The 60,204-nt window shown below is 39.7% G+C and overlaps 3 protein-coding genes and 1 pseudogene across 6 annotated transcripts in view; 2 read left to right on the top strand and 2 right to left on the bottom strand.

The window, feature by feature from the left end:
• The window catches only part of LOC139458821 (protein HtrL-like), an 11,317-nt gene extending 9,131 nt beyond the window's left edge, over positions 1–2,186 (top strand). The window contains exon 3 of the mRNA XM_071240246.1: positions 793–2,186. Within this exon, the coding sequence (XP_071096347.1) occupies positions 793–1,674 (882 nt within the window). The 3' untranslated portion in view covers positions 1,675–2,186. The remainder of the gene's footprint in view (positions 1–792) is intronic.
• Positions 2,187–8,521: 6,335 nt separating this feature from the next.
• LOC139459428 (QRFP-like peptide receptor) lies at positions 8,522–9,665 on the bottom strand (annotated as a pseudogene).
• A 27,379-nt stretch (positions 9,666–37,044) lies between these two features.
• LOC139459427 (uncharacterized) lies at positions 37,045–38,679 on the bottom strand. The gene is made up of 2 exons (XM_071240878.1): positions 38,652–38,679; positions 37,045–37,385 (listed from the first exon to the last, which is right to left on the bottom strand). Exons 1-2 carry the CDS (start codon positions 38,677–38,679, stop codon positions 37,045–37,047), a joined length of 369 nt encoding a protein of 122 aa, XP_071096979.1.
• Positions 38,680–46,300: 7,621 nt separating this feature from the next.
• Positions 46,301–59,170, top strand: LOC139459557 (pre-mRNA-splicing factor 38B-like). Of its 4 annotated transcripts, none has more exons than XM_071241105.1 (7): positions 46,301–46,333; positions 49,751–49,917; positions 50,630–50,698; positions 52,700–52,851; positions 53,675–53,735; positions 57,444–57,703; positions 58,206–59,170. In XM_071241105.1, exons 2-7 carry the CDS (start codon positions 49,762–49,764, stop codon positions 58,840–58,842), a joined length of 1,335 nt encoding a protein of 444 aa, XP_071097206.1. In that variant the 5' UTR covers positions 46,301–46,333; positions 49,751–49,761; the 3' UTR covers positions 58,843–59,170. The 4 variants fall into 4 exon arrangements, with proteins under 4 accessions (XP_071097206.1, XP_071097205.1, XP_071097204.1 ...); XM_071241104.1 differs by having other exon boundaries at positions 46,318–46,391; XM_071241103.1 differs by having other exon boundaries at positions 46,318–46,406.
• Positions 59,171–60,204: the final 1,034 nt, after the last annotated feature.

The raw sequence follows: 60,204 nt of genomic DNA, 5'->3' as shown, positions 1-60,204 counted from the left end.
GTCTGAGACCTGCATCACTTCGGGCTTTCATCCCACATTAAGCTGACACGCCGCGATATAACTGTAATACTGTTAAAAGCGGCGTTAAACCCAACTCACTCACTTACTCTTCAGGGGCGGCGGGGTAGCCTGGTGGTTAACGCTTTCGCTCGTCACGTCGGAAACCGGGTTCGATTCCCTAAATGTGTGCAATGTGTGAAGCCCATATCTGGTGTCACCCGCCGTAATATTGCTAGAATATTGCTAAAAACGGCTTAAAACCAGAATCACTCATTCACTGTGGTATTCCTTCCACATAAAGTGATACTGAACTGACACGCCGTAATATATAAGGGTGGATCAAACGATCTGTTGTATTTATATTATGACCAGCTTTGTGGTGTTCTTGTGTCTTACTTTGATACTGGAACTCGGGTGGCCCAGTCGTCTTAGGCGCCGCGAATCGCTGTGCAGAGTTGCGGCCCTTTGGCACGCCAGAAACCTATGATTGTGGGTTCGAATCCCGGTTCGCCCCGATTATGTTCCTAGGTTTGTCAGCACCATACCCGTGCTCGTGGGTTTGACCGAAGTGGTAAACGTCTGAGACCTGCATCACTTCGGGCTTTCCTCCAACATTAAGCTGACACGCCGCGATATAACTGTAATGTGAGGCCCATGTTGTTTTTTCCCGCTATGTGAATATTGCCAAAATCGGAGTAAACCCAACTAATATATATTTATACCACGTTTATGTAATATCATATATGTGCTGTATTTTGCTATTGGATATTAAGATAGACATTTCTTTTCTAGCAAATGCTGAATCAACCATGTTTAATGGACACCAACTTCTTACGATCTTATCCGAAGTTCACCGGAGATGCCCGAGTACCTCCGGACGTCACGATAGTGACTGCTTTCTTCAACCTTGGTAACTTTAAGAAAGGAAAAGATGCGGTGTTCGGTCCCACGCTGTATCTGGAGTGGGCCACGGTGTACAAGCATCTCATGAACCCACTGGTTGTATACACGGACTCGGAGCAGTTTGTCAGACTGTTCACCGACATGCGACAACACCTGATGAACATCACAAAAATCATTAAGATTGAAAAGAACCAGTTGTGGGCTTTTGACCATTTGGACAAAGTTCGTGACATCTATTCCGACCCGAACTATCCGAAATACCAACCAAATACAGTTGTTCCAGAATACCCCTGTGTTCAGAATGCAAAGTACGCCTGTGTTGAGAAAGCCATAGAGAGTGACGTCTTCCATACCAAATATTACATGTGGCTGGATGTGGGTTACTTCCGGTTAATCACAAGCAGGAAGAGGGACTTCCGGTTAACTCTTCCGCGAGACTTTGACGAGAAAAAAATAGCCATCAATAAAGTGACTCGATATTCTTTGGAGGAACTACCAGAAGACATTTTCAAAAATAAATACGTTTGGGTGGGAGGGGGACTTGTCGTCGCCGAGAGAGATGTGTTTCGCCAGTTTGTGAAGGAATACAGAAGGGCAGTGGAGCATTACTTGGACTTGAAGCTGAGCAACTCGGACCAGCAGGTTCTGTTTGCGATGTACTCAAAAGCGGAGGTGCGCTTAAAACCTACCGTGCAACTACAACCATATTCATCTCATTGGTATGGGGACTGCTGGTTCTATCTAGGGTATCTGTGCTACGGAGAGCTGTGAGTGATCATGAATATGTTGGGTTTGTTTGCCGCTTGTCAGTTATATTACAGCGCTTCAGCTTGAAATGAAAGCGACGGAGGACATAGAACCGGTTGAACCCTACCGTGCAACTACAACCACATTCATCTCATTGGTATGGGGACTGCTGGTTCTATCGAGGGTATCTGTGCTACGGAGAGCTGTGAGTGATCATGAATATGTTCGGTTTGTTTGCCGCTTGTCAGTTATATTACAGCGCTTCAGCTTGAAATGAAAGCGACGGAGGACATAGACGTTTTACAACTTTGGCGCATTCGTCACCACTCGGCCCTTTCCGTAACCTGCAAGAAGACGGCTTGTCCCTGAATAACACGAGTTGGTCACGAATGGAGTCGCTATTCGGCTTGTCCCGGAATAACACGAGTTGGTCACGAATGTGTTTTATTTATTAAACCGTATGCCTGGTATGATAGTGATTGAGTTGTGTTTTAATCCGCAATATTCCAGCAATATCACGGTGAGAGACACCAGAAATGGGCTTCACACATTGTACCCATGTTGGGCTTGGTATGAAAGCTCCAGAGCTTGGGCATTCCCTCTATCTCTCTCAAGTGTAAAGAACTTTTCTACATTTCCTACTACATGCCTCCATGTCGTGTACCATGGCTATGACAATGCAGGTGTGATGCACCATGCTTCCAGGGAGCTGTTTCATCAAACAGATAAGCATCAAATTATTAATTTAGAAGATGCACATCTGCAATTTACTCAAAAAGGACTTTTTATGGATTGGATGCTTTACCTATCGAAAAATATATAATTTATGCAATTATTATTATTTTATTTATCTTCCATCATTTGACTTAAATCTGAACTTGCCGTTTCGAATATTTCTTCTGTAAACTTGTCGTTTGGATTCCTTGTGACTGAAACACTACAAACCACAGCTAAGTAGATTGATGGTTACTCGATATTCAGTTGCAACAGTTTGTGAAAAGGTCTATCCTTTATTAACCGACAAAATGCATTTTCTAGCATTTACGATGGTTTTAATGTTGAAGTGAGTGACTTTTGCCAAACTATTATTATCTATGACAAAAAACATCACATTGATAAAGGCACGTTGTTCTATTTCAGTTTACATTTTTTGGAATGACTTGAGTCAAATGTGTTGACCCTTGACAAGTCCAACCAAGGACTTTTAAGAAAGAATCACTTGAATCAAATGTGTTGACCCTTGACGAGTTTAACAAAGGACGTGTAAAAAAAATATTTGAGTCAAACGTGTTGACCCTTGACAAGTCCAACCAAGGACTTTTAAGAAAGACTCACTTGAATCAAATGTGTTGACCCTTGACGAGTTTAACAAAGGACGTGTAAAAAAATGATTTGAGTCAAACGTGTTGACCCTTGACAAGTCCAACCAAGGACTTTTAAGAAAGAATCACTTGAATCAAATGTGTTGACCCTTGACGAGTTTAACAAAGGACGTGTAAAAAAATTATTTGAGTCAAACGTGTTGACCCTTGACAAGTCCAACCAAGGACTTTTAAGAAAGAATCACTTGAATCAAATGTGTTGACCCTTGACGAGTTTAACAAAGGACGTGTAAAAAAATTATTTGAGTCAAACGTGTTGACCCTTGACAAGTCCAACCAAGGACTTTTAAGAAAGAATCACTTGAATCAAATGTGTAGACCCTTGACGAGTTTTACAAAGGACGTGTAAAAAAATTATTTGAGTCAAACGTGTTGACCCTTGACAAGTCCAACCAAGGACTTTAAGAAAGAATCACTTGAATCAAATGTGTTGACCCTTGACGAGTTTTACAAAGGACGTGTAAAAAAATGATTTGAGTCAAACGTGTTGACCCTTGACAAGTCCAACCAAGGACTTTTAAGAAAGACTCACTTGAATCAAATGTGTTGACCCTTGACGAGTTTTACAAAAGACGTGTAAAAAAATGATTTGAGTCAAACGTGTTGACCCTTGACAAGTATAACACAGATAATAAGATCTGAATGCCCATCACTGTATTGTGCGGCATTTTCTTTTACTGAAGAAACCACGTTGGTTACAGACGGTGAATTACACAGCGAGTTGTACCAGCCGGGCCCACGTATGTCATTAACTCAGCCTGTTGTAAGAATAGACAGACCAGAAAGTCAGTTCACAGAGGACAACAGAGGGACGCTAGTTTGTTGAACGAGACCATCGATCTTATCTTTAATTCTATTACTCTTTTGTAATGTGGTTAATACAGTTCAGATTAATGTGGAGCTATTCACGGAGGGAACGTGTCTGTATGACATTATTCACAGAGACAGACAAAGCCACACACCACGAATCGCATACCATGATAAATATCTTGGCAATAACTCACTTCTACCTGCTGAACGTTTTGTGAAATAAAATGTATTTATTCGTTAAAAATCTGTTCGATCCTTTGAGGTAAAGGTTTTTTTCTCTTACATTACTATGCAATCTCTTTAAATATTTTTTAATAGATGGTTTATTATTTGTAAAAAAAATTCAAACAGTTTTATTTAGGCTTTGAAATACAATTGAAATAATCAATAATGAGTAAACAACATTTGTCTTGTTTTCAGGTTCATATTATAGTGATGTTGACGTTTATTAAAATCCCACTTTGGTATTGATTTATGTTTGTGGAGAAGTCATACAAATCAATTTCATATTCAGAATGTCTCCAGCCAGCCCCCCTACTCCTTTTCAGAATCCACAAGCCGTCATATAGCTGGAATATTGTTGAGTGCAGCGTTAAACAACAAACAAACCAAACAGAATCCACAGTACTAGGAGCCAGTAGTTAAAACGTGTAACCTGGCTCATTGCGCGCCATCATATCCCGATTGAGAAAGTCGTTGCTCGTGGTTAAACTCAGTGGGACTGTGTGGTTCAAACTCGATCTATTCTATGCCGCCATGTTATGCTAGCATATTGCAACTAACTCCAGTGCAAAACGATATTCACTAATCGATGTGGTGAGGTGAGGTGAAATTGGGTTTACCGTCACGTTCAAGGCTATTGCACATACATAACGACGTGTGTGTGTGTGTGTGTGCGTGCGTGTGCGTGCGTGCGTGCGTGCGTGTGCGTGCACTAGTTCGGTGTTATAGTACTAGCACACTGGGTACCTTGTCGCAACCCACTCAGACACAGCATACTGACTCCTTGCATACCAGTCCTAGTTTTATCCTCTCAATGTAGAGTGCTAGGCAGGGTAACAACAAGTACCATCTTTAATGTCATTTTGTATGACGTAACCAATGGCTCGAACCCCAGCCTACAGCTCTCCGGGCAGACGTTCTATCCACTAGACCGCGGAGGCGGTCGATGTAAGCACAAGCGACCTTAGGTCCATACATATGCTCTTCACGGTTTCTCTCGTCATGTTAATATAATACCCGTCCCATTCAACCCGTTATGATCCAGACTAGAATTGGTCTTCAGCAACCTTGGTTGATGCATGTCATCGGTTCCCAATAGCGTATATTGATGCTCATGATGTCACAGGATTGTCTGGTCCAGACGAGTTTCTTTACAGACCTCAATCTAGTGCCGAATGCGGCGTTACAAACTGTGTGATTCACGTTGATAGGATTGTCCGTGATTCGTTCATGCTTTAGGGTGTGGATCTGGCGCATTATGAATACAATTTATGAGCATTATTTATATTCACCCCAAACATACGTCAATGTGAATAAAACCTAGCTTACAATGAAACACTGCATGAGCTAAATCAATTTATCGTAATTATTACAAACCTATCCATTGTAAATACTTACACGTAGGTTATGACTTATGAAGCAGTGTTACGGGATGAAGTTTTACCACAATCCCGATGAAAAAAATAATTTCAAATCAGCAGTAACAGCTTTCTTGTCAAATTTAGCAGGGTTTTGTCTATTGGATGGTCTAATAATGTTGGTTTTGTTGATTTTTTAGATATACAAATAGCGTTATCGTATTTCGATAGTTTGGGGATATTCATTGAACATAATGAAAGCCTAGCGTTCCCGTTATATCATTTCAGATTAAGATAAAGAACTTTTAAAGAAATATTGTAATTTCCTGTTCACAAATTAGAAGACATCTCTACTCGATAGGCGTGTGGCCATCAGTTGAAATGTTGATCAATCTATTATTTGGATATCTTCAGGCCAACAACTAAGTAAGTAAATCAGATGTCAGTATTCCATGTTAAAAGGCAAATTAGCAGATTAGTTAACTTCCCCGACGCCAGTTGTCTGGGTAGTCACGGCTATGTAAAATATCAATATCAGACTCATTATATTCTGATGGACCGCCTCCGCAGTTTAGTGGTAGAGCGCCCGTCCGGAGAGCGGAATGCCGCGTCATACAAAAAGGCGATAAAAGATGGTATTGTTGTCACCCTGTCTTCCGCTCGTCATTAAGGGGCTAATTCAAGTACTGGTCGGCTCGGGAGTCCGTATACTGTGGATTCTATACTCAGGCGCTATAAACTCGGTATAAACATGTGCATGCACGTCGCTATATAAGTGCAATAATCTTGGAGGCGACGTTAAACCCCATTTCACCTCACCTCACATTTTCGGAATGTTCTAAGATAGCGGTCCTTTGTACCCTGTGTAGTTTCGCGTTACAGTGAGTGTGTAAGGTTTTACGCCGCTTTTAGCAATATTCCAGCAATATCACGGCGGGGGACACCAGAAATGGGCCTCACACATTGTACCCATGTCGGGAATCGAACCCGGGTCTTCGGCGTGACGAGCGAACGCTTTAACTACTAGGCTACCCGACCGCCCCTGTTTCGCGTTACAAGAGAGCACCGTTTTCAAGGCGTTGTTGCCGTCATGGCAGAATGGAGATACAACTACTGTGACATTTGATGTAGTCCAACTGTAGAGTAGATACCTCTTCTTGATTCATTTGAAACCTCGAGTAAAAGCGCTCGGGTCCAAATTAAAATAAGAGGTACATATTTAACCACTAGGCTACCCCACCACCCCTATTACCAATGAGTGGAATGGAACAGCCCAAAAGAAATAGTAATAAGAATGTATAAATATATATATACAAATTATTTTAAGTGTCTTTTGTCACTTGTATTACATATATGTATGAAATGCTATAAGACAGCTATAGCACATTAACATGCAGACGTTGTTTTGTTCAATAGTCATAGCACAATAAAATATGTAGGTTTACCAAAATGCTAGCCCTGTAGATCTGGAGGATGCTATACGTGGGGAATATGAAGAGTGTGATAACTTGTCTTTGTTTGTTTGATGTTTTACGCCGCATTCAGCAATGTTCCAGCTATATGACCGCGGTCTGTAAATAATCAATTGTGATTCGATGACATGCATCAACCAAGTCATGATCAGCGAGCCTGACGACCCGATCCCATTAGTCGCCTTTTACGAAAAGCATAGTCGCTTTTTTACGGAGAGCATGGGTTACTGAAGACCTATCCTATCCCGGATCTTCACGGGTGACAAGGGAGGCACGGGGGGCCCAGTCATCTGAGGCGTCGCGATTCGCTGTGTAGAGTTGCGTCTCTTGGGCACGCCAGAAACCTATGATTGTGTGTTCGAATCCAGGTTCGCCCCGATTATGTTTCTAGGTTTGTCAGCACCATATCCGTGCTCGTTGGTTTCACCGAAGTGGTAAACGTCTTAGACCTGCACCACTTCGGGCTTTCCTCCCCACATTAAGCTGACACGCCGTGATATAACTGGAATACTGTTAAAAGCGGCGTTAAGTAAGTTAACTCTCTTGCCTCGGGAAGATGTCTCTTGCCTCGGGAAGATGGTGTGTCTGCATCTGCATATGTGTCTGCTTTTGCATGAGTGCCTGTCTTTGTGCCAGCGCCTATGGTGAGTGAGTATGTTTTTACTCCAGCAATACCAGGACAAGGGGACACTAGAAATGGGCTTTACGTACTGTATCCATGTGGGGAAATCGAAACGGGGAATTCGGCGTGACGAGCGAACGCTTTAAGCACGAGGCTACGAGCCCTCCCCCCCCCCCCCCCCCCCCTGGACCAGACAATCCAGTGATTGACATCATGAGCATCGATCCACGCAATACGGATACGCTTACACGCATCAACCAAGTCAGGAGCCTGACTACCCGATCCCGTTAGTCGCCTCTTATAACAAGCATAGCCGCCTTTAACGGCAAGTATGGGTTGCTGAAGACCTATTCGAATCCGGATCTTCCAGGGTCCAATTGGAAAGGAAAGCAAATAGAAAACAGATGTTTTGTTTGCACATATGTATTTCATTTCATACACTGAATGAATATCAAAGATAAGACAAATACAACCCTTCATCTCTCATTACAACTCTCAGGGTCATATTCAACAACATTCAAAACTTTACAAAAATAAATCTATCAATAATTGTCAGTGCAAAGATAACTTCAACTCTCGACACCAGGCATCGTTGTAGTCGTTGTTAGTTGTCAGTCATCGTATTCACTCCTCACAATCATAACCCGCATCGTGTTTATCATTACTAAGGCACAGCGGCATGCAGTTGTGCGTATGTTGCGATGCTTTGCAGAGTACAGGTCAAGAGCACAAAATACCAACACTATTTGTTTGAGATGGAGCGGCAACATAGCAAGAGCATGATGTCTGGTGTGTGATGATCGAGAGCAGAGTGCAACATAGCACGAGCCTGGTGTATTGTTTATGGCGATCGAGAGTACCAACATAGAAAGAGCCCGATATCTGGCCTGTGACTACCAAGAGCAGGGCGTCATGTCAAGCGATACGGCATTGCAACAGTTTATTCCGCCCTGTGTGTTTCGACCTCCAAGATCCTGCTGTACCTATGCCAGTGATATTGCAGTCTCATCGTTCAGGCGGGCGGCACGTAAACAGCGCCATTATCTCTGTCCGCACCTGTTTGCTCATAACTCCGTACACAATAGGGTTGGTCACGCTTCCGAGAAGGGAAAATATACCTGAAGGTCAGGTTCTCAATCGATGCGAAGACATCAATCCAGAAAGGCCACCCACACTAAGACGTAGATCAGGGTGCACACAAACAGCATGGTCCCGGTCTTGCTGTTTTTTCGGTTGTGTTGTCTGGTGCTTATCGCTTCGTGGCGATAGTTTCCCCCACTTGGACGGAATAAATAGGCAACACCTGTAGGTGTTTGGATTTTGGGGTGGCCACTTCTGGTTCCACGTTGGTGCTGGTGCCTTCGTTGATGGCGTGCCTGGTGTTCAACGTCGTCTTGGACGTGGATGGCACGTTGGACTGGTCACTCCAAGTCGTTCATTCGGACGGGGCCCAGCGGTTCCGACGCCAGTGGGATCGTTTCAGCACAACCCGATACACGAGAGGATATATGATAGAAAAAATCAGCAACCCCACGACGAAACCCAACAGCAATATCCCCTGATACACCAAAGATCCAATATCCCGAGGGTGTCTGTTGTGAAGTGACAGTATTCCATTCCTTTAACCGTGTCCATACATTCTGTCTCTTGCGTCGTAGTGACGTCACTTCCGGTCAGATTGTGTGTACTTCCGGTGTAAGGTACGCAGACGTCCTTAGAGACTTTAAATATAGTTGCAGCAGGAAAGGCAAGTGCAATGCTGATAATAAATCCTACGATAACAATAATCCGAAGACGTCCATAGCGTAGACGCTTCAAAGGTTTACATACGGCGAAATACCTTTCTATGGCAATCGATATCAAAATCATGTTAGAATACACCACGAGAACATGCCTGACCACCTCCCACCAAGCGACAGACGAAGTCCACCCGGATCAGGTGCATCTCGAACACGATGGTGTAGGGTATGATGACCGCACACACAGTCAGGTCCACAACACTCAATATCTTAATGAATAACGAGTGTGTCAGCTTGACGCGCTCCCTGAAGTACACGATACTGATCAGTATATTTCCAGCTGTACCCACCACTGCATAGAGGCTGAGCGTCACAATGAACGGCATAAAGCTGACAAGGTCCGTCGACATGGTCGAGCTATTGGTGTACTGGCTTCTTCAGACAGCAGTCTAGCTCATTTTCATCTACAATAAACCACGTTTATAACGAACCCGCTTATAACGAACTGTTCGATAAAACGAACTTATTTTTTAGTCACGGACATTTGTTGTATATATGCTGTATGTATGCATGTAACGAACTACGGTTATTACGAACTAAAATTAGTGGTCTCTTTGAGTTCGTTATAACCGTAGTTTACTGTATTGGGACATGACTTAAACCAGACAGTTGTCGAACTCGTCTTACTTCGATTAGTGAGGACGGTCTACTGGCAATGTACGTCAAACTATGCGACTGTCTGGTGAGACATTAACGCTCTTACAAGAAACGTTGCTCGGTGTTAATCCTGTATTTACCATTGGCAGACTCCATACAATGAACCAAAACTGTGTTCAAGTTGTCCGTTATCTTCTTACATACAAACTTCACAGCTGCTGGAATGGGAAGGATGGGTTCACTTTTGAAAATGGTCGACCCATTCACTGTTGCGGTGGCACTGTGGAGAAGTGTACACATGTTTCCACACATTGGCGACTTGAAGCACACTCTTCATCAGCCAGCGTCCTCTTCAGAAGTACATCCAGCTTTCAGAGTACCAGTTGACAAATGCTGATACGTGTTATCGCCCTGTAACCAAGATATACGTATATGAAATAAGGTACAGCATGTATCATCTCTTTTAGTGAGTGAGTGAGTATGGTTTTACGCCGTTTTTAGCAATATTCCAGCAATATCATGGCGGGGGACACCAGAAATGGGCTTCACACATTGTACCCATGTCGGGAATCGAACCCGAGTCTTCGGCGTGACGAGCGAACGCTTTAACCACTAGGCTACCCGACCGCCCTCGTCTCTTTTAAAAAACCCAACTGATTTTGATAATGTTACCAGAATTCAATCTTGACGTCAAAGACAGGTGTTGCTCTGTGCTATTATTTATTGAAGACGGACGTTAGGTATGTCAATGTAAATAACAATAGAACAACACGAAAACGGTTGAAAATCGTATTTATCGTCTGTCTTGCGCTATTCCCTTTTTCAAATTTCATTTTGGTCCAGCATTTGTGGGGGCTTAGGTGACCCAGTCGTCTAAGGCGCCGCGATTCGCTGTGCAGAGTTGCGTCCCTTGGGCACGCCCAAAACTTATGATTGTGGGTTCGAATCCCGGTTTGCCCCGATTATGTTTCTAGGTTTGTCAGTCCCATACCCGTGGTCGTGATTTTCACCGAAGTGGTAAACGTCTGAGACCTGCATCACTTCGGGCTTTCCTCCCACATTAATCTGACACGCCGTGATATAACTGGAATAATGTTAAAAGCGGCGTTAAACCCAACTCACTCACTCACTCAAGCATTGTCATTAAGTATGCCCTAAAGTTTTAAAATATGCAAAGTTGTTGTTGTGTTGACTTGACTTAAAATGTGCCACCCAACACTGAAGATGTCAAAGACAACATCTGCTTGAATATTGTGTAAGTGATGGCTTCAAACCAAGGGCAAGGTCACCATTAGGATCTGAACTTTGATCTACAAACAACGTTTTAGGCTAGATTTGTATACGGAATGTTGTTATTGTTGTTGTTGTTGTTGTTGTTGTTGTTGTTGCCACCGCGTCGAGGTCAGCAAGCCGTGATATAACTGGAATACTGTTAAAAGCGGCATTAAACCCAACTCACTCACTCACTCGTGGTCACACATGAAAGGTCATTTTGGAACTTTTTCTCATAATGAATCACGAGACTTTGTTGGAGTAAACGGGCACACCACACTCTTCAAAATTCACTATGCATTTTAAGCATCATATTACAAGTATCATTGTATCATATTATTAAGTAACAAAGACCTAACTGCAGACATAGAATCGAGCTTTGTTTTTTCTTGGCAAGTATTAGTTCACTGATTGTGGTTCCCTGGTATAGGTCTATGAGCGTGATATGCACACAAACAAACATTCAGCGCGTCGAATGGTTCTAGGTTAGACGAGTTGGAAGGATATCTAGATTTACTTTTGATGTCACGGCTGTGTAGCCAATGACCCCTTCGAAGCAAGTGTTGTGTCACTGCATCCCAATGTGTTTGTTTATTATCACGATCACACGATGACCTCGAGCTGAACTGTCCCTATCAAACACAAAACCTATATCACACACAAGCTACAACATCATACACAACCTGCAATATCACACAATCTCTATCACACCCATCTACAAAATCACACATAACCCACAATACCAGACACAACCTGCAATATCACACACAATCTATATCACACACAACCTACATCACACACAATCTATGTCGAACACAATCTACAATATCACACACAACCTACAATAACACACACGTAATCTATGTCACACACACAATCTATATCACACACAACCTACACTATGACACACAATCTACAACATAACACACAATCTATATCGAACACAATCTACATTATAACACACAACCTACAATATCACACACGCAATCTATATCACACACAACCTACAATATCACACACAATCTACACTATTACACACAACCTACAATATCACACACAACCTACAATATCACACACAACCTTCAATATCACACAAAATCTACACTATTACACACAGCCTACAATATCACACACAACCTAGAATATCACACACAACCTGCAATATCACACAATCTATATATCACACCCTATCTACAATATCACACATAAATATTCAATATCAGAAACAACCTGCAATATCACACACAACCTACTATATCATACACAATCTACAATATCACACGATATAACACACAATCTACAACATAACACACATTCAACAATATCACACACAATCTACAAATCACACACAATCTACACTTGAACCCTATAGCTGACAGACTGAATGCTTCTATCACACACTACTATCTACTATATCATACACAATCTACAATATCACACACAATCTACACTATTATAAACAGTCTACAATACCACACACAACCCAACGATATAACACACAATCTACAACATAACACACATTCAACAATATCACACACAATCTACAAATCACACACAGTCTACACTTGAACCCTATAGCTGACAGACTGAATGCTTCTATCACACACAACCTACACTTGAACCCTATAGCTGACAGACTGAATGCTTCTATCACACACAATCAACACTTGAATCCTATAGCTGACAGACTGAATGCTTCTATCACACACAATCAACACTTGAACCCTATAGCTGACAGACTGAATGCTTCTATCACACACAACCTACACTTGAACCCTATAGCTGATGGACTGAATGCTTCTATCACACACAATCTACACTTGAACCCTATAGCTAACAGACTGAATGCTTCTATCACACACAATCAACAATATGACACATAATCTACAATATCACACACACATTCTACAATATCACACACAATATCCCCATTGAACATCTCTGGGATCATCTTGATCGTCAGCTGAGACAACAAGTGCCGCCTCCAGCGAACCGACAGGAACTTGAACAGACTCTATTGAACTTATGGAACAGGATTTCGGTTGACGTTATCCGCCGACTGACGACGTCAATGAGGAGGCGTGTGTTGGCGTGCATGGATGCCCAGGGTGGTCACACTCGCTATTGATGACGTGTTACCTGACTTCCGTGTCCTTTAATGGACTCTTCAGGCACATTTTCAATGAGCTCTGATTTGTGTAAATTTTAATTTGGACCCCTTGACTCTTTCTTTGTGTATTGCGGAGAATGCAATATCGGCATTACAATGCATTTTCATTCTAATTCATGGAAAACGATTTCTGTTTATACATTAATCATCATAAATCTCACATATGCCTTTGTTTTATGTGTTTGGTCAAGTGAAGTCGGTGAAAACTTTCTTTTTCCCGGTAGTTTATTTAATGCACATAAAACGACAAGAAAGTTAAGAATAAAGCTAATAACACTAAACGAGATGCAATATCATTATTATGGTTGCATTATCAAATCGAAAGTATTTATTTCCACAATCGAAACTTAAATATCGCTGTACATATAAACCATCAACACCTAGTTAATTGTATTTATTCAAATGCTTTTTATCGTGATTGAATCAATAAATAAAACTAATTTCCTTTACAGATGATGTCACTTAGAGGCTCTTTGCCAGAGTACCGTATCCCAGAGTTCAGAAGGTTTAAATCAACCGAAGTATGACGTAAATCAGTTAACATGAATTAACATTGTCAACCAACGTTAACTTGGATTTCACCTTGGTCAACACGGGTTCACCTCGGGTTTAAAAACGAACGCAAGCAGTACCAGACCAAATTCTGTTGCACAAAGTACCCATCAATACTTCATCTCACCTTCCGCTAACCTTGGGCAGTAGCGCGCACCCTTTAAACGAGACAAGCTCCCATTACGGAAAAGCTAAATCATGGAACACTGATCAAAACAAGGTGTTTTGCTTGCGGCTCTTGACACGGTTGGATTCTTTTGAACTAGCACCCGTTTTACCATGAAAGTTATTGTTACAAATATTCAATTAGACGTGGCTAAGAAAAAGTGTTTGATTTACTCTACTGTGGTGTTTGATAAACGTATAAATAATAAAACATATATTTCTTCCTTACGTTATGTTTGCATTGTTTTTTCATAGTGAATCGACCATTAATAGTTTACTGGTTATTGATATTTGTCATAGCAATTTCTTGTGGTATCCGCGTTTAGTTATTGCCGATTGTTTAATGTGCCGCTGTCTTTAAGACATTGAAATGTGACGTCATGTTGTAGCGTTTCTGTGTTATGACGTCACATAGATGGAATAGTTTTTTTTCTTTTACAAACACAGGCTGACCCCTGACGTTTATTTAGTGATATTGTTTGAATAAACATAAGGGAAATATATTCGTAAGTAAAAATAATTCTAAATAAATCTCGAGGGGTAGATATGAATATGTATATATACGGTCGGGTGGCCTAGTTGTTAAAGCGTGCGCTTGTGACGCCAAAGACCCGGGTTCGATTCCCTACATGGGTACAATGTATTGTTTAAACGATATCTTAAGTAATCATGTCTGTGTTCTCTACAGCGTGTGGTATGTGCTACCTTTCTCTGATTTGACTCCGTATATTATTTCCAATATCTCTAGCACACTTGCATGTGTCTATATCACACTTGTCTGTGTCTATATCACACCTGTCTGTGTCTATATCATACTTGCATGTGTCTATATCACACCTGTCTGTGTCTATATCTCACTTGTCTGTGTCTATATCACACCTGTCTGTGTCTATATCGCACCTGTCTGTGTCTATATCACACTTGTCTGTGTCTATATCACACTTGTCTGTGACTATATCACACCTGTCTGTGTCTATATCACACCTGTCTGTGTCTATATCACACTTGTCTGAGTCTATATCACACCTGTCTGTGTCTATATCACACTTGTCTGTGTCTATATCACACCTGTCTGTGTCTATATCACACCTGTCTGTGTCTATATCACACCTGTCTGTGTCTATATCACACCTGTCTGTGTCTATATCATACTTGCATGTTTCTATGTCACACCTGTCTGTGTCTATATCACACTTGTCTGTGTCTATATCACACCTGTCTGTGTCTATATCACACCTGTCTGTGTCTATATCATACTTGCATGTGTCTATATCACACCTGTCTGTGTCTATATCACACCTGTCTGTGTCTATATCATACTTGCATGTGTCTATATCACACCTGTCTGTGTCTATATCTCACTTGTCTGTGTCTATATCACACCTGTCTGTGTCTATATCGCACCTGTCTGTGTCTATATCACACTTGTCTGTGTCTATATCTCATTTGTCTGTGTCTATATCACACTTGTCTGTGTCTATATCACACATGTCTGTGTTTATATCACACTTGTCTGTGTCTATATCACACCTGTCTGTGTCTATATCACACCTGTCTGTGTCTATATCAGACTTGTCTGTGTCTATATCACATGTCTGTGTCTATATCAGATTTGTCTGTGTCTATATCACACTTCTCTGTGTTTATATCACACTTGTCTGTGTCTATATCACACTTCTCTGTGTCTATATCACACTTGTATGTGTCTATATCACACGCCTGTGTCTCTGTTAGCCTTTAGTTATGTCTTCAATGTATATTACTGAGTATGTGTCTACATTATCCTTGTAAGTGTCTACATTATCCTTGTAAGTGTCTCCATTATCCTTGTAAGTGTTAGTGTCTCCCTTATCCTTGCATGTCTCCATTATCTTTGTACGTATCTTTATTATCCTTGCATGTCTCCATTATCTTTGTACGTATCTTTATTATCCTTGCATGTCTCCATTATCTTTGTACGTATCTTTATTATCCTTGCATGTCTCCATTATCTTTGTACGTATCTTTATTATCCTTGCATGTCTCCATTATCTTTGTACGTATCTTTATTATCCTTGCATGTCTCCATTATCTTTGTACGTATCTTTATTATCCTTGCATGTCTCCATTATCTTTGTACGTATCTTTATTATCCTTGCATGTCTCCATTATCTTTGTAAGTATCTTTATTATCCTTGCATGTCTCCATTATCATTGTAAGTGTATCCCTTATCTTTGCATGTCTCCATTATCCTTGTAAGTGTATCCATTATCCTTGTAAGTGTATCCATTATCCTTGTAAGTGTCTTTATTATCCTTGCCTGCCATCATTATCCCTGTGTCTTCATTATCCTTGCATGTCTCCATTATCTTTACATGTCCCCATTATCCTTGTAAGTGTATCCATTATCCTTTAAAGTATCTCCATTATCCTTGCATATGTATACATTACCGGTGTATGTCTTTATACCTTTATGAAATGATATTCGTGGTGTCTCTTGCGAAAATGTCTTCTAAAAGAACCATATCCCTCCATCAAACGCCATGGGTGCCAGCCCATCATCCTTTGGCAATCAGTCTTGTGGAATGAGACATTAACAAGAAATAACTTTACTTTCTATACCTCTGCCCAGGTGGATTATTAATGTCCTATCTCACGCTGCGTGGGCTAAAAGATTATATCTACACGTATTTACTGTCGGAAAAATACCTCATTTTGAACATCCCAAATGACAATAGTCATGTGGCAGCGACAGGCGAGTACGTCACGGCACCATCACATGCCCACGGCTATTAATTGAAAATAACCGACAGAATCATGAATAAATTCATTTACAAAATGAATCGTTACCGACTGAATAATAATCAACTCCATAAAAAAAAAACTTTTCAAGGAAGAACGATGCCGGTTATTTTCAGACATCAATTGAACGTATTATGGTAGTGAAAGTTTTCTCGAAGACATATTTTCATCAAAGTGTAGCATCTCCACAATGAAATCGATAAGTAGCTCTGATGTGACCTACTCTCATTTTAGGATAATGAAAGTGAGAAGGTATTAGTTCCATGGCTCCATTATCCAGCTAACGTTACCTCGCATGGTGCCCCGTCATTTTAAATTATTATTCGAAGAATGAAAGCTTTCAGTGGTAGCTCAATACATCTCCAGATAATTTACAAAGGTGCTTTGTAGGTCCATTGTCTGAGTGTCATTAGCGTATCTTCTTTGATAACTCACTGGTAGTTGAAGTCACAAGTGATTTACAGCCAGGTGGTTCGTGTTTGAATACCTGATTTGGAATACGTGTCGTTAAATAAACTTAAACAAAGCTGGAGAAATACCGTTCAACTCATTCGGCAATAGCGATCATTCGTCACCACTCGCTCCTTTCCGTAACCTGCAAGAAGACTCGTCCCCCTATCGACGAATGTTATGTGCGAAAATACGACAAACCAATCAGAATGCGCGTATGATTGCAAGTTCTTCGTCAAAGAATCCCTCAGAAATAAGTTTTGATTTTACATATGTCTTGCATCTAAAAATATACCAAAGACACAGTTAAATGTGTTCAATCATGTCTGTATAATTCCGCATGTCCCGATGTGCTTTAAATTGCGTCTGAAATATATGTAAAATATGGGGAAAATGTGTGAACCAGTACGCAACGAGTTGACAATTTTGTTAGGTATGCCCGTTTGCACTAAGACGGAACCCGGTCGCAAAAATGGCTACGAGAAGGGCACGAGTCGCTATTCGGCTTGTCCCGGAATAACACGAGTTGGTCACGAATGCAATAGCGATGTTATATTTGAATCGTAGATAATCCCCGGGACGCCGATAACATTTCGATGGATTCTGATGTTGGTACTGTAATATCATAAAGCTACCTTTACGTATATATGTTTACAAAATGTGCATACAGATTTACATAAAATATAAACATAAAGAAATATAAAGTTAGGAGTTGAATAATTAAAATAAAATCTTATCGCCTAGCAGAGTTGGCGCACTGACGTCACACACTCAAAGTACTGTATGACACGAGGGCCACATCAATGGATTAGTCGTGAATGTGGTTTGTGATATTAACAAGGCATATACTGAAAGCCCTTAAGAAGATCAAAACTCGAGTTCTTGGCTGTGTTTATAGGTCCAGGGAGTTTCACGATGCGGATGTGTTTACAGATAAAAAGGCCTTTTTAGATAAAAAATACCGAAAATCTTTCATATGCTGAATTGTAATAACACCGTATGCCATTGAGTAAGAACGTAATATGTAATAAATTATGACGGATTAACATTGGCGACTTTTATGAATATTCATAAAGTATTAATAAAAAATAATTAAACGAAAGACATTTAAGTCTTTTTGAATGGCATTTTGAAGTGATACACATTAGGAAGAGAATTTATGGATGGCAACTTCTTTGTAAAGAGAAACACGTTTCGGACACAGTGGAGTATATTAACCTAGCCTAGTTACTTAGTGCAAATTCACAAACAGTCAACCAGAAACCTATGATTGTGGGTTTGGATCCCGGTTTGCCCCGATTATGCTTTTAGGTTTGTCACCATACCCTTGCCCGTGGGTTTCACCGAAGTGGTAAACGTCTGAGACCTGCATCACTTCGGGCTTTCCTCCCACATTAAGCTGACACGCCGTGACATAACTGGAATACTGTTAAAAGCGGTGATAAGCCCAACTCACTCACTCACTCACACAAACTGTCAAGGCATTAGTATTAAGAAAAATATAGCTACTATAGTTAATGTCTTAGCAGGTGAATATTTTTAATTTGCTGAAGGAAAAAAAATCCCTGTTATAGAAAAGTTATTTGATGTTATTTTCAACAGCGAAATAAAACCTGAAACTAAACGGTATTATCACCCCAGCGTCTATCAACGAATTACTAGTGCAAGCTGCTTACCTTGTCCGAACTATTGAAGCAAAAAAAACAGAAATTCTGTCTGACTAAGCCCACTGAATATTGACATCACTAATTGATAGTGATATATAAATACATGCTCATGATATAGTCGGGATCGTAAAAGAACTCTGCTTTTTTATAATAGTCATACTACCTCCTATGAAGGTATTGACCACGTAATATTGTTTGGGGGTCTTCTTTTGGTGGTTTGTTGTTGTTGTTGTTGTTGTTGTTGTTGTTGTTGTTGTTGTTGTTGTTTTTGGGGCTGGGCTGGTGGGGTACTTGTTTTGGAGATGAAATATACATGTTTCTGACATTGCATCAAGATTGTGTATGTACTGCTTAAAGTTTGCTGAGGATTAAGTTTCATCAAATTAACAAATTGGCACATTTTTGGCATATGATTCTACAGCATCCATAATCATTTCAAAGTTAATTGACGAAGGATGTTATTATCAACAATAGAGAAGTCACCCGTGATTATATGATCAACAGGTTGGTAGCAGTTCGATGAGTATTGGCAGCCACAAGGAGTGGAATTTATATCATGAGCGGTCAAGTCCACTTTCTGCAACCCTTTCTATACTTGAACAACTTTGATGAAATGGTGTTCGTCAAGGACAAGGAAAGTTTTGGTGGTTCCTGTAATTTGAAACACTGTGGGACATAGGCCACAAGTCAATCTTTGCAGACTGTTGCTGAAGTCGGAAATTTGTAGCCAGTATAAAAAATATATATCTGGTTTTGCAGTTGTAGCTGAAAATATATGCTATTTCCATGTGTCACACTAAGCAACACACCAACATCCATTCAGAAAATGGATAGTTTATTTGCAGTGGAAACTAAATGTGTCATCTTCCTGGACAAAATCCATTATCGCTACACGACAAAATGAGATATTGTGTCCCAGTCTGGATCAACTGTTGGAGGCTGTTTTGGGATTATCATAACTCAATTTAGAAATGTATATATGGCTCCCTCTTGACATTGTAATTACTCTGCTTCTCCACTTCCACATTGGTGTAGGAGCAGGATGCGACGAAATGAAGAGAAATCTTATATGCTAGAGGTTTAATGTATAACTAATGCTCCTACAGGAGATATCGCCTGTGTGAGATTACGATTGAGACAAGCGTTTGCGTAAGTCTTAAACAAACACTGACTGATTTTTTCAATGACAATTTGTGAGTGGCGGTGTTACCGGTAGAGAAGACATGTTTACCCTGTTCGTGAACAAATAGTGTCATCACTGAGTTTCGGAGAACCATTCTTATAAGTTTCATCACTATTTTGCCCTTTACCCGCAATAGTCGAGGCGTTTTCACGTTGACGTTTTGAAAAACTCGAGTCTAGACCAAGTGATCACAAATATACTGAACCGCAAAAGAAACGTCACTATGGATAGATATATGAGAAACCTTATTTGTCCAAACACTGTAAACATACTTTGAGACATATTAAAAAGATGACACTTGGCAAAACTGATCATCAAGGTTGAAATTAAAGTGTCAAATGTTCTTAAAGTGAAACACAACACTAGTCTCTGAGAAAATGGCATCACAAGTCAGTATCTCGTGTGTCCGCCATGTGCATTGATGACTGCCGTGCAACGTCGATACATGGAATAGATGAAGCGGTTGATGAAGGCTCTGAGGAACGCCTGACGCAGTCCAGCTGCTCTTGTCGGCCTTTGTCGGACGTCATTCAGCCGTCCTTTAATCTCGTCCCACAGGTGCTCAATTGGATTTACATCGGGACTGAAGGCAAGCCACTGCATGGTTCTGATGCCATTCTGCTGGAGGAAGTCTCTTGTTGCTCTCGCAGTGTGGGCACGCGCGTTATCATGCTGAAACTCGTGGTTGCGGCGACGTGCCAAATGAGGTATGGCGTGTGGTCTCAAGACTTGATCATTGCCTGGACCGATGTTCTGGAAGACCACAGGGCCGACCCTCTGTGCAAGATTAATTCCAGCCCTCACCATGATGCTCGGACCACCCCACGAGTCTCTCTCAACAACACATGCATCCGAATAACGTTCCCCACGGCGTCTCTCTCTCTCTCTCTCTCTCTCTCTCTCTCTCTCTCTCTCTCTCTCTCTCTCTCTCTCTCTCTCTGCCATCTGCTGTTGAGATACAACTCTCGTCTCGTCTGGTGGCGCCAATGCTGGTGCTGTGTTGCCCATTGAAGACGGGTCAGAATGGGTCCTCGGTGTGGCCTGTGACAGTGGAGATGTCTGCTGGTAGGGCAAGAAATGGGGGAACACAAGCATCCGAATAACGTTCCCCACGGCGTCGCCAGACTCTCTCTCTCTCTCTCTGCCATCTGCTGTTGAGATACAGTAACGGCTCTCGTCTGAGAAGAGGACTCTTCTCCACTGCTGTTCATGCGCATGTTCAATTTGCACGGAACTCATGTACATCGGGTTATCATGGCCGTTGCCGTGATGCGTTTGGGCGATCGGTTTTATTGTCATCTGCTTTGTTTTTTTATCATCAAATTTCATATTTCCGGACAAGGTAATGTTAAATTTTAGAAACTTTGACAAAAATTATCCAGATATTTAAATGACAACTTTCATGCAATGTTACTTGGTGTGACGTTTCTTTTGCGGTTCAGTATATATTGCAAGTGATTCTATTAAATAAGATTGCCAAACAAAGCAAATATTCTGCGTTTAGGTTTCCACGTGCACTGATCAAATGTCACTGATTTCGTATTGTTGTCTGTTGCTTTTTGTGTGTTTAAGATTAAATAGGTAGTCTGGGAATAATGTTGACTGATTGTGTTATAAGAATTGACTTCATTAATATTTTTCGTTTAATGAGGTGTACGGATAAGAAAAAATCGATGTGCACACTTATCCTTATATTGCCTCCAACCATTTGAATAAAGAAGGTATATAGAAGGGTGTGGGTAGAATGATCGTTATGTGAGGGTGTTGGATAACAAGCATTATATGAGAGTGTAGGGTGGAACAAGCGTTATCTAAGGGTATGGGTTAGAACAAGAGTTATATGCGGCGTCTCTACCACAGTTACTCTCATCTAGGATAGTACATGGTCTATCGTAGGAGGTAGTATGACTATGACTACATTGTACCAATCCGATTATATCATAAGCATGTCTTTATGAATCACATATATTTCCCTACCGCTGCCACACACATGCAAAGACAAATCAACTGTTCCCCTGAAAAGAACAGGAACATATGGTATAAGTCAAAATAGGGAATTGCATCAGATATCATTTCTGACACTGATGCGTCAAATCTGGAAATATCCAACTTTCAATTAGGCAAAAATGTAAACACTGAAAGCTGAAGCTGCCTGAATATTGCATTAAGAGAAGGTTGGCCATTAAAACGTTGGAAACATCCCTCTTGTACAGCCTTGTGAATAGTGTTTCGCCACTCGCTGACGATATTGGTGGAAAACAGTTTTGTTTGTTTGTTGTTTAACAAGATTGATAAGTATTGTATATCTTCGAGTCTTGAAGTAAATAAGGATAAAACGAGGTTTTATTTTATTATAGAATGGTGTCATTCTTCGATCGTATGAAAAGATGGTCATTGATAGGAAACCGTTAAAGACGTCTATTTATTATGATCATCTAGGGGTTTTATTTTGAACTAGATTATTGTGGACAAAGTGAACTGTTACTCTTGTTAACGAAGTTAGTAAGGCACAACTAACAGAGTAGATACAATTTATGGACAACTTCTTTAATTACTGTAAAGGCGACGTTTCGGTATATATCCTTATACCGTTGCCATGCAAGACAAATAACAGTCTTGCATGACAACGGTATAAGGATCTATTATTGTGTCTACTTTGTCATCCGTTCACTTCTAAGTAATGCCTATCAACAATTCAAGGCATTACTAGTTAAAAAAAGCTTTACATGAAATTTCCTAATTTGCCTGTAAATATAATATTCAAAATATATATCATGACATTATGTGGGGCTGAAGTAATGCTTTTTTAGCAGAATGTGGGAGAACAGACATATATGTTTATTATTTGAAATGCGTAAATTATTGAGAATGCTTGAGGATCGTTATCCAAAACAATGTCACTGAACACGTCCCATTTTAATTCTGGAAACCCAAAAGTCCAGAAACTCTACGCTCTTTGCCCAGTCTCGGTTAAAGGTATTTACAAAATTAAACATGCCGTTTTCATGGGAACATACCAAGGAAGAAAAAATGAAAAAAAAATTGTTTAAAAACTCAATATTTAGACTATGTCGCCCATGGGCCTGCCCATGGGCGAAGTCTGGCCCATGGGTAGGCCCATGGGCAGGCCCATGGGCGAAAATATGTTCCTTTACTTAAAACTCATGTTTTTGTTTCGCAAATACATTTAATGTATTCATTCAAGTACCATGACACAAAATTTAACTCATTTTAACTTAATTCAACGATTTTATAGCGATATTGAAATATTTCGCCCATGGGCGAGAAAAAGGTTTGGCCGTGGGCGAGAATATGTTCCTTTACTTAAAACTCATGATTTTGTTTCGCAAATACATTAAATGTATTCATTGAAGTATCATGACACAAAATTAAACTCATTTTAACTTAATTCAACGATTTTATAGCGATATTGAAATATTTCGCCCATGGGCGAGAAAAAGGTTTGGCCCATGGGCGAGTATATGTTCCTTTACTTAAAACTCATGATTTTGTTTCGCAAATACATTAAATGTATTCATTGAAGTATAATGACACAAAATTAAACTCATTTTAACTTAATTCAACGATTTTATAGCGATATTGAAATATTTCGCCCATGGGCGAGAAAAAGGTTTGGCCCATGGGCGAGTATATGTTCCTTTACTTAAAACTCATGATTTTGTGTCGCAAATACATTAAATGTATTCATTGAAGTATCATGACACAAAATTTAACTCATTTTAACTTAATTCAACGATTTTATAGCGATATTGAAATATTTCGCCCATGGGCGAGAAAAAGGTTTGGCCCATGGGCAGGCCCATTGGCGAGAACATGTTCCTTTACTCAAAACTCATGTTTTTGTTTCGCAAATACATTAAATGTATTTATTCAAGTATCATGACACAAAATTTAACTAATTTTTACTTAATTCAACTATTTTACGGCGTTATTAAAATATTTCGCCCATGTTTTCGTCAGTCCCTTTCAAGCATCAACTAACTGTTTGCAAAGTATATTGTATCATGTGAAATATACTTTATATTATATCATTACATTACTATTTAAAAAGGGCATTTGGTTGGATGTTTCCTTTAGTTCTACAAATTTCACCTGTTTTACATATTGTAGCGATCTTTAATGAACCCGGCCTTACCTCTCAAAACGTTTTGACAGTTTATCATACGAATTCATGTGCGTGTACTCCAATTCATTGAAGTTATTTTACACAACATTAAATTTTAGTTAGTTTCTATTTCATTTCCCATTTTATGTCCCATTGATACATCACACTGGGCAATTACGTGACACTAGGTATGCAATATACAGGTACGCGTGCGCGTATTTTAATGAAAAAAACTATTCGTCTTTTATTGCATAACGTTTGGCTGAATATCTTACATTCTAACGAAATCTCGAAATAATTATTTAATTACATGCGGTTTCGAACTGACCAGTGGGAATTATGTTTCAATGCGATTGAGGAAAACGTGAGTGAATATTGTGACACTAAAGCAACTTTTAACTGCATTGTCACTTTTGGTATGAAAATGGTAACAGTTCAGAAAAAACAACAGCCTTCTTATGATAATTCTCATTAGTACGTTGTATCTAATTACAGTGTCGGCCTTATTTACAGGTGATTCTACAATACCTGCTCTCGGTCAATTACGATCTACCACACCACGCGTGAATAAACAATTATGCAGGTGTTGCTGTGGGCAAATACCTAGCCTGAAAATGTTTATTTTTTTTAAGGATACATGTTTTACAAATGTTCGTTGATATGTTGATATATTAAGCACAAAGACAAAAAAATGTTTATGAAAGATGAATTAGTGCCTTGATATATTCATCGAGATGTGTATCATCGTTTAATGGGGTCATTCAATAAACGTATGTTTGGAGGAGATATCAAAGGAGCCGCCCAATATACACAGTGTCGTCCGGTGAACTACCACCCCACCCTGTCCATTAGAGTTATGTAATCGGTACACAAATATATTTGATGCGGTGTCAGTGCGGAAGGAGTTTGAATTACGTCCGCCACTTGCCACAGAAATCCTCAAAGTATAGAAACAATAAACAAGGTCAATCCGTACTAATTACCTAGTGACGCACGTAACAACGACTGTCAATAGGGAAAATGGTGAAAACAAATTGAAATAGATTTTAATAAAACATTATTGTACTAAATAACTCGCAAAAGCGGTGCCTAAAATTGTTTGACCGTGTTATGTGTGTTGTAAACTGACGAATAGCAAGTAATTGTCATGCTGTACGCATGGTTCCATATACAAATTCAGTTATACAACCGGTATGCAACTGAGAACTGAGATACCAAGTACAAACTGCATTCACACACGGAAGCAATATACTTGTATGTATGCCCTCTCCTCTAAAAAATGTATCACTAAAGTATTTGCATTGTAATAAATATAGTAATGATAAAACTTGGTAATTTTGTAGGTCTCCGACAGATATGATTTTCAGTTTTTTTACACCTTTGATTGATACGGATTACGTACCTGTAGTCTAGTCACTGTCTCTAATGTATCTGCTTGTAAGAAATTTCAAATGTCTTGTTATAGCACTGTTCCTAAAATACGACGTTTCTGCCGGTCGTAAGTTCATTGTTTGACTGAGCACACTCGTGTCGGGGTTGCGATATTTTCTTCTCTTTGTTGGCAGCCTGCCACCGGTCTGAATTTTGAGAAAGGTCTCAGCATGGGACTGTTAATTACTTCTTAATGATGTCTACAAGCTTACAAACTTGTAGATGTTGGGTGCAGTTAGGACCAAACTTTTTCAGCTCAGAGTGTTAGTGGTCCTGGAACCCATAGTGTCAAACAGGTTCTGCACAAAACGTCCATCAGATTCTACTGTTCAGCAACATTGTCACTGAATTTCAGAACTCTGGCATGATATAATAATCAAGGATTTCGAAGGTGAACGAGGGGAAAGGCAGACGCACGTGGATTTACCCTCAGGTTATTATTGTCTGGAGTTCACATTTTGGGGCATTTCATATACTAATTGAAAAGAGTTCACCTGCACATGTCCACTTTAGTGATACAGACTGTAACCAAAAATGCAATGAGCCGTAGCTCTTAATCCCTTATAACAACGGTAACAACAACCAGGGTGAGGACACAGTAAGGTTAAACCGTGTCCAACAGACAATCTGAGGTGGCTATCTCCCATCAAGTCAGCTCTGTTTTTAAGCGCATAGTTATGTTTTTACATATTGAAATAAAAGGAATTTAAAAAATTATGTTTAACAAACCTACACATTACCAAATACAAAACTTTATAACCCTTTCTAGACTTCGTTCCAATTAACCTGGATCATTCAACTCGCTCGCGAAGGTCGTATGCGACTTTAAAGTGAATACGTCTACAGTGTACAAGTAACTTTTAACTGTATCATATATACTCATGATAAGCAATTTTCGTTCCTAATTCGAATGAGCACATTCTGAGGCTAAATCTGCAAAAGGACAGATAAAATATTCCTTTGTACAATGCAAACGATACAAACGTAGCGGCTGATAATAGAGACAATGATTGAATAATCTGCAATATATCAAGTGTTCTCGTTCAATCTATTGTACATATTGAAGTGATTGTAAAGTTTCAAGGAGTACTAAAATGTTGTGGTATTATGAATGTATTTAGAATATGAATAGCGAAAAACAGTCACCATATCGGATGTACATGTATAACTTGTCTTCCAACACCACGCTTGTGCCGAGGCCCATGGTCATAAAACTAATCGGTCCCATAAAAGGAGCAAATAGTTTCGCAGATACTTCTTGCTATGGTTCACTCCCAACTGTCAGACGACCTAATCATCAGTCAGACCAGTCAAGTGTGACCAGCGTACCTGCCTGGTTTTGGCTCCTAATTACTGAACTGCCCAATACTGTCATACTGTGGGCAGAGTAAGCGGCCTCGTTGAGTGATACAGACTAACCAGATTATGATTGTGTTTGTAAGTTGCGTTTAATCTGTGTCGGGTTGCAGTTGTTTTATTAGTCAAGACTAGGGGTAGTTTTTTCAATGAAACCTTTTAGCCGTTGAGTTTGTTTTGCATTCATTTCATTAAATACATTGTTAGGTAGAATAATAACACGTTATATGGATTAAACATCTCCCTAATCTGAATATAATCTCACATGTACTCTAAGTTCCGTACTATATTACTTTGCGGAGACACTGAGTATAATTTTTTAGTTGGCATTGTATGCTGTCTGATGACTTTACACAAATCCCTGCATTCAATAGACCCGTGAAGATCTTCAACAAACCATTCTTGGCGTAAAAGGGCGACAGCGCTTGTCGTAAGAAGCGACTACCGGGATCGGGTGGTCAGGCTCGCTGACTTGGTTGATACATGTCATCGTATCCAAATTGCGTGGATCGATGCACATGATGTCAATCACTGGATTGTCTGGTCCAGACTCGATTATTTACAGACCGCCGTCATACAGCTGAAATATTGCTAAAGTGTGGCGTTATACAACTAACAAACAAACAAAACACAAAAAGAGAAAGTGTATGAGTACTAAAACTTGCAATAGATATGCGTACCCTACGTACACACATGAGTCCCATTCGACAGTCTACAACACACGAATAACTGTCAAACAAGTTTGGGTACCCCTTCTGTTCAGGCAAGTTATTTAGTTCGATAATTTTGTATTAAAATCCTTTTCAATTTGTTTTCATCCTTTTTCCCTATTCCATGCATGTTTATGTTGCTACATCTTATTGCTCATGTTTCCAAGTATTGTAAAACACTTTAATGTTTCTCCTTCTTAATCTAACGTTATAACATTTCCGGTCATTGCCATCATCTAATACACAAGAGATGATACGAAGACATATTTTATTCAGTTTTATGGTCTATGCGGTCTTACAATTGATTTTATTAGTCTTTAAATCTTATGTCTAGTAAATATTTTCACAAACAGGGCTGTTAACTGATATAAGGAATGTGACATCCAGTTGAGGACTGAATACGACGTACGTTAGTCTGGTAACGACATTTCTACAATAATTTTTTGAATAAACCGTTAATACGCCAGTTGTGACAGGGATGATGGTATGGTAGATGTAGCAGACATATTGACAGCGAGTCACTAGGTTATTAGTACGGCATTGGCCTTGTTGATTGGTACTATACTTTCTGTGGCCACTGGCGGACGTAATTCAAACTCCTTCCACACTGACATCGCACCAAATATATTTGTGTACCGATTACATAACTCTTACTGACAGGGTGGGGTGGTAGTTCACGCGAAACGGACGACACTGTGTATATTGAGCGTCTCCTTTGATATCGCCTCACAACATACTTTTAATGAATGACCAATTAAACGATGATACACATCAGGATCGCGGAGAAAATACAAGCTTCGTTCGCGTTGAATATATATATCAAGGCACAAATTCATCTTTCATAAACTTTTTGTGTCTTGGTGCTTAATATATCCACATATCAACGAAAATATGTAATACATGTATCCACATAAATATACATGTACAGGCTAGGTGTTTGCCCACAGCAACACCTGCATAACTGTTTATTCACGCGTGGTGTGGCAGATTGTAATTGACTGACAACAAGTATTGTAGAATCACCTGTAAATAAGGCCGACACTGTAATTAGACACAACGTACTAATGAGAATATGAAAATTATCATAAGAGGGCTGTTACGTTTTTCTTAACTATTACCATTTTCATACCAAAAGTGACAATGCAGTTAAAAGTTGCTTTAGTGTCACAATATTCACTCACGTTTTCCTCAATCGCATTGAAACATAATTCCTACTGGTCAGTTCGACACTGCTTGTAATTAAATAATTATTTCGAGATTTCGTTAGAATGTAAGATATTCAGCCAAACGTTATGCAATAAAAGACGAATAGTTTCTTTCCATTAAAATACGCGCACGCGTACCTGTCACGTAATTGCACAGTGTGATGTATCAACGGGTCATAACAGGGGAAATGAAATAGAAACTAACTAAAATTTAATGTTGTACACGCACATGAATTCGTATGATAAACTGCCAAAACGTTTTGAGAGATAAGGCCGGGTTCATTAAAGATGTTGGGTGCGGTTAGGACCAAACTTTTTCAGCTCAGAGTGTTAGTGGTCCTGGAACCCATAGTGTCAAACAGGTTCTGCACAATACGTCCATCAGATTCTACTGTTCAGCAACATTGTCACTGTATTTCAGAACTCTGGCATGATATAATAATCAAGGATTTCGAAGGCAAAACCTTTTCTCGAAATATTTCAATAAATCTGTAAAATAGCTGAATTGAGTAAAATTGAGTTACATTATGTGCCATGAAAATAGTAAGAACACCTGCATGTATTTGCGAAACAAAAACATAAGTTTTAAGTAAAGGAAAATATGCTCGCCCATGGGCCAAACCCTTTTCTCGCCCATGGGCGAAATATTTCAATATCGCTATAAAATCGTTGAATTAAGTTAAAATGAGTTAAATTTTGTGTCATGATACTTAAATAAATACATTTAATGTATTTGCGAAACAAAAACATGAGTTTTAAGTAAAGGAACATATTCTCGCCCATGGGCCTACCCATGGGCCAGACTTCGCCCATGGGCAGGCCCATGGGCGACATAGTCTAAATATTTGTTTTTGAAATAGTTTTTGAAATTTTTTTTTTCATTTTTTCATTAAATTTTGTGTCATGATACTTCAATGAATACATTTAATGTATTTGCGAAACAAAATCATGAGTTTTAAGTAAAGGAACATATTCTCGCCCATGGGCCTGCCCATGGGCCAAACCTTTTTCTCGCCCATGGGCGAAATATTTCAATATCGCTATAAAATCGTTGAATTAAGTTAAAATGAGTTAAATTTTGTGTCATGATACTTGAATAAATACATTTAATGTATTTGCGAAACAAAAACATGAGTTTTAAGTAAAGGAACATATTCTCGCCCATGGGCCTACCCATGGGCCAGACTTCGCCCATGGGCAGGCCCATGGGCGACATAGTCTAAATATTTGTTTTTGAAATAGTTTTTGAAATTTTTTTTTTCATTTTTTCATTAAATTTTGTGTCATGATACTTCAATGAATACATTTAATGTATTTGCGAAACAAAATCATGAGTTTTAAGTAAAGGAACATATTCTCGCCCATGGGCCTGCCCATGGGCCAAACCTTTTTCTCGCCCATGGGCGAAATATTTCAATATCGCTATAAAATCGTTGAATTAAGTTAAAATGAGTTAAATTTTGTGTCATGATACTTGAATAAATACATTTAATGTATTTGCGAAACAAAAACATGAGTTTTAAGTAAAGGAACATATTCTCGCCCATGGGCCTGCCCATGGGCCTACCCATGGGCCAGACTTCGCCCATGGGCAGGCCCATGGGCGACATAGTCTAAATATTGAGTTTTTAAACAATTTTTTTTTCATTTTTTCTTCCTTGGTATGTTCCCATGAAAACGGCATGTTTAATTTTGTAAATACTTTTAACCGAGACTGGGCAAAGAGCGTAGAGTTTCTGGACTTTTGGGTTTCCAGAATTAAAATGGGACGTGTTCGACAGTTATTTATGAAAAAGTTCATCTTCACGAGGTAAGGTCGTTATCTGATTAAAAAAGTCTAGTTTCCACCCTTGCCGAACTCGGGTGAAAATTATTGAGTTATATTCTGGCTAAACTATTGCGTCTTTGCATAGTCCAATCAAAACCACGTAACGAAATCGACGTCCGGCTCGTAAACTGTCGTGCAGATTTCAGTCGATTGCAGGATTTGCAAAGCATCTGTACCGCCAACTCGGCGTCAACAGATACTTCCAAATCTTTTCATGTCAAGGTGCCCTTCTTATTTGATGCACTTCGCGAAGTAAGACCCATTTAGTCTCAATATAGATTTTGATTATCGATCAGATCGTCTTGACTGGGCGCCTCCATTTTATATGAAGCAAATGCAAGTGATATGAGAGTTGGAATCTGATTGGTCAATAGGAGGGACATAGAAGGGACATAACTCGTAATAGCCACTGGTGGCGCTATGATCGAGCCCAGAAATTCCAGCCTAGTTCGGCAAGGGTGGAAACAGGACCTTTACAGTCAGTTACCTCCCTTGCCTCGGTGTAAAAGAAGAAGTGGCAGGAAGACATACCTGGGTGGCGTCTTTAAGAAACATTGTTATAATTATGTTCATATGGTTTGGGTTTTAGGTTTGTCTGGTATAATTAAGACGTATGTAATGATAAACACTTTATTTCTATTTTCAAGCAAAGACTATTGGATTGGGTCGTGTTTGGGTTGATTATTGATCTCCACATTTCGTGCATTATAAACAGATTAAATCGCTCTTAGATGTTGAATATTATGTGACGGACAATCGTGTAAAAGAGACATATATGTCTACTTAGACATCATGCTTTACCATTGTGATGGAATACCAGAAGCAACGACTTTGCACGATTAAGTGGTATATCTAAAATATGTGACAGCAGAAACCTCGAGGATGAGCTCCATTTTATGTATGAAATTATAACCAGGTCGTAAAACTTGTCTAGTCACTCCTGTAGTTTAATGGTATACTCTTACCATGTATTGACTCTATGTATGTTATCACAAATATCTTTGCTGCCTTATTCATGTGTTAAAAATGTTTTTTGTGACAATAATTTTCAAACATTAGATGGATTATCTAGTACTGGAAGTTGATTATTTATGATCCTTTTTGTCTCCACAATAATTATTCATAGCTTGTTGTCAACCATTTGTGATTTGTGAAAGCTTATTTTCCGCGCTTTATTTTGAAACTTACATCTTCCGTATGCAGAGATAGTAAGTGATTACAGGGCGTTTTTTGATCTAGTGCTGACTGACTCTGGTTGTATTAACTTATTAGCTAGGGTTTTTCATACTGAATTTATTAGTAATTCGTGGATAACCGACCTTCCCTGATTGTCTCGCTTTTTTGGAATTTTATAATTGCCTTGTTCAGTCAAAGTAGCTGAGTCTTAAGTCTATTAGACTAGTTTGATATTCAGACGTTCTGAAAGTTAAAGTATATAATTCATTACGTGTTATATATTTGCCTATCTTTGAAAACGGTTCAAATGTTGTTAAATATTCACAGCTACTAAACTGCAAGTGTAAATCAGGATTAGATAATTTTCAAGATATGTTCAACTATTGATAATCACTATCATCACCTGTCACTGCTCAATAATGCTAGGTATTCATTTTGAATATGTGCTACTCTGTTGTCAATATAAATACGATGTACTGTATTGTACAGGGGCCTAACGAAATAAACATGATTTGACACACAATTAAAATGCTTCCTCCATTTCTAATTACAAACAAATACATTATTTCTATGTAGATTATAATCTATGTTAGATGCAAAGTACGAAAGTACCGGTATTCATTGGGCGTAGTTACCCTGGGTCTGTCTGTTCTTGGCCTGTCTGATGTCTGCCCGGTCTGTCTGTAGTGTTTTGTTTTTTATCAATGTGTGTACCCTTATTGCACGTGTAGTTTCGGTTGCCCAAGCGGCACGTGTTTTTCACTTTTCGCATTTTCTGCAACAAAAACCGTGTCGTGGACGTGTATCGCTTTCTGCACAGATCATTGTTGAGTTAAAACTATGTGTCTTGCATTGATTTAGTTTGAACTTTGACCAATTTAATTTTTTAAAATGCTAAAATTTCTTTTGGCAGTCAGTTCAGATATATAGACGATTCTATTTTATTCAACAAGATAGATATAGAAAAAAGGTTTTAATAAAAAAGTGAGTGAGTGGGTATGGTTCTACGTTGCTTTTAGCAATATTCCAGCAACATAACGGAGGAGGCACCAGAAATGGGCTTCACACATAGTACCATGTGGGGAATCGAACCCGGCCATCAGCGTGACGAGCGAACGCTTTAACAACTAGACTTCCCCGCCGCTCTGCAGCTTTATTGATTTGTTATCGCCCTGCCGACCGTATTTGAATAAAATGAAATCAAAACACAGAGTCACATTTTCGATAAAGTAAACTTACAGAGATATCTGAAACGTCCAATATTTATTCAGGTTAGCGTCCATATTAAAAGTATTGGCAGCTGAATGAAAAAAAGTTAAGACATCTATTTTGCAAGAAACATGATGATAAAGGTAATGAGCACAGCAAGTAAATATTTGTTTTCAATTATGACGGAACAGGATGAACCTACTCTATTTAAGTGAACGCTCCTAAAATATACAGCGTACAAATCGATTGTTTTCTATTTTTCTCAACATATCAATAGTGGTGCCATGTGATGTTTGCCATAAAGTATCACCTGATTGTCATCATCATCATTGGTAGTATTATTTACAGGTAAAACAAAATAAATGCATCAAAGGCACAGTCAGGCTGGTTAGTTCAGGGCCCTTACAGTCTTCTGCATTACCCAGATTGTCAGAATGGATGCGTTCCTGTCAGAAAGCCCGAGTACTCTCCCAATGTCAGACAACATACTGGGGCGTGCCAAAGCTAAGGCACCGAGAACAATGAGGGTAGTCCGACAATTTGGAACTTGGGATGCAAGCGTGACATTTGGAAAGCGAGGTCCGCATATATGCCATGTTTTCCCTGAATCTTGGTAATCACATTAGAGTCAAAAGGGAAAGAAACTTCCATGATGTAAATGATAATCAAAAAGGACAAGATCAGGTTTGTTGGCCTGGATATGTCTGAGGCTGTATACGGGCCTATTCCAAAGAATTTTGTCTTCATATTTTTCCATGACGCCCTCTGGGTCGTACAATGGATGGACCTCAGTGTCGAAACCACAAGAATGGCTAAGACGGTAATAAAAGGATCGAGCCACTCGATCATGTCGCTTAAAATACCGTGTTTGTGCCAAAGCTGGGCATCAACAAACAGTCTCATTAACTTCACTGCATAAACTACATTTCATATTTACATTTTGCAAAATCACACATTGAAGGTGTCGAGAGGGAAATGACTGGTCCTGAGCAGCAAACATAAAGCGAATGTCTCACTAGGGTTACTGTCCTTCTCAACACACTGCACATGAACTCGATGCAGTGGTCGTTCTCCTTGAAAAACTGGGCCTGGGACGATTTGATATAGTACTTGGCTTGGTTTCTGTACCGTCAAGCAGTACAGAACCATCTACAAAATCAACATTGACATTGACATTTTGTCTCACATCATTCACTCGTTAAGAAAACTGTGGAAAGCCTTGTTTTCATCATGAGTCTTGACATGTTTCTCAAGAGGGTCATCAGACAAATAAATGTATGCAAAAGTGCACAATACAATTCTGCATGAAGAGGCATCACGTTAATCAAACCACGCCCTCGCATCGTTATTGGTTATTCTACCATGAATTTGGAATTTACTCGATTCTGATTGGTCAATCAGAGGCTATTAAATCACAGTAAACCCCCTCTGATTGAAACAGCTGGTTTGACGGCCGCATCACCGCGGAAGCTATTACTCACAGAATAGTACTATTTTCAGTCATTGTCGGTAGGCATATTTAAATAGTTATATCTACAATTACAGGTTACAAAATGCACAGATACGGTTACTACAATATTCAAAGGATGTGTGGTAATACATGTCATGCAGAAAACACGATAGAAATCTACAAAGGGAATGCATTTACGTTTTGGAGACAACAGAGAGCGTGGAATTTTGGCGTTTTCCTATATACGACTGTAACGTCATATCTTTTGCGTCACAATGAGCGATATGACGTCATAATGGTGACGCGTGCCGTAGAACGAAAGCCTTGCAAAGCTTGCTTTGTTTTCTTTAGGGATGCCCACCTCATGTTAGCTTACCAAGTTGCCGTGCTTATATGCTTTCAATGCCTGTCATATGTTCGAGTGAAGTATTACGGTGTAGACAAACTGCTTGAGTATATACAGCGCCATATCTTGTTCGGTGATTCCGTAATTCAGATCGATAACCCACTCAAAACACTGGACTCAACCCGTGCCGCTTCACTCAGTATATTTGCTAACACCAAAGAGTTCGCGTTTTATTTAGTAATGGTAGAATGGAGATAAACATACTGTGTTTTCAATGTAGAGCTAGGTTACCTGTAGATTTAACCCCGCTAAATTGAATTTGAAACCGAACGCGTAGCGTGAGGTTTAATATGTTAAATTTAGCGCAAAAGATATGTTTATCTCCTAAGTATAAGTGATTGAGGGAAGAGCGAGTATGGTGGATCTATTGTCTGACATGATTCTTCGTGTGTGGGTGTCGATACCCTGATTTTTTTTGTTTCGTCCAATCAACAACACCAAGAGAATATGAAAGGACGGCTAGAACATATTTTTGAATGTGTGGCGTAGACTTCATTGCGAGCGTGAGGCTCTTAACTCCAGATTTTTTAAGTCCGCAATTGTAGTCTGCCTTAAGTGTTTTCTTTTAGTAGTAGTAGTAGAAGTAGTAGTAGTAGTAGTAGTAGTAGTAGTAGTAGTAGTAGTTGGTTTTTAATCGCAAGATTTCAAACCTTTTAGTTGATATTCTAAACTAATAATCACTACAAAATATGTGCCATTTATTATTATTCAGTTGTAAACGACCGTTTTTTAATGAATGTGAAACAGGGTAACGCTTTAGCTTGGCTCCGTCTCTACGGTCATGTTACTGGTTATCGCAGCGAGCATTGGTCCGAGAACCAGACCGGGGGCGACAGGTTGGACCGTCGCTTATATAATTTCAAAAGGAGAGTTATTTCCCTTTGGAACTAAAAGTTCGCCCATTACAAACTTAGTCACTTGCCTCAGTAAAATTTGGAACAGGGCGTGCTGCAAACTCCCGAGGCAAGACATCCATCCATCGCTGCTTCACCTTATATACTACTTGAAAGAAGTTACAGAACGTGGCTGTTAACTATAGCCATATGAACCCGATTACAAAATACATGTATGAAATGAACGAGACCAGTGAGACCGCCTCATCTCTTTCATATTTAGATCTGTGCATAAAGATTCAGAGCGACAAAACGCTCTCCACAAGATTGTATGACGAGAGGTATGACTTAACTTGCCCATAGTCAACTTTTTGTTTATGTCGAGCAATATTCCAGCAGTTGGTGTCTGTCTACATTTTGAGGTACAATCGAACATGCTCTTTCTACCAAGATTTCAAAGAGAGTCGTTTGACAAACAGAATTATTTGAGCAAGGTTACGACATTTCAAGGCCTCGGTAAGGCTTTAAAATTTTTTTATGATAGACATGTAGAACACATTTCCAAGTTTGTCGCATCAGTGACACACGATGTCCGATGCAATTACCTATTTTGACTTTTACCATATGTTCCCGTGTTTTTTCATGAGAACAATTGACTTGCCATTGCATGTGTTTGAGACGGGTGCAACCGGTGTGACGGCTACGTTAACCTTTTCGAGAACACCTGGTAACATCACTATTTGATGGCGATTCATAAACACAAGCTCATGTTTCGTACAATCCAATCTGCTTTTAGCAGATATGTCGTTAGTCGTTTTATTTGCCTCACGGCAATCATGTGTCCTTGACTTTGTTATTTATAGTAATTTCTGGGTAAACCATCGACTATAGGTTATGGCCTATGCTATTACAGTAAGGTTTCTACATGTAACTGAGAGTCTTCGGCAGACCTCTCATATATCCGCATGACCAAGTGCGCCTGAACGCTATCTACGTATGCTGGACAATGTAGAGTGGATTGTACACACAGATCTACGTACCTTTGGGGGCGAGTCCGGACAAAGTGTATTTACCAAAGAATGTCAACACAAACACATGGCACTAAAAGTTGGGTTCACATGGGGCAGCCTGCTGTGGACCTATCCTGGCCCTGCTGTGGCCCTACTGTGGGCCTGTCCTGGCCCTGCTGTGGGCCTGTCCTAGCCCTGCTATGGGCTTGCTGTGGGCCTGTTGTGTGCTTGCTGTGGGCTTGCTGTGGGCCTGTTGTGGGCCTGCTGTGGGCTTGCTGTGGGCCTGTTGTGGGCCTGTCCTGGCCCTGCTGTGGCCCTGTTGCGGCCCTGCTATGGGCTTGCTGTGGGCCTGTTGTGTGGCTGCTGTGGGCTTGCTGTGGGCCTGTTGTGTGCCTGCTGTGGGCTTGCTGTGGGCCTGTTGTGGGCCTGCTGTGGGCTTGCTGTGGGCCTGTTGTGGTCCTGTCCTGGCCCTGCTGTGGCCCTGCTGTGAGCCTGTTGTAGCAAATGAAACAGATGAGGCGGTTTCACTTGTCGCTGATAAAATCAGTGAAAGGGAATCAACTATTTGACCAGTATATAACGATATATTTTCATCGATATACGAAGCTTAAGTCAAATTCTCCATATGCAGTCAACCATGTAAAGTGACAAATAAAGTTTTGGGGGTTTTGGTTGTTTTTTTCCCGCTGCATTCAATGTTCAAATATGGCAGCGGCCTGTAAATAATCGAGTCTGAACCAGACAGACCAGCGAGTGGTATTGTGAGCATCGCCTCGCGCCTTCTCTGGATGATGACACGCAATGAAACATGTCACCTGGCCTGGCCACCCGATCCATTTTGTCGTCCCTTACTAGCACCTAGGTTGCTGGGGGCCTGTTCTAACCAGGAATCCCCAGATAGCCATACATACACAAACATAAGCAGTTTATTCTCTTAAAAAACACCAACGGTAGTACAAAGAAATGCATCATTATCAATTTACGAAATTAAAACAGGTCAAAATGAAAGGAGTGAGTGAGTGAGTGAGTGAGCCATTGCGTGAGTGAGTGAGATGTATGAGTGTTAGTTTTACACCTCCTATATCTCTCGTTCAACAACATATCGGAGGGAAAACTTCAAGTGTGTTGCGCACATTATAGTGTCATTGGCGTATCAAAGCCTAGTTATTCGTATTAATCAAACAAAACACGAGGGCTGATTGGTAAGTTATAAGCCTCACCGGGAAAGAATATCGTATTAGTGAAATCTTTTGTTGTGAACTTTACATGTCACAGGGGTATATCCATAAAATAAATTGAGTCAACTGAGCAAATTGTTTCACTGTGACAAGTCAAAAAAATAAACAGGGGTCTGTGACCTTTGGAAAATGGACGAACTTGAGAGACGTATTGTGATCAAGAACTCACAGATTGGTTGTGATCGTTGCAAGTTTGTATTACTTTTGAAAAACAGCAATTATATGAAATAAGATTCATAAATGAAACTCCAAGTTCTTACGACACATTCGAGACTTCTAAGCATCAAATCCGGCAACAGTGTTTAAAGGTGATGTACCTACCGTGTACGCAGTCCGCTGTATGTTGTTCCAGACGCCGCCGTCAGCTGAGAGATCCACACAGCGTCTCCCGATCTGTCTTTCAACATAGTGGTATCGACCAGGACGTGACTAATACGGCGTCGGGGAGGACGCCTCTCAGTAATTGGACAAAAGTAGATATAATGTCACATTGGAAGTAATTATAATGGTATGTTCTCACTTTGCCAGCAGGTGTTGTTCGGAACCATAATTAGCCATACAGAGATAGACCTAGAACAATGTGGACTAAGACTATACATGTTGTTCGTTCCGGACTAGACGGTGTTCAACTGGGAGATCGACCTTGATGATGAGGGTATAAACTGCTTAGTGTTGGTTAAAGGCAATGGGATGTTATAAGGGATTGAAACACTGGGCTAGATGAAAAGTGCAACAGTGTCCCGAAAATGTGATTGAAATGGAGATTACATTATTTGATTTTGAGCTTACTCTGGTCCAATCACTGAGCTCAACTACAGGTATAGGATGTGAGGTCAGCTACATAGTCACTCAAGATGTTCAAATGGTGAGTGTTAAGGTACCCTCGCGCGCGCGCGTGTGTGTGTGTGTGTGTGTGTGTTTTACAAGTCCGGACTTATGCCGATTTTATAGTGCTAGCCCACTGAGATACCGTGCCGCAGTTTAACATGAATACCCAACTCAGACTCAGTATATTGACTCCAAGCCGACTCAGTTAGGATAACAACACGTATCGTGTTATAACGTCTTTTAGTATGACACGGCCGGGGATCGAACCCCGGACCTTCCGCTCTCTGGGCGTTCGCTCTACCACTAGACTACAGAGGCGGTTCCCGATCTGTTAGAACAGGGAGACAACTAGTATATACGAAGAGAGACATTCAAATGATATATGTGATATATCAGACCACTGACAACACCGAAACCGTCAAAAAAGAGGACTTTTCCCGCCACCAAGAATGCCAGCTCATGACGTTGCCTCCAGAGGGCCGGTACGGTGAAATGGGGATTAAGGTCGCGTTCAAGATGAAGATCTGGGGTAGAATAGGTCTTCAGTAACCCATGCTTGCCGTAAAAGGCGACTATGCTTGTCATAAGAGGCGACTAACGGGATCAGGTGGTCAAGGCTCGCTGACTTGGTTGATGCATGTCATCGATCCCAATTGCGTGGATCGATGCTCATGATATCAATCACTGCATTGTCTAGTCTAGACTCGATTATTTATTGACCGCCGTCATATAGCTGGAATATTGCTGAGTGCGGCGAAAAACAACCAACCAACCAACCTACCTGTTCTGGAGCGATGTCCACAGAGAGTCGATACAGACTACTCGTTGTTTACATCTAAGCAGTAATTTCTTACGGTGTACTTGAACATGTTTGGTTGATACATGCTATACGATATATCTGAGCTGTAAATAACGAGCAGCTGGTAAATAGGTAGGAGCTCCCGGTGAGCACTCCCGTGCGTTTCCTGTTTTGAGCTGATCATTATTCCCGTTTGTTTAAGGACAAAGGGTATACCACTGGGGTGCGTTATGTCCATTGTTTCGCGCAGTCTGTTAGTCCTTGTAACGGCCGTGTCGCGGCTGGACGTTGAAATTCCATATTATCCTTAAGTAGGACGTTGATCTATACATATCAGGACTTTAATGGAAGAGTTTAACATCAGCGCTATTGTTTATTATCTAACCTTACACATGAATGTCGGATTCTGTGAGACTCTATTCTTTTCAATGTAAGGTACGTTTCTTGTGTACCCAGATTGAATTGCCGAACTGTTGGCATTACATTTGCAACATTCCAACCCCAGTTTTGTATCTCGAATGAGTAATGTAAGACGCCTATCATCGGATATTTACGAACATTTCCGAATGCAATAGATCTGGGGAAGTTAGTTTTCTGTTATCTACTATTTTTCGATGAATGTGAAAAACGAACGAAGTGGATAAATACCATGTATTAGCCATACCTGCAATATTATAAGATGTATTGTAAGAGTGGGTGAGTTAGGTTTAACGCCACTTTTAACATTCCAGTTATATCACGGCGTGTCATCTTAACGTGGGAGGAAAGCCCAAATTGATGCGGGCCTCCCACGTTCACCACTTCGGTGAAACCCACGAGCACGGGTATGGTGCTGACAAACCTAGAAACATAATCCTCGAAGAGGAATAGGTAGATGTTTCCTCTATGTTAATCTATGTTCCCCTCGCCAGAGGGCATCAACCCATGTTCCCCTAGATACCGGACAACTCATAATAACGGCGCCATGGTTAATACCGGCACGGTCGTTTCATATGCACGTAGTCACCTTGCTTTAACATCGACATGATGCTTTAATATCGACATACTAGGTTAGAATACGAGGCTCAATTCAGTCTTATAATTTTCACTCTAGAGTGCATTCCGCTTTTGCTTAGGCCCCCCTATACTATAGACCCAAAGGTGGCGATCGGGTAGCCTAGTGGTTAAAGCGTTCGCTCCTCACGCCAAACACCTGGGTTCGATTCCCGACATGTAAGAAGCCCATTTCTGCCCCCGCCGTGATATTGCTGGAATACTCACTTCCTCACCCACTAGACCCAAAACACTCACTCAGTGCTCAAATTACTCCCCGTTAGGCACCATGGTTTAATGTAAGCACTATGTTTAATATCGCACTGCGCTATAACATCGACATTTTGCTTTAATATCGACACAATAGTTTAATACAGGAATGGCAGGCTCAAATCAACCTTATAAAACTCATTCAGCCTAGGCTCAGATCCCTCCCTCTATTAGGCCCAAAACACTCATTCAAGGCTCACATAACTCTCCGTTGGGGCCAAATTAATCCAAAACATTTCTACAATATTCTACTTCTCCTTTCATAGGTTCGTGTGACCGTTTATTCTCACCTGAAAAGGTACCAGGTGACTGATCAACAGTTAACATACATTAGTGAGGTGAGGTGAAATTGTGTGTGTGTGTGTGTGTGTGTGTGTGTGTGTGAGGCTACTTGTACTAGTCCGGACAGATTCCGATTTATACTGCTAGCCCACTGAGATACCATGCCGCAGTTTAACATGAATACCCCACTCAGACACAGTATACTGACTCCGAGCCGACCAGTCCTTGTTTTAGTCCTTTAATGCCGAGCGCCAGACAAGGTAGCAATAAGTACCATCTTTTAACTTCTTTTGGTATGACACGGACGGGGATCGAACCCCGGACCGTCCGCTCTCCGGTGGACGCTCTACCACTAGACCACGGAGGCGTTCCGACATATATAAGTATTTGTAGACCGTAGGTAGTTGTGCATGAAATGATCTTTATATATTACATTTGACACCAATCGTGCGGCACCAACCTGGACTGTTTAATCTCTAAATTTGTTTCCTCTTTAGTTATTTCTAATCATAAGAAGCATACCAAGGTCATGTCAAACGTCGACGCATGAAAATAGTAAGATGCGTCTGTACAGTTACACGACTGTCGATTCTTACCCGGATTGTTACCTCGTGATCAAAACCCAATGAGGATATTCATCCCCCGCAAACTGGATATTTCTTGAAAAGAGCAGCTTACAAATTTTGTCATTGCTGTAAGTATGTTCCTTATCGGCGGAGGGGCAGTCGGGTAGCCCAGTGGTTAAAGCGTTCGCTCGTCACGCCGAAGACCCGGGTTCGATTCCCGACATGGGTACAATGTGTGAGGCCCATTTCTGGTGTCCCCCGCCGTGATATTGCTGGAATATTGCTAAAAGCGGGGTACAATTTACTCAATCACTCACTTATCGGCGGAATGGCTTTTTCACTTTGCACGTATTAGCAGCGCACATGCATCTTCCTTAATTGATCATCGCGATAGTCGTGATTCGTGAGTGTTTGTTGTCGGTCACCGCACAGCAGTACTCCTGCCACGCGACGGCAACCGGTAACAAAACCAGACGATCAAGTGGTAAATGAGTAAACAAGTGGTGTGCGATACCCGTAAACTGCAATTTGACGACCCTTAACTTGGTCCCCGTTATCGAATGAAAACATAAAGCAGACTTTATGATTATTTTTTGTGAAGTAGAATTGCGCTCGACAAGTTAAGGTAGTATGTGATATTTGTATCTCCAAAAACGACATTTCTAGGTATAGATATGTCCACATGTTTACATTCGTAAATATTAACTCCGCGCATGCGCATCTATAACCAGACACTGGTTAGATTTGTTGGCTAAAATACGCTTGGCTTGTTGTCCGAACCATTAGTGGTACCAGTTTAGTTGTTTTACGTACTTAGGCCAAAGTAATTAGAGCGACCAAACCCCAACCATATTCAAAAGAAATCTCTTCCAAATGCAAGTCGATAGTGTGATTCAGACTACATCATGATCATGTATAATCTGTTAATTGATAACACCCACAGAGACACGTATGCACACTGGCGCTGTAGAGAGGACAATACTGCCAGCACTGTCGCCTCGGTACAGACCGAGCTTCTTTATCAAACATCCTTCTTCACGCAGGATATAGCAACAGAACAATCAAAGACCTATAATGGAACATCAGCCCACACCCAAAATATCAATATGCATTTTTTATAACCTGCATGGAATTTTCCGTTGGGCGATAATTGGTTTACCTATCCGTAACCCTATAATATAAATAGTGAACAACAAAAACACTTAAAAAGTACTAATTATTTATTGAACCATAAAAAATCTGATATGACCAACGTGATAAACATGACATAAGAACAAATCCTAAAAGTCTTTTGCATGGTCTTATTTTTCCCACTCAGCGACCAGGACTTTTCACATGTATACAAATATTACCTAACCCAACAATGACAATGTATGTCCTTATTGTGATTTTGACGTTCATGTCAACTCAGAAATAAGAACACAGCTTTTATATTACCTGATACCATGAAATTAAATGAAACAAGGTACACTGTTGCTCAATTTAAATGTATCTTTGAGTAAGATGGAAATTCAAAATGCCAACACCAGAGAAAGGACATTAAAGGAACGTGTAGAAAGAGATGCTACATAAAGGGCATTACAGGAACGTGTACACAGAGATGTTACATAAAGGACATTAAAGGAACGTGTACACAGAGATGTTACATAAAGGACATGACAGGAACGTGTACACAGGGATGTTACATAAAGGACATTACAGGAACGTGTACACAGGGATGTTACATAAAGGGCAATACAGGAACGTGTACACAGAGATGTTACATAAAGGGCATTACAGGAACGTGTACACAGAGATGTTACATAAAGGACATGACAGGAACGTGTACACAGAGATGCTACATAAAGGGCATTACAGGAACGTGAAGACACAGAGATGTTACATAAAGGACATGACAGGAACGTGTACACAGAGATGTTACATAAAGGGCATTACAGGAACGTGTACACAGAGATGTTACATAAAGGACATTACAGGAACGTGAAGACACAGAGATGTTACATAAAGGACATGACAGGAACGTGTACACAGGGATGTTACATAAAGGGCATTACAGGAATGTGAAGGCACAGAGATGTTACATAAAGGACATTACAGGAACGTGTACACAGAGATGTTACATAAAGGACATGACAGGAACGTGTACACAGAGATGCTACATAAAGGACATTACAGGAACGTGTACACAGGGATGTTACATAAAGGACATTACAGGAACGTGTACACAGGGATGTTACATAAAGGACATTACAGGAACGTGTACACAGAGATGTTACATAAAGGACATGACAGGAACGTGTACACAGGGATGTTACATAAAGGACATTACAGGAACGTGTACACAGAGATGTTACATAAAGGACATTACAGGAACGTGTACACAGGGATGTTACATAAAGGACATTACAGGAACGTGTACACAGAGATGTTACATAAAGGACATGACAGGAACGTGTACACAGGGATGTTACATAAAGGACATTACAATTACAGGAACGTGAAGACACAGAGATGTTACATAAAGGACATTAAAGGAACGTGTACACAGGGATGTTACATAAAGGGCATTACAGGAACGTGTACACAGAGATGTTACATAAAGGGCATTACAGGAACGTGTAGAAAGAGATGCTACATAAAGGGCATTACAGGAACGTGTACACAGAGATGTTACATAAAGGGCATTACAGGAACGTGTACACAGAGATGTTACATAAAGGGCATTACAGGAACGTGTACACAGAGATGTTACATAAAGGTCATTACAGGAACGTGTAGAAAGAGATGCTACATAAAGGGCATTACAGGAACGTGTACACAGAGATGCTACATAAAGGACATTACGGGAACGTGTACACAGAGATGCTACATAAAGGGCATTACAGGAACGTGTAGAAAGAGATGTGAAATAAAGGAGTGCAATACAGGAACGTGTAGACAGAGATGTATAAAGAATGGAAATTACAAGAATGTGTAGACAGAGATGTGAAAAAAGAAGAACATTACAGGAACGTGTAGACAGAGATGTAAAATAAAGGAGTACATTACAGGAACGTGTAGACAGGGGTGTAAAATAAAGGAGTACATTACAGGAACGTGTAGACAGAGATGTAAAATAAAGGAGTACATTACAGGAACGTGTAGACAGAGATGTAAAATAAAGGAGTACATTACAGGAACGTGTAGACAGAGATGTAAAATAAAGAAGGAAATTACAGGAACGTTTAGACAGAGATGTAAAATAAAGAAGGACATTACAGGAACGTGTAGACAGAGATGTAAAATAAAGGAGTACATTACAGGAACGTGTAGACAGAGATGTAAAATAAAGGAGTACATTACAGGAACGTGTAGACAGAGATGTAAAATAAAGGAGTACATTACAGGAACGTGTAGACAGAGATGTAAAATAAAGAAGTACATTACATGAACGTGTAGACAGAGATGTATAAAGAATGGAAATTACAGGAATGTGTAGACAGAGATGTGAAATAATGTGGGTGTGTATGTATTTAAGAATTGACTTTCACCTTATGTGAGTTCATTGGGGTTTGAACCTTCATAGAGTGGGCCAAATTGTATGAAAGTGGGAGCTTGCTTGCGTGCGTATTATATGTATGCCGTACATTTTGTATATCAGTAATAGATATTTTGAAAGTAAACAAATAAGACAGTTGTAAAGGTATTTAAAGAAGCAAAATAAAACAGCTGTCGATATACTTAAAGAAGTAACATAAAACAGCTGTCGATATACTTAAAGTAGTAACATAAAACAGCTGTCGATATACTTAAAGTAGTAACATAAAACAGCTGTCGATATACTTAAAGTAGTAACATAAAACAGCTGTCGATATACTTAAAGTAGTAACATAAAACAGCTGTCGATATACTTAAAGTAGTAACATAAAACAGCTGTCGATATACTTAAAGTAGTAACATAAAACAGCTGTGGGGATACTTAAGGTAGAACTAATAAATCAGTCGTAGATACAGTAAAAGAAGAAAAAATATATAAATAATTCTGTTATCATATTACAATAAAATGGGGGATTTATTTAAACATCCCTCCTATTGATAACCAAGGTAGTAACCATATTTACTTCTGTAACACATAGACCTCCTTTGTTCACCTTATTAAATTTTAACAACGTTCTGCTGGCCACTATGAGAGCGATTGAAGCGCCATAAAATATTCACTACAATGTCCCTATGAGTTTCTCTCACAGTTGACTTTCCAATTGAATTCGTGTTAAATTGAAAACGGCCTTAAATAATCGGGGGGGGGGGGGGGGGGTATTTGGAAACGGGATTGAAGTTAGAACATAACCATATGCATGTGACCTTTCTTCCCAAACGTGCTTCCAAAATGATCTCCCTTGAGCAATTATTGAAAACGAGGCTCAGTTCCGGATCACTCGTACAAAGGTATGTCACGAATAGTGACTCAATTGATTTCTCACGCAATTCATACGTTTCTGAACGGGTACGGAACATAGAGGTTTGTGTCAGTAAATATGTTAGTAGTTATGTTCGTTTGACGTTGTTTTCGAACTCAGGGAAACTTGTGTTTGTCTTCCACGTTGGCTATGAAGCACGCGTTCCTCATGGCGCCGAAATTGTTTATTCGAATGAAGTCGATAGGGTTTGACCAATCCTAGTTTTGAAATGTATTTGTTGAAGGGCATGGAAATATATTGTCTTGCTATCACATATGTCATTTTCTGTGTGAAAATGAACCAAGTAAATAAATTATTCTGAAAGATAGAAAGCTGAGAGTGAGGTCATGACTGAAGTGGATGGTGAGTCGGGGCAACAGGTGCTGGGTTGCTGTCATTATCTTCTTGACGATGCATCGACGTAATTATGTATCTGATCCATAAAGCTTGATATCCCCCTGTAGATGAAGAATTCCTTTAACATGCTATATCAGGATGTTTATCTGCCCATGGTCGAAGACAGGTTAGTTCTGTTTTTGACTTGGGGTAGGATGTGTTGATCTAGTGTTTGTTTGATATTGGTTTCACTGGTCATCAAAGTTATGCTGCCATTACTCAATTTAGTGGGACACTTGCCTTTAACCTCTATACTGTAGTGTCTGTTTGAATCATAAGCAGATTAATATTAATAATCCCTACAATTATTGATAGTAGGACAAAAGATAAACTCACATAGATCTATATCTTATAGTATATGTATGGTTTATTATCATGATTATGATTGATCTTCAACATATCAACGTACACTTGGTTCACAATATATTAAAGTTAGCATCAATAGCATGGAGGCTTGTAACATGTATAAATAGTATTGGAAGACTGCCACCCGTATCCCCACCCAAAATCTTAAAAAATATAAATAATTAAAGTTGTTGAGCAGCAATTGACATGTATAACTTTTGGAGGGGATACAGGCGGAAGTCTTTCCACTAGTATTAGGTACTGCACATTCCAAAACTGAGCATGGTAATATGACAATGATTCTTCATTATGTTTATGCGTATAATGATATTTTTACACACCAATGTGTATTGGACTAACCCCATATAATCGTGGTTTAAGAACAAGGGAATATAATATTTACCACAATATTCTGTATGAGCTTGTAAAGGCATGTGTAAAATTAACATGAGACTTAAGTCAAACGTCCTGAAGAAGTGAATCGTACTATTATCGACCAGTAGATGTTGGAGCATACTGAGCCCTACATCATGTACATAGCTTCAATTTATTTCGCAGCTACCTAACATGGCAGACAAGTTGCTTAGAACATGTGAACTTCGTATTCAGTATCCATGAGAGCAGTGTTAAAATTTATGGAAAGTCCCAAGGTTTTCTACTACAGTATAGCCACGATAGCATGGTGTATAACTTTTGAATCGATGGACCCTTAAGCATAATATATATGTCATGGGTCCTTAAGCATTATATATAAATAAGAGTTCTTTTTATCATTGGGGCTATTTACTGTCCAAAATAGAAGCCTGCCAGCAATCCCATTTCTGCCAGGATAGGTGAAAAATATTCCTACCTCCCCATCTCTCTAGGAAGACAGTCTTGCTATTCTGACTCTAACAACAATGGAAATTAACCAAGAAAATTAACTAGCCCGAATAGTGATAACTTAAACCAAAATGTTTTGAAATTTTACTTGACTTTAAGATACCTTTAACATTAACAAACTGGTGCACGTTAATTTCCATCTCTGCATTAACAACATGAAACATTTTGACGTTCATATGTGCCTCACTTACCTGGGAGCAAGAGATAGCATTGTGAATGTTGTGATTATAAATGTCTGTAATTACAAAAGGAAAAGTAAATCTGAGAAAATGATAATGATTATCTACTTCCAGGCTAGTTATATTTATGAGTCAACAGCCCACCTGGTTTGTACGAGTGACTGGTTGTAGGAAATAAAAATATTTCAGACAATTGGGTTATCATTGTTTTGAAATGGACCCCTATGATTAAATTTCCCTCACTGATTACAGATTAGACAATGTTAGGGGGATTCTAGTGCATTCTTGTGATGTCTAAAAACAGTTGTCTGGTGCTGGCAGCAAAGTATATTTGACTCAGACGTGGATGCTACACAGTTTATCCCAGCTTCACAAACCATGGGGAATTGTAGGTATATTGTACATGTTGTAGGTGGGCTAGACTGACATTGAGTCCCAGAAATAAAGTTATCTTATTTAGAAATACATATCTACCAAATATGAATAATAATATCCAAATGGTGCCCAGAACAATAATTAATTTTTATGAGCTGAGGCAATCTGGACTTGAGTTGGACTTCTTTGTTGATTTATTCTCTTGAGCTGGGAGACAGCATTGTCAAAAGGTTACAAAGTCGTTAAACGCAAACAGAATTGTTAGGGACTGTTTCAAAAGATCAGTGTAGGATAAAAAAAACATTTCCTTATTTTGTGTAAAGTTTTGTGTGCTTTATTTATGACAGACTCAATGGCATTCATCATGATCAGAGGGAAATTTTGTTGCATTTTTTTTCAACACAAACTGCATTAATTACACATCAATCCTGCCACTATTCAGTGTTGCATTGCGTGCATATGGCACCTGCATAGTAACACCTATGTCACATACAACCTTCCCAGGGGTATGCAAAGAACAGATGTTCTAGCTTATTGACCATATTGAGTCAATAGTTTATTGTCAGTGGTTTATCTTATAACAGACTTTATTATTTACAGGATGCTGTGATCATGGTGATAAGCTTGAATATTATATTGCTGACATTAGCATTAAACAACATTCACTATTTTACCATAATCAAATTTGAAATGTCTTCTTGTCTATTTTGTTATGGTTGTAACACATACAATAATGTATGATCACTGAACTGCTGAAAATGTTGTGTAATCTCCATTCCAGATTTTCTTATTTTTGCCATGGTTATGTATGTAATTAACCCGAGATGATCCAGGTTAAAACATGAGAATAGGTCAGATTTGCTGACTTGGTTGATGGATGTCTACATTGTCTAGGCGTGGGGTGGTGTGTTAGCCAAGTAGTTCACATGGTTAAGATGGTTGATTGTCATGCAGAAGATCAGAGTTCTGATTCCCCACATGGGCAATGATGGGTACAGTGTGTGAAGCCCATTTCTGGGTATCCACCATGATATTGCTGAAATACTGTTAAAAAACCACACCCACTCATGGTATTCACAATTTTATGGATAACAACTTCTTTAATACTGTAACATGCTGTAAAAAGCTTTTTACAGTATTAAAGAAGTTGTTATCCATAAAATTGTTTCTACCTTGTCATCCGTCAACTTCTAAGTTATGCCTATCAAACAATTCATGTGTGATTTCAGATTGCTGAATAATGGCACCCAACAATGCCCTGCCTGTCTGGGGCAATGAGAAAACAATGAACCTGAACACTCTCATACTGACCAACATTCAGTCTTCACCATACTTCAAGGTCAACCTGTTTGAACTGAAGACATACCATGAAGTCATTGATGAAATATACTACAAGGTAGGTAAGATATCACATGATAGACCAACTGGTCTAACAGTACAATGCCACAGGCCATTCAGGGGTGGGTGGGGCGTCAAATATATTGTTCCATGTTATCAGATCATGCAGGATAACAATCCTTGATCATGTTGATCGATTGATTGGCATGACATTTGTGTACATCAGGCTTGGCACATTTTTTTCATAACTTCAAATCCGCTGTTTTATTGGATGTTGCTATGGTCACAAGACATGCATAATAGACACATTATATGCAGGGAGCAGGTCGAGAATAATAGTTTACTATTTCGATCACAGGAATCAGTTGTTAATTTCTTAATTCATAAATTTCAGTTGGACTTGTCACTTATCTAAATGTGCTAAACTTTGCCAACAAGGTGAAAATACACTTGATCATGTTGATTTTGAAAATGCAATATATAAGTATTTTCTAAATGTTTTATGGCATGTATGCATCAGTATTTCAACTACCGGTATTCCAGTTATACTGTGCCCCTCTAACCAAACCCATGCTTGTTGGTTTGACCAAAGTGCCTACGGACTGTGATCATGATGCATCTGCCAATATACAGTGTATTATCTCCAATGGAGTAAAAATCTGGAGAGCAATCACTCAGTTAATTTCTCAAGTGACCATGATGACCCAGTCTGGAACCCTGACCTGAGCCTAAGATGTTCGGTGTTGAATAGTTGCCTTGTGTTGCACTAGGTGATGCACCTGGAACCCTGGGAGAAGGGGAGTCGGAAGACAGCAGGCCAAACAGGGATGTGTGGCGGGGTGAGTACTGGTTATTGTTCTCAGCATCTTCGCATTCCATGCCGTCTCACTAGGTATCCCACAATGGATGTCTACATGACCGTGTTATTACCATGTATTATTTTTCTTATGACATTTCGTTTTACCATCTTTTTCTGTGATAAGTCTAGTACTTTTTACTGTCCTTCGTTGGCAGGTTTTTATATAAGTATAATTGTATTTATAAACATAAAACCTTGATAGTCACGATATGGCTGCAATATTGCCGATGTGACTTTAAATACAACTCACTCACTCACTCACTCACTTATGACATTTCTTTCATGTCATTCAATAACTAGTATAATCATGATAATGATCAATAACTGTACTTAATTTTGTTTTATTACTTTCATAAATAACACTTGTAGAGACATTTTTGTGCAACATGCAGAAATCCACAGTCCACTGACAGTCACTCATACGATTGACCACCTCTCATTGAGTCACATGTACGGGAGACGGGAGACCAGTCTCACGTACACGATGTGTCCTCTACTGATAACATCTTCCTTAGGATAAAACTTTGTTTCTCGATATAGAATCATATCCAGTTAGTCATTCTAATTTTAACCTCCATATGGACCAACACAAAAAGTTCTCGAAACTTCATGACCAATTGATAGTTACTAGCACATATTTGTCATGTTTAGTGTGAAGTTCTCACTGTCCTTTCACCCCCCAAAATGGCTGCACAAGCACACGATGCAGGAGAGAGAAATTGTCATTAAGATAAAAAAGAACGTCAATGACAGCCTGCTTTATGTCAACCAAATTTAATGTTTCATGATATGATTTATTTCAATTTTGTCTTGCGTTTATCTCAAATTAAAAGTGCATAATGTCTACAAATAGAACAATTAAGATATTGATCCCAGTTTCTACATTCTGAGATTTAAATTGTCAAAACTTGTCTATGTCCCATGAAATAACAAACTGATGCTGTTTTGACTAGATGCTAATGTTAACTTCACTAGTCATTACAGTAAATGTGAAAAATATTGCTTGCATGAAATCACACATTTCCTGGCCCATTTGTTTTATATTAGGCTAAAAGAAATAATAGTCTTGATTCTCACACACTGCTCACATCATCATAAAGTTCATTGCATATTTCATTTTCTTTCCATTTTTAATTTTTGTGTGCATTGTTTTGAAGTATTAGGATTTTTATATTTTTTTTAAAATGGAAATAAAAACGAACCTGCGGCAGACTTTATGATGCAGGTGGTGCCTGAGAACCAAGACTTTTTTTTTTTTAGCTTTATATCTTGATTCAAGGATCACAAATGTTTCCCATTGTCTGAACATGCTGAAGTCAGACATTCACTAAAGTCTGTATAAGGACGGACGGGGGACAGTCTTCTAGATTTATGATGGACAGAATTGACAACAAGTACAACTGATCATACACCCCGTGAAGAATCCGGGATAGAATAGGTCTTCAGCAACCCATGCTTGTCGTAAAAGGTGACCAACTTGATTGGGTGGTCAGACACGCTGACTTAGTTGATACATGCCATCGATCCCAATGGCGTGGATCGATGCTCATGATGTCAATCACTGGATTGTCTGTTCCAGACTCAATTATTTTACAGACCGCTGTCATATAGCTGGAATATTGCTGGGGGCGGCGTTAAACAACAAACAAACAACTGATCATACTGATTGATTTGGTAAAAGAAGAAAGGCATATATTGCATATTGTTAGTGTTGATGGTTTTTTTTTTATTAAATAGTTTATAAAAAAACACACTTGAGTAATCACAACGCATGTGTGATGTGTGGGTGAAAAAAAATGTTATTTTTGGGAGGGATCCATGATCAAACAAATGATAGCCTTGGCATGCTTACATGAGCTAACCATGGTCACTAGACAGTAAGAATTGTAGATTCAAAGTGGCTAGCGTTGCAGACATTTCTTTGTTTTGAATTTGAGTCCTAGTTCTATTGTGTGGTAGATAAACTAGTGTTCTCCTTCAGGTGCGTGGTGTAGGAGCAGGGGGCATTGTTTCTAGTGCCTATTGTTTGCTGTACAAACTGTTCACTCTCAAGCTGACCAAGAAACAACTCATTGGCCTCATCACCCATGCTGATTCTCCCTACATCCGAGGCCTGGGTTTCATGTATATCAGGTAGGTTAGTAAGGCTGTTACCGCCTCGGTGGTCTTGTGGATTGTCTGCCTGGAAAGTGCAAGATTGGTGATTTGATACCCTGCTTCACAATATCAAAAGACTTTAAAAGATGACTTGTTGTTACCCTGCCTGGTGGACTGGTTGGCCTGGAGCCTCTGTACTGTATCTGAGATTGGTACCCATGTTAAACTGTGGCATGGCACGCCAGAAACCTATGATTGTACGTTTGAATCCCGGTTTGCCCCGATTATGTTTCTAGGTTTGTCAGCACCATACCAGTGCTCCTGGGTTTCACCGAAGTGGTAAACGTCTGAGACCTGTATCACTTCAGGCTTTCCTCCCACATTAAGCTGACACATCGTGATATAACTGGAATACTGTTAAAAGCGGCGTTTAACCCAACTCACTCACTCACTCACTGCTAAAATATGTTACGATAAAGAGACTGCTTTGGTGTATTCCACAACTCGTGAGGGTAGAATAGGTCTTCAACAACCAATGTTGCAGTAAAAGGCGGCTATAGGTGGTAAGGCTCGCTGGCTTGGTTGATGCATGTCATCGTATCCCAATTGTGTGGATCAATCCTCATAATGTCAATCACTGGATTTTCTGGTCCAGACTTGATTATTTACAGATCGCTGTCATATAGCTGAAATAATGTGGCGTTAAACAACAAACAAATTGTATTCCACAATGTGGACAGTTGTTAACTTAAACATGTTAAATATTGCATCAGCATAGCCAGATGATTGAACATAACATTAACTACTATGACTACAGGATTCTTTGTGTGTTAGAAATTAGACAGTTTCCTTCTTGCAGGTACACTCAGCCTCCGAACGACTTGTGGGAGTGGTATGAAGACTATCTGGATGACGAAGAGGTATGTTGCGCCCACTGAACACACAAACACACACACACAAACACACACACACAAACACACACACACACACACACACACATCACAACACAAACAGGAACCACATCGGTAGCTTCAGGTCAGAAAAGTTGGTATTGCTAGGATGTAAGCATTACTAAAGTAGTTACTTCCTTGGACAGTTAAACAACTATTTTTTTGGACAATCAAATGTGTTTATAGAGATTCCAGTTACCAGTTTCCAAACCGGTTGATAATGTGTTACATATAATGTGATAATAATTAAAGCAGCCAACACAGTCATGTGACAGTAAGATGCACGGGCTAGCATGGTTTTCCCTTCTGATAAAAGTGTGCGAAAGACAGATGTCAACAATTTCGCCTGTTGCATTATGATTATACTTTTGAGCCTAAAATGATGTGTTACGCTTATCAGGCTTATCTCCTATTCAAAATACAACATGTTTGTTTGAAATGTGGCCCCAATGTTAGTCACTGATGAGCTTGTTACGGAACTTCTATTTTCGAGTATTTTTTTAATGTTGATGTCCTTTTTTTTTGAGGGGGGGAGAGGGCTTCAGATTCAAGGTTTAGTCATATTTAACCATACAAACGCAAGCAAGTCATTTTTTCTACTTATTTTGAGCTTTATCACCATATTGCAGCTTGCTTGTGCAGCTACATTACTACTAATACTAGCATCAATGTATGTGTACCCATGCTTTATGTGCATATAGCCTTATAAGCCTAACGAAAATGTCAAGGAGAAAACCAGCATCCTGGCATGGTACTCTTAACATTACTGTTTTTCACATATAATTGCGCTTTTTTACCATGTACACCCCACTGATTACTCCAAAGCTTCAATTGGGGTTGGGGCGGCACGGTTGGCCCAGTCGTCTAAGGCGCCGCGATTCGCTGTGCAGAGTTGCGTCCTGTGGACACGCCAGAAACCTATGATTGTGGGTACGAATCCCAGCTCGCCCTGATTATGTTTCTAGGTTTGTCAGCACCATACCAGTGCTAGTGGGTTTCACCGAAGTGATAAACGTCTGAGACCTGCATCACTTCGGTCTTCCTCCCACATTAAGCTGACAGGCCGCGATATGACTGGAAAACACAACTCACTCACTCACTCAATTAGGGTTGGCATCTCTGGCAAGATCCATGATGAGCAAGGCATGTGTATATGTAACAAAATTATTTAACCAAATTGTCTCAATAATCAAAACTGACATGAGAATGGATACTTTTGGGCAATGTTCTTATGCCAGACTATAATCAAAGCAACATCAGGCCATTGTTGGATGTTTAAGTTCTCAGCATACAATCACCACACTATTGCAGAGAATTCCACAATATATATTCTATGCTCACTTCTGCACTAGTTATAATGGGTGGATTGTCAGCCCTATGGTGAGCCCAATAATGTCATCAAGAAAGGGCAAAATGAGAGACCCAATGCAATTCTGGTGTCAGTGTCAGTAAAGAGTTGTACTGAAGTTGATAGTTTGTGGCACACACACACACACACACACAATACACCCCACTACACCCTCACACACCCTCAAACCATGTCCCTTGGTGTCGGCTGATGACATCAAGTACAATGTGGTGAGTATAGTGACCAGTCTTCTACTCTATCCCATGTTAACATACATGCTAGGCCAAACTAAAAATAGTTCGTTTCAGGCAACATTTAATTTGTTCTGCATTTTTCACAAGATCCGCCTCTGATCTGGAGCGGATTTCTGATGAGGTTTGAATTCCAGGTTTTACCAAATTTGTGTTTGTTTCTCATTTTGTCTGCCAAGGGCACTTAGTTTGGTAGCCTAGATAGATCCCTATACAGAAATGTTTGTATGTTCATGAGGTTCAAATAATTGGTTGCCTGAAACTTACCTGTTTTTAATATGACCTATACTCTATACATTGTAGCTATCAGTGTCAGTTGTGAATTAAATTTTTACTTACCCATTGTATTCTGACCTGTTGGTATAACTTTCCACTTTCATTGTTGAACAATTGGTAAAAAGCATTAAGTAATATCATGGCACTACCTATTGAAGAATTCAAACTGATTTAAAAGAAAATGTTTCTTGCAAAATAATATTGACTATTTCATATGATTTGATATTCTTAGAAGTGAATAATGATTTTTTTTTAAAGAGATGTCTTTGTAAATGTAACGTTTGCATGTTAAATGTAATTGTTGCCATGTTTCTATACTTCCCATATTGTTTATTATTTTGTTGTGACTTCAGGGTGTTGCTCTAGCCCAGCATTCGAGTGGTAGAGACAGCTGCCTCGCGGCGGAGCCGGACCTCGATTGAGGTTAAACTTTGATCAGTGCTTCACAAGCAATAGTGCTTCCTTGTTTCTAGCATGTGTCCTGACACGTCCCTTAAATGTCTGTTGTAGTCAGTAACATCACAACGTCAACATTTTGACATTTATACAGTGATGAATGACAATATTGTTAACATGGTAACATGTATACAGTGAGGAATGACAAAATTGTCAACATGGTACCATATATACAGTTAGGGATGACAATATTGTCATGATTGTCAACACAGTAACGTATGCAGTGAGGAATGACAATATTGTCAACATAGTAACGTATACAGTACGGAATGACAATATTGTCAACATGGTACCATTTATACAGTGAGGAATGACAATATTGTCAACACAATAACATGTACAGTAAGGAAAGACAATATTGTCAACATAGTAACATGTATACAGTACGGAATGACAATATTGTCAACGTGGTACCATTTATACAGTTAGGGATGACAATATTGTCAACACAGTAACGTATGCAGTTAGGAATGACAATATTGTCCACACAGTAACATATATTCAGTGAGGAATGACAATATTGTCAACACAGTAACATATGTACAGTGAGGAATGACAATATTGTCAACACAGTAACATGTATACAGAGCGGAATGACAATATTGTCAACACAGTAACATGTATTCAGTGAGGAATGACAATATTGTCAACATGGTACCATTTATACAGTGAGGAATGACAATATTGTCAGTCAGGAATGACTATTGTCGCCATGGTAACAAGTATACTGTGAAGAATGATAATATTGTCAACATGGTAACCAGTATACTGTGAAGAATGATAATATTGTCAACATGGTAACAAGTATACTGTGAAGAATGATAATATTGTCAACATGGTAACAACCATGACAACCTTGCTATGAGGAATGACAAATATTGTCTACATATCAGTGTCTTCAAACTCAGCCATCACTTGGCTTGTTTGTCATCTCTGATGTGATACATAAGATATAAGACTGTTTAGATTTGACCTAGAACTCCATTGCATGTCAGTATCCGTTTGCTGGTTTCTTTTCATTGCAGTGTCTATGCTGATATGTCACAATATGTCAGCCTCGTTCATTTAGCGTTCTTTCAGCGCTTATTGTCAAACACATACATGTTTTCTCACACCCCTTTTCCTCCCAAATTTATGAAATAGGGATATTTGTGTAACTTTAAGAACACAGAAAGATGCTTTCATTTTGCAATAGTTTTGAGTGATTTGTTGTAAAACAAAAGATCCCTGTTTCAAACACTCGGTACTATTTCCATCTGGCTAGAGCAAAACCCATGACAGGTTGTTTCTGTTGATGAAGCTGCTGTTGACAGCTGATGTTGGTAACATCTGTTGTTGCTGTTGCAGGAGATTGATGTCAAGGCAGGTGGAGGACACGCAATCACGATCGGAGAGCTGTGTCGACAGTTCCTGGTGAAGCTGGAGTGGTACTCAACGCTGTTCCCTCGGATCCCAGTCCCAGTACAGAAGTCCATCCAGGAGAAGTTGAAGACGCGCCCTGCTCTGCGCCCTGCTGCGGAGGAGCCTGAGTTCATACCCCAGGACCGGAATCGTGGGGAGGAAGATGTGTCCTTCGGAGAGGCTGAACGTGCTGCCAACAGACGAAGGTGAGTGAGAGGTAACCAACACTTTTTGTCTTAATGTTTTTATCTTTCTGTTGTCAGTATGAGTAACCATGGTAACCAGTTCCTCTGCAGCCCAATTTCTTTCTTCTGTTGCATTTGTATTATTTGACATTTGCACTACAAAACATGCTAGAGAGAGGTTCATTCTTACTGACTCATTTCTGGTCCTCTTTTACTTTCGGTACATTGAGAATTTAACCATTGCACCAACCCTGTTTGGTTTGGTATTAGATCTAGTGATAAGGACTTACATCGGAATCTACCGAAAGCTTTGACATTATTTACAAGCAGTATTTTTTAAACATTGTTTGTATTGTATTACAACAGACCAGAAACATTGTAAAGCAATCAATTTGTAACTTATAATCATATTTAAAAGCCTTATGATTTTAATTATGTTAGTCAGTCCAAATGGAAAAGAGACTTTACTCTTCAAATTCAAAGTGTATACCCTATCAGTGCAAAAAATCCAACTTTCTTTCAGTCCTCCAAGAAGACATAGGTCAAGGTCACCTCGGAGGTCATCACCTCATAGACGAGCCTCACCCCGTCGTTCACCAAGACGGTCACCCCAAAGAAGACACTCCCCTCGCAGAGGTTCCCCAAGGCAAGACCGAGAGAGGGATCGTGAAAGGAGAGGTCCAATGGATGACTTTGCGAGGGAACTGGAGCGAGAAAAGGAACGACAGAGGCGTGAGAAAGAAAAGGATTACAAACGGGAAAAGGAGAGGAGAAAGGAAAAAGAGTCCCATCGAAGCCGAGATATTCAAAGTTCGCATGGCAGAGATCGACGAGAGGAAACAAGAAACAAAGAGAAGAGAAGGTCACACAGTAGAGAACGGCATGAAAGGTCAAGGAGTCGAGATAAGCGCAGGTCGCGTAGTCGTGAGAGGCAGGAAAAGTCCCACAGTGAGGACAGAGTGGAGAGATCTGAACGGCACAAACATAGGTCAACTGATGAGCATAGGGAGAAGAGGAGGTCAAGGTCACGAGAACCAAAGAGGTCAAGGTCAAAAGAGAAGAGTAGGGATAAGCATGGCCGATCTCGTGAAGATCGGGACAAAGACTCAAATCGTGAACACAAACGAAATAGACATGATGGTGAAAATGGCGAGTCTTAGTGCCATTAAACTCATTAGACATCCACTCCTATATCTTCTCAGATGTGCAGCAGTTTGACTGTCCAGTATAAATGAAGTTACCTGTTTTATCCAGCTCATTGTTGCCTGTTGAGATGAGAGGGATTAAGTAGATGGTGGTGATGAGGTGCTGTATGTTGCTGCTATCATTATGCTGATCCATACATTCAGTTTTGTACATAAACACATCATTTTATCATTGAATTCAACATGTTCATGTGCCAGAGACAAGGCCACCTGTGAGATAAACACCTCATCAAATGGTAATGCCATACAACTTGATTATGGCCAGTTAAACAATAATATGAAATAAAAAAGCTATTTTAAGTTGGAGACAACTCGACACCCAAAAATTATCACAATGGGAGTTATTTCTTTTTAATTAAGTGGATGAAGATTGCTTATTGTGGTCTTAGTGATGGGTTCTGTATGAGACCACTGCTCTACCATCTGCATCTTTACACTTGTCTGCAGCCCGAGTCTAGTAAAGTATTGATTGGGCCTAGTCAGTTCAGCTAATGTACAGAAATTAACATGAAAATATGCAAAGATGTAAGACCAGACCAGTAGACTTTAAAGTTTTGGGCAGATTGACTCTCTTCAACTTAAATTCTGTTCACACCTTTGTTAAACCAAACTCGCTCACTGTCCTTCACTCAACATCACTACCTGGGTTAAACATGGGAGATGTAAAATTATGTATCTACCGGCATATATATCAGATATATTGATAGTTTTAGAAAGTGCCCTTTAAGAGGTTCAATTCAAGCAGGTTGCATGTCTTTCTGTGTTCATTAATGACATGGCTTTACCTTGTGTGATTAGATGAATTTTTAAAAGTGTTTTGAGATACTTGATTATATAAGCAATTTTTCTTTGAGAGATTGAACAGATTTTCTTACATGAGTGTTTGTATTGAAAGCGAAATGATACCCAGGAAGAATTAGTTCTTGAGCGTCTATGTGTATGGCCATATACGTCTAGCAGGTACCATTAGATGTGTAATGATGCGGTGGAGTCGTGATACGATACGATTCATAATATAAGAAATATGCCTCATTACGGTTTTTTTCACTTCATATTCTGCAAAAATAACAATGTCATGAAACTATTGCAAGTGTGTGCCATTCACAATTTGGCATAACTTGGCTGCTCGTGAAACTTTCCAAGTGTACAGTAGTACGTATTCACCAATTTTTACACCAATATAACTTGTAATGTATCGTATATATCATGATACAGGGTTTGTAAATCGATGTCTTGTGGGCCTCATATTGGGATACAACACTGTAGCACCGTGTCGTTACACCACTAGAAACCATACATACTAAAGTCCAATCTCAT

Source organism: Haliotis cracherodii, unplaced genomic scaffold (genome assembly GCF_022045235.1).
Source record: "Haliotis cracherodii isolate W230 unplaced genomic scaffold, xgHalCrac1.p SCAF_13, whole genome shotgun sequence".
Taxonomy (NCBI): domain Eukaryota; kingdom Metazoa; phylum Mollusca; class Gastropoda; order Lepetellida; family Haliotidae; genus Haliotis; species Haliotis cracherodii.
The sequence above is the reverse complement of the archived record's forward strand: the minus strand, read 5'-3'. Positions and strand labels throughout refer to the sequence as shown.

Coding starts and splice junctions, on each gene's coding strand:
- LOC139459427 (XM_071240878.1), bottom strand. CDS start 38,679: ATGGTTCCGAACAACACCTGCTGGCAAA. Junction 37,386..38,651: donor GAACAACACCTGCTGGCAAA/GTGAGAACATAC, acceptor TTGCTACAACAG/GCTCACAGCAGGGCCACAGC.
- LOC139459557 (XM_071241105.1), top strand. CDS start 49,762: ATGGCACCCAACAATGCCCTGCCTGTCTGGGGCAATGAGAAAACAATG. Junction 52,852..53,674: donor CTGGGTTTCATGTATATCAG/GTAGGTTAGTAA, acceptor TCCTTCTTGCAG/GTACACTCAGCCTCCGAACG. Junction 53,736..57,443: donor ACTATCTGGATGACGAAGAG/GTATGTTGCGCC, acceptor TTGCTGTTGCAG/GAGATTGATGTCAAGGCAGG.